Source organism: Macrotis lagotis, chromosome 2 (assembly GCF_037893015.1).
Source record: "Macrotis lagotis isolate mMagLag1 chromosome 2, bilby.v1.9.chrom.fasta, whole genome shotgun sequence".
NCBI lineage: Eukaryota > Metazoa > Chordata > Mammalia > Peramelemorphia > Peramelidae > Macrotis > Macrotis lagotis.
The window spans coordinates 23,666,998-23,737,833 of NC_133659.1; the positions used below are offsets into that span (position 1 = coordinate 23,666,998).

General features: G+C 46.4%; 2 protein-coding genes across 2 annotated transcripts; both read right to left on the reverse strand.

The window, feature by feature from the left end:
* Window positions 1–4,275: 4,275 nt before the first annotated feature.
* PCSK9 (proprotein convertase subtilisin/kexin type 9) lies at window positions 4,276–30,976 on the reverse strand. The gene is made up of 12 exons (XM_074221345.1): window positions 30,830–30,976; window positions 25,864–26,055; window positions 21,977–22,100; window positions 15,772–15,905; window positions 15,371–15,512; window positions 14,599–14,795; window positions 14,230–14,413; window positions 12,881–13,051; window positions 12,440–12,588; window positions 11,322–11,499; window positions 10,218–10,399; window positions 4,276–7,345 (listed from the first exon to the last, which is right to left on the reverse strand). Exons 2-12 carry the CDS (start codon window positions 25,885–25,887, stop codon window positions 7,148–7,150), a joined length of 1,683 nt encoding a protein of 560 aa, XP_074077446.1. The 5' UTR covers window positions 25,888–26,055; window positions 30,830–30,976; the 3' UTR covers window positions 4,276–7,147.
* A 19,635-nt stretch (window positions 30,977–50,611) lies between these two features.
* On the reverse strand, window positions 50,612–67,866 carry BSND (barttin CLCNK type accessory subunit beta). The gene is made up of 4 exons (XM_074220315.1): window positions 67,437–67,866; window positions 61,555–61,646; window positions 59,580–59,855; window positions 50,612–54,570 (listed from the first exon to the last, which is right to left on the reverse strand). Exons 1-4 carry the CDS (start codon window positions 67,611–67,613, stop codon window positions 54,114–54,116), a joined length of 1,002 nt encoding a protein of 333 aa, XP_074076416.1. The 5' UTR covers window positions 67,614–67,866; the 3' UTR covers window positions 50,612–54,113.
* Window positions 67,867–70,836: the final 2,970 nt, after the last annotated feature.

The following is a 70,836-nucleotide window of genomic DNA, read 5'->3' on the forward strand; positions in this document are numbered from 1 at the left end:
GGGAAAAGAAGGATCTAAGATGGAGGAGGTGAAATAGGACCCTTATGTCAAGATGATGGAGATTGGAAGACTGTCTGCCTTGACATCATCATCCCTAAAATGGGGATAATATCACCTACTTGTCAGGGTTGTGCTAAGGATAAAATGAGAGGATATTCATAAAACACATTGCAAACCTTAAAATGTTGGCTATCAAAAAACAAATTTGAGAAGACAGCTAGGTGGCACAGTGGATAGAGCACCGGCCCTGGAGTCAGGAGGACCTGAGTTCAAATCCAGCCTCAGACATTTCATAATGACCTGTGTGACCTTGGGAAAGTCACTTAACCCCCACTGCCTTGCAAAAACCAAAAAAAACAACAAATTTGAGACCCTTCTCAAAGGGGAAGGAGTTGGATACTCTGAAGAACTGAAAAGTTGCTTAACCCCAAATGGATTTTTTTTTAGGTTTTTGCAAGGCAATGGGGTTAAGTGGCTTGCCCAAGGCCACACAGCTAGGTAATCATTATCAAGTGTCTGAAGTCACATTTGAACTCGGGTCCTCCTGACTCCAGGGCCAGTGCTTTATCCAACTGGTCCACCTAGCTGCCCCCTGCCAATGGATTTAAAAGAACCACATTTATTGAGTGAGAGATCATCTACTAAAGGCAGAGGAAAAAGAGAGAAAGAACAGCTGGTACTTCAGTAAATGTTAGCACAATTAGCAATATTCAGTAACTTCTTAAATCATACTCCCTTCTACATTCTAATGATACTGATGTTCCTCAAACGAGACGTGCCTAGAATTTACGTTCTCATCTTCACTTCCCGACGTTCCTGGCCCTCTTCAAGATTTGCTTAAAATCTCATCTCCTGCAAGATACCTATCTTCAGTTCTATAGCTTTCCCTCTAAGATACATATTCTCTCTCTCTCTGTCTCTCTCTCTCTCTGTCTCTATCTCTTGTGTGTGTGTGTGTGTGTCTCTCTCTCTGTCTCTCTCTGCGTATTATTTGTATATGTGTATATTTATATACATATATAAATATTATATGTATAAACTTTATTAGATGCTTACCATACACAAAACACTAAGATAAGCTCAGGAGATAAACAGAAAAGCCAGTCCCCACCTCTCCAGGAACTGTCATTCTAATAGGAAGGTTTCAGGGTTAAGTCATATAGAAAGTTCCCACATTTCTTGGGGTATAGCAGCAAAGCAGATGGCCATGCCTCTTCTTTAACATCATCCCCACTGATGACATCGCATCAGATTCTGATGTTGACCCCTTTCCTTTCTGGGTCATTAGTGGTTGTGACTGTAGCCCCTGCAGGACCTGTGGCCAGGCTGCGCCTCCTCAGGGCTGACTTCCCAGAGTGAAAGCTGGGGACCCTGTGGAGGCCGAGTCGCTATTCCCAAGGCTCTTGAGTGGAGGGTCCTGGACTGTCGTCAAGGTGGTGGTGAGGGATGGTTTGACTTCACTGGTCGATGCCACCCCCTGCCTGGTGTCTTAACTATCAGGGCTTGAGGGCAGGGATAATTATTTGCTGTTCTTTATATACAAAATGTCTAGTAAATGAGATGATTAATAATGTTAGTTGATGTAATTTATAATTATGTTAAGTCAACTAATATTATTAATGATGACTGTTTTCAGGTCTCATCAGAATATAAAACAGTTTTGCAAGACAGCTTAGAAAGCATTTTTGTCCCATCTCAGCATTTTTAAAACCAACAAATTGCTCTCTCTCACCTTTACTTTCCTTTTCTCCTTCTACTGGCCTACTTCCCTGTTGCCTACAAAACCCTTCCTTCATCCTTCCCTCCAACTTTTGCCCCAGGCTTAGACTCCTTGCAAAGGCTGTCTGCAAGAGGGACCTCCATTTGCTTTCCTCTCATTCTTTTTAACTCTTTAATCTGGCTTCTAACGACAGCATTCAACTAAAACTATACTTTCCAAAATTACCAATAATCCCATGGTCCATTCCCAACCCTTGTTAACGCTCTCGACCACCTTTTTCTGTTTGTTACTCTTGTCCAACATGTGCTTGTCCTATATCCTTGGCGGGGAAAGTCTGATTTCTTATTATTAAAAGTAGGGAATGGGAGGCAGCTTGGTGCCACAGTGGAGTCAGGAAAGCCTGAGTTCAAATCCAACTTTCCCCATGTAGAAGACACACCTTAATTTCGGCATCCAAAATTTGAAAAAAGATGTATTACATAAAGTTATTGAACTCAAGTTTTATTCATCATGAAATTCAAGGACTTCTGCTCCTAGCTTTCAGGTATCTTTGGGCAAGTCTGGTGCATGGACACATGCTTGGTACATTCCAGTTCATGAACCTGCAGCACCCATGGTGTTCTCCTTGGGAAGCAGTCACTTCTTTTCCCATCACAATTCTTCTGGCCTCCAGAAAACCATCTTGGTGGACACAGGCATTCCACCTGCCCTTTGCTCTCCACTCCAGCTCTTCACTTCCCTCTCTAACTCAGGCCGCTTGGCTGTCTTATGGCCTTCTTCAGTCATGGTGTTTTCAGTCGGATCTTCTTCCAGTAGCAAGTCTTGGATTGTTTTCTCAGTAGGAGGAGGACCAGACCAAATTTCAGCGGCACGATTGCCATTCATTTTGGCAAACTGGATCCCTTTGAACTTGAATTCCACACTGGACGAAAATCTTTTCTGAGCCATTTCTGGGCAGAATGTGTCAAAACAGAACCTAATATACTGGTAACCTAATATACTAGTAACGCAAAACAATGAGCGCAAAGGCAAGAGCAAAAAAGTGGGAAATGCAAGTATAAAAACCTACAACCACAGAATAAAGATGCTTCCAGTTTTTAGACCCCAAATTTTTTGGAAAAGGGTACATCTTATATATGGGGAAACATGGTAATACTTAGCTATGTGACCTTGGGCAAGTCACTTAACCTCATTGCCTTGCTAAATAAATTAGAGAAATATGTGTATCCTTTGTTTAATCCAGGAAGAAGATAACTGTTTCTTTCTTTTTTTTTTTAAGGTTTTTGTAAGGCAAATGGGGTTAAGTGGCTTGCCCAAGGCCACACAGCTAGGTAATTATTAAGTGTCTGAGCTCGGATTTGAACCCAGGTCCTCCTGACTCCAGGGCTGGTGCTTTATCTGCTGCGCCACCTAACCACCCCCAACTATGTTTCTTTCTTAAGACAAGATAAGAGTATAATATAAATTAGACAATATAATAATATGCAATTGTATAATCTAATAAACTGACTTCCCAAAGATTTTTAATGTATAAATACACCCTTCTCCCTTTAGTGGTGCCTATAAAATGGCTACCACCTATAATTTTTGGTAAATCTGAGAGAATAAACTTCATGTCTAAATTTCTATTGTTTTATTTTAGCCCTCGATAATTAAAATTGTATACTTTCTTCCCTGTAAGTTTTCAGGGCACCACTTGCACCTGGGTCTCTTACCTCTCAGACCAACCCTTATCAATCATCTTTGCTGGAAGGGTCTCCTATGGCTTTGTCCCAGACCTTCTCTTTTCTGCTTCTTCACTTGGTAATTATATTAAAAGACTTTGTAAAGTTTTCAACTATTAAAACTTAAAACTCCACTAAGACAACCAAGACTTGCCCTTCATCCTACCCCTCTGCTTTGGACCTGGCTAGGTCTCATTTCTGGGATGGATGTTCTCATTTTCCTACCTCTTTCATCTTCTGAGTTTTCCTCCTGCGGGAAGTCTGTCCTGATTTCTAGTGCTTTCTCCATTCTCCTCATATCATCACATATACATTTCTCTGTCCACATGACATGTCCAACTCCCTTAGTATAATCTTAGCTCTCTAAGGGGAGAGCTTCTGGTGTTTCCCCCCTCTTTGGATCACCAATATTCAGCACAGACTTTGGTACACAAAAGATTTAATAAAGGTATTGCTTAAAATAGGATTTGAAGCCAAGTCTTCCTAACTAAGCACACTAGAAATTCTGGACAAATGAGAACAAATCGATTGTTCATCCATTCACTCTAACATCTCATAGTATGTTGCAAAGTGCATAATTTGTGAACCCCAAAGTATCCTGAACAGAGTATGAGTCCTTGGGGGCAGGAATGATCATTTTTATTAGAAATTGCACCATTTTAATTTATATCCCTAGCATAAAGCATTTAAATGCTGAATGGGTTGGTGCTTGGATCAGAACTTTGAATTATTCCTTGACAGCCCCTCTCAACACCCCCTCCCACTTCTCCCCAGATGCTTGGTGGACATCATCCACAGACTGTCATAGTAAAAGTTTTTATTTCACTCTTAAAAGTCAGTCTATAATAAAAGGCTACAAAATCCAGAATAAATACCTTCAAAGTACAAAAATCAATGCTAAACCTAGAAATGTTTAATCTTTATGTAAAAAAAAAAATAACAAAATAAAACAAAGCAGTGCCCTCAGCAAAGCCCTGACTAGAGTTGTTTCTGGAAGTTTCACTGGAAGAGAGGGAGCTGAGGATCAAGTCACTGTTTGGGAGTCAGGGATGGCAACTACAGCAGTGAATGATGATGGCCTCGGAACAAAGCCAGCCTAGGTGAGTGAGGAAGGAACTGGGTGCGTCAACTATGAGAGACTTAGGAAGAGCTGTCATTTTTAGACGGAAAATGTTAAAGAAATCTTTCCAAACCAGCCATAGTCAAGTAACCAATTTCCTTGTTGGATTCTAGAATTCTTGATGAAGCACTTGCCCAAGATGGGTCAGTTCAGTCAGAATGGAGTAAGGCCACCTTCTTGGGGCTAACACCATCCAGGGTCCAGGAAAGTGGTTTGTTGTGATTTCGCAGCCTCTCTTGGAGCGGAATGAGGGAGGGCTGGCCAGGTAGGTTCCTGGGAATCCAGTCCCTACATTCTCATTATTTATGCACTCAAGAATGATGGTTTAAAAAATTAGATGACAGGGAGATACAGCCTCAGCTGTGGATAGGACTGTTCTGTCCAGCCACCATCTTCCTTTTGTTGTTGTATAGGAGTCTTCTTGGAGAAACCCCACCACCACCACCACCACCAAGTAGCCCCAGTCAGGAAAGACTGGTCTCCCATAGCAGAGACCTAGAGAACCTTCGCTACCTTCAGAGAAAGACTATTTTACCTTCTTTATGTCCTGGACCCTGAACCCTTCTACCTTTCCCACCATCCCACCCCAGACTCTCTCCTCCATCTTCCACTCAGTTGCCCAAGATCTGAAAGCACAGACCTGACTAATTCAGCTTCCTCCCTCCCTTTCCAATCTCATGCCTCACTTACCTATCTTCTACCTAATCTGTGGTCCAGAGACCCTGGCCTCCTTGTTTCTGAGATACTGAACTTTCAATCCAGCTATGTCGCTGGCTGTCCACCACGCTGGAAACTCCATCTTCTGCAAGAAGCCCCTTCCAGCCTCCCTCAATGCGAGACCCTTCCTCTGGTGATCATCTCCAGTCTAAGGTGCCTAGAGCTTGTCTGCACATAACTCGTTCCCCTGCTGTCTTCCCATTTGACTGAACTCCTTGAACACGGAAACTATTTTTTTTTCTTCATCTGGCCACCATGGACACCTAGCTCTTAACAAATGTTTTTGGACTAACTTTCCAGGATTATGATTTTAAATGAATAACAATACACAGGATTACAAAGGAAGCCAAATGTTAGTAAAATTAAAATGCAAACTTTTTTCCTATCCAAAATCAAAAAATTGCCTGAAATCTCTCCATGTTACACCCCTCTGCTTCAGACTAGCCTAAATCTTCATGGGCAGGGGCCTCAGGGGCCACCTACTTCTAGTCCAATATCCTTTTAGGAGAAGTGTCTGAGTCCCAGAGACAGGAAAGAATTTTCTGGAAGTCCCCCAGGTAGTGAGTTGCGGAAATGAAATTTGAACCCAGGTCCTTGGTTCCCTTGCCCATGCTCTTTTCACTCTGGTTTACTGTCATCCACAAAGGGGTTGTGGTGGAAAAAAAGGGAGAACCCTCCAGAACTGAGTTTCCTGGGCCCAAGAAGATGGTGGCTTCTAGTAATAATAGTAAGTACTTGGCTTCTCTCTGGATGGTGGACAGGGCCTGCAAAATCTGGACTTGGCCTCAGCCTGGCCATCATCTGGATATGAAAAAGCAAGGAGACGCTTGTTCATTCTGGTGGCTGGATTGTAAATACAACTTCAGTTGAGGTGAGGAAGAATTTTAGGTGGGCAGAGGGTCTCAGAGAAGCAACCTGGCTCTGGAGGCCAAAGTGGAGAGCTGGTGCTGAGTTCAGGGAGGGAAACTAGGTGGCAGTCACTGGGGGGACTGTGTTGCTTCCCTCCCAGACTCCCCTGCATGGGGGTCTCCCACTCCTGTTGTCTAGTCATGGAATGTCAGAGTTGGAATGGAGCTCCTCTGCTTCAAGAGATCAACCCTCCTGTTTCACAGGCCAAAAGAAGGCATTTTGTGTTCCAGCATTCCTATCCTAAGCTTCCATCCCTACCCCAGTTCTGACATTCCCCTCCCACTCTGACCTTCCCTGTTCCAGGTTCCTTCCCAACCCCAACATTCGCTGGTCTAGGTTCCTTCCCAGTTCTGACTCTGATTCCTAGGTGAGTTTCTGCTATCTCCCCTTTGTTTGCCCCCTTTACAGTCTATTACTTCTCCTTTTGATTCATGTCCTGGTTCTGGGAGGAAGAGGTCTATGGTCACTGAAGCTGGTCCTTGTGAGGGGTTTCATTAGTCCCCACTACCTCGGAGAGATTTCCATTGTAAGAGGAGGACAGCACACAAGCAAATGAATGGGACTAAATAATAAGGGGAAAGGAGCGGGGGGGGGGGGGGGGGGGAGAACAAGGGGCAGGCACCAGGGTTCCTTCCAGCACCCCTGGAATCCTAGAACCCAGGGCTTCCCACAAGGCTGCCAGCTCATCATAGGAGCCCTGGCAGGGTGGATGTTCCTCCTTTGAGAAGAAAGAGTCTTCTCATAAAGTCCAGTTCCAGAAGGCCAGAGGCCAGAGTCCAAGCCCGGCTGAGCCCCATCTAGCACCAAGGCACTGCTCAGAGAGGGCAGAGGGATCCAGAAGAGGAAAAGGCTGGTGCCCAGAGGGTCTCAGGGCCATCAGGGGGCCGAGGCCCAGCACCCAGAACACAAGAGAACCTTCTTCCCTCCCTCTCGGCCACAAATCTGGCCAGGAGGCTGTCACTGGAGATTCTGTTGTTCCTGCATCAGTCTGTTCCTGCAGCAGATGGCCATGGCAGCCGCCGGGCGGCCTCGGCTGCCAGCGTGGCTCTGAACCACGCAGGTGTTGTCCACGGGGTAGGCACCCAGGGGGCTGGGGCCAGGGGAGTAGGCGCTGCAGCCAGTCAGCGTCCAGCCCTCTTCACAGGCCACCGTCACCTGTAGGGAAGAGCAGGGAGCACTGTAGGAAAGGTGGGATGGTGTCCATCATCCCTGGGCCACGTTACACCTAGCCAGGGAGTCACCGCATTCTGAAGGCAGTAATAGAGGGGGATGGGGGAGAGGGAAAGGAGGAGAGGAGGAAAGGGGACAAGGGAGGAAAGAAAGGAAGGAGAGAGGGGGCCAGGGAGAAAGAGGGAAAGAGGGAAAGGGAAAGGAAGAGAGACAAGGAGAAAGGGAGGGGAGAGAGGAAAAGGAGGGAAAGAGAAGGAGAGGGGTGAGGGAGGCAAGAGGCAGAGGCAGAGAAAGAGAAAGAGAGAAAGACAGATGAGGGAGAGAAAGAGAAGGGGGAAAGAAAAAGCAAGGGGAGAGGAAGAAAAAGGGGGAGGGAGAGGTAGGAAGGAGGAAGGAAGAGGGGAAGAGACGGAAGGAAGGACAGAGGGAGGGGGCAGAAAGGAGGGGAGTGGGAGAGAGATGCAGAGAAAAGGGAAAAGGGAGAAAGAATGGGAGAATTAGTAGGACAGCGGAGGATGAAAAATGATAAAGAAAGGAGAGAAGAAAGGTGGAATAGAGAAGGATGACACAAGATAAGGGAAAGAAGGGAGCGAGAGAAACATGAGAAGGGAAGAAAAAGGAAATGACAAATAGAAAAAACCAGAAAGAATAAAAGGAGAGATCCTATAAAAGGAGAGGCAACTAAAGAAAATCCATTCAAAATGGCTACAGCGGGGCAGCTAGGTGGCGCAGTGGAAAGAGCCCCGGCACTGGAGTCAGGAGGACCTGAGTTCAAATCCTGTCTCAGACACTTGGCAAGCCACTTAATCCCATTGCCTTGCAAAAAAATTTGAAAAAAAATAGCTACAGTATACAGAAAATATTGGGGAGCCACCTCCCAAGACACATATATAGAAATTCTATGAATACAACCAAAAACATTTTCTAAGAATAAAAGATTTAAATAATTGGGCTGGGACAGTATATTTCCTTTATAGATTTAGTGCCATCAAACTATCAAAGAAATATTGTAGAGCTAGAAAGATAACAAAATTCATGTGAAGGAAGGGCCCTAGCCATTAAACTAACTACAAAATAGTGTGTCATACAGGTAAGGAAAAACCCCTCCTACACTTTGATAAATGGAACAGATAAGATAAAGGGAAGAAAGAAGGTGATTGAATATAAGATTTGATATATGCTAAGACATTTAAAAGAGAAGAATTCTCTACTGATATCAGTTGGTCTAAATCTAGTTTCTTTTTTTAGTTTTTTTTTTTTGCAAGGCAATGGGGTTAAGTGGCTTGCCCAAGGTCACACAGCTAGGTAATTGTTAAGTGTCTGAGACCGGATTTGAGCCCAGGTACTCCTGACTCCAAGACCAGTGCTTTATCCACTATGCCACCTAGCTGCCCCCAAACCTAGTTTCTACAAAACTTCTATCATTTTCTCTGTAGCTTTTATCAGAGTCCTTGTCCTCATCATTGGTCTTTCAGAATTTACCAAATTCTAAGGTCATACCATAAGCAAATTATAGGAAAAAGGAAGAATATTTATTGCATGGCTATGAAGATGGGAAGATTCTCAGGGGAAAAATTAAAAATAATTATAAAGGGGGCAGCTAGGTAGCACAGTGGAAAGAGCCCCAGCCCTGGAGTCAGGAGGACCTGGGTTCAAATCTGATCTCAGACAATTATTACCTAGCTGTGTGCCCCTAACCCCATTTGCCTTGCAAACACTAAAAAATATATATAAATGTAATGGAAAATTTTGATTACATAAAATTAAAGTTTTAAAAACAAAGTTTTTAATCAGAGTTAGAAGATAAAAACTAAGAAAATTCAGTTTGATATTTAAGATATACAAGGAAAAAGATACAAATATATAAGAATAAAGGTCATTCCCCATAGAGATAAATGGTCAAAGGATTATTTAAAAAGCAGTTCAAGAAAAATTGTAAGTTCTATATAAAAATGTTCCAGATCAGGGGCGGCTAGGTGGCGCAGTGGATAGAGCACTGGCCCTGGAGTCAGGAGGACCTGAGTTCAAATTCGGCCTCAGACCCTTAATAATGACCTAGCTGTGTGGCCTTGGGCAAGTCACTACTTTAACCCCATTTGCCTTGCAAAAACCTAAAAAAAAAAAAGAAATGTTCCAGATCATCAACAATAGGATAAATGTTGGTTAAAGTTACTCTGAAGTTCTTACCCCCATTCTCCAGCAGATTAAAAAAGATGGCAGGAGGGACTGCAGAAGGACAAGTGTGATAAAGACCAATAGATGACACTGTGGATTTGTTCTGGAAAGCACTTTGGAATCCTACCTTAAAAAATCATGTTTCTTGACTCAGCAATAAAAGGGCTACTAGAGCATATTCAAAGAATCGAAGACATAGGGAAGGGACAGCATCAAAGAACCGGAAACAAATTTTGGCGTGTGTGTGTAATGGAATATGATTACTCTGTAAGGAAATTATGAAAGGAAGAGTCTCAGGGGAAATGGCAAAGATGGATGCAGAGGGAAACAAGTGGGTAACATCAGAAAGAAAGCAATTGTGAAAGACAACTCTGATTTTCTTTGACTATCAACATGTTAAGTTCATAATGAAGTTTTTTAGCAAAACATTGTCAGAAGAGAAGAACCCAGGCTGAAGGATGAAGTTGAGGCAAGGGAAGAAGCAGCAAGAAGGCAGCTAGAAAGGGAGAGGAGAACAAGGGAAGAAAGGATGGATGATGAAGGAATGGGAGAGAGACAGAATCCAGACAATGGGAGCAAGAGGAAGGCAGGAAGAGGAGGAGAATGAAAGAAAAGCACAGAGAAAGGTGGGAAAGAAGAGACAGAGGGTCAGAGGGGAAGGAAGGTAAGGGTGTTTCTGCACCTTTTCCATGGGACCCTCAGGTTCATGCTCCTTCACCCGACATTCCAGATCTGGGGCATGGCAGCAGGAGGCGTGAAGGTTCATCCGGTGCCAGCTCACACACTGGCTGTGACCATGCTGGCTTTTCATGACCGGCTTCACCTGGTCCCCAAACTCCTCCCGTGGTGCATGGGAGGTACAGCCTGCAGGAAGGGAGAGCATGGGCTCAAAGCAGGTGTGATAACTGCACTGCTGGCTTCCTCCCCCTCCAATTCTCCAATCCATTCAACCCTGGCTGATCTTTGTCCTGATAGCTCAAGTCCCAAGGGAAGGAGGAAGAGAATGTGGCATGACCTAGAGGCTTCCCTGCCCTGGCCTCAGTCTCCTCTTCTGTAAAATGAGGAGGTGGGCTAAATCCAACCAAGTATAATAATAACAATAACAATAATAATAATGATGTGTTTCACTTGGTAAAAAAAAAAAGACTGATTTCTTTAGAACAGGCATCTCCCCCTATTCATGACAGACTCGGGAAGATAATGGTCAGGATGCTGGGAGACTGGTCCTGCTCGCGATGCTTAACGTACAGGAAAGAAACCTCCTCCCTTAGGCCAGATAGCCTTGGGAAAGGATGATGGACTTAACAGGGAAGTGGGTTTTGTCTACTTTTGGTTAGGCGCAGTGTTCCCTCCCTTGTAGGATCTGATGTCCCTCGGCTGGGGGTGGTCATTACCAAAACTTCATGTCTACTTTTTTGTCATTTTACTTCAACCCTATATTTTTAAGGTTTACAGTTTTAGGGCTCATAATCCACGGTTCTCAAAATGTAGCAGAGGGGCTGATGGGGTCTCTAAGACACCTAAAAGGGATCTATGAGGTCAAAAACTATTTTTATAATAAAGTAAGACATTTTCAAAGCATTTGTATGAAGCCCAAAACATGTGAGAATTACTCTTTCTCCCAAACCCTCCCAGTTCAGTTCTGACATTCCCATGTTCTAGGACCCCTCCAAGCTGACATTCCCTATCCAGAGTTACTCCTCCTAATGGTCTAAGATTCCATAAACTCTATTTCATTTACTTTTCTCCATGGTCCATGGCTGACCCCCGGCTGCAGAGCTCATACCTGTGACTATGTGGCTCTCCTCTTCACAGCGGGCGCGGACCTCGCCACCACCCTCCCTGTGGTGAGCCGCCTGGATGTGACACTGTGCTCTGGGGAGTACACAGCATCTGGCAATGGCGTGGACCCCCTGTCCTCCAAACGCATTGTAGGCCAGGCATTCTTTCCTGCCATCCTGGACCTGAGAATTAAAAATAATATTCCCAACAACTTCACCAACTGCCTCTAAGCCCCATCATCCTGGGACATCCTGGGACCTCTTTCTTCAGAGATGCTCCTACCAGAAGCTCCTCCTGGGCCATCAGGATGTCGGGGTCATATTGCTTTTTTTTTTGTCGTTGTGTTTTTGTGGGGCAATGGGGTTAAGTGACTTGCCCAAGGTCATACAGCTAGCAAGTATCAAGTGTCTGAGGCTGGATTTGAACTCTGATCCTCCTGGCTGCAGGGCTGGTGCTTTATCCACTATACCACCTAGCTGTCCCCAACTCCCAATTACTTTTTGCTTGTATTTGCTATATTTTAAAAATGGCAATCAGGCTATTGGACTTCATACAACACCCCCCCCACACCCCCATGCACCCCCATTCCATGAATGCTGAGATCCCAAGTGCATGCAGATTCCCCGAAAAACACTCAACATATAAGAGCCCATTTAATCATCCTGAAAGCACATAAATGATATGATTGCAGAATCATAGATTTAGCGATGGATCCCCCCAATTTTGCAAATGGGGAAACAGAGGCACAAAGAGTTTCTAATTGACTTCCCTAGAACAACTCAACTACTAAATGTCTGAGAAAGGACTTGAACCTAGATCCTCAGGAGTCCAAGGTCCATGTGCTACCCACCCCAAGTCACTCCTAAGTATGATATACTCAGACTGAGCATGTACAACCACATAAGGTACCTGTATTGAAAGAATCTTGGCTCTTAAATCAAAAGAACTGGATTCAAATCTCTCCAAAGCTTAAGTTCACTGGAAAATTCACTCCAGTTCCTTGGGCCTCAGTTTCCTCAATTGTACCTTAAAGGGGTTGGACTAGAGCCTCTGAGCTTCCTTTCACCTACCTTGCTCGGACCCTATGATCTGGGCACGGGCACACTCACACAGAAACATTACCTCCATCTGCTCTCCTCTCCTTTTCCCACTTTTGGAAAAACTGGAACAGCTCAACATCTCTTCATTGCCACTGCAGCGAGCCACGGCCACGGCCGTCTGAGTCCGGCCCGAGCTTGGTGACCACACTGTCCGGCAGTACACCTGCTCTTCTGAAAGAGGACACAAGACCCCACCCACCGAGGTTTGGGGGTGAGTGGAGGAGAGAGAGGGAACTGGCCATGGCCTTGGCCATCATTGGGAGGACCCACCCCAGCTTGGTCCAGGAAATGGGCTTTGGTAGGGGACCGCTAAACCCATTTCTCTGACATCTCTATTGCTGCGCACTATTTGAAGTTAGAGGTGGTACAACCTTGGTTGTTTCAAAAGGTCAGTGGCCTGAGCCTGGGAGGCCAAGCTGGTTAGCCAGGTTAGCTGCCCTCCCACCCCACCCCGGAAGCTTGCCTGCTCTGAGACTGGACGGGAGCCCAGCCACCAAATTGGGGGTCAGCAGCCTCTGGTCTTCAGGAAACCAGGCCTCATTGATCACATTCTTCACAGAGAAATGGATCAGTCTCTGTCTCAGTTCTGAGATGGTCAGGCTGGGTTCAGCGTTGAGGAACATGGCGGCAATGCCTAAGACAAAATCGGCGCTAATTGCTTTGGCCCCGTACCATCCTTTCCTCCTCCTCCTCCTCCTCCTCCTCCCCCACTGGAGTTCATCCAGACAACTCAGATAGCTCAGCCTTACAGTCCCGTTAGTCCTGCTTCCCTTTGCACAGGCCTATCTGGGTGGGGGCTTTAGGGGCTCACTGTTGCCCTGAGGAAGGGCATTCAGAGCCAGCCCCAGCCTTTCTGGCCTCTCTAGACACCAGTCCCCCTGGCCCACTTTCCATTTCAGCCCCACAGTCACTACAGGACTTTCCATCTCCAGCCATCCCGCCTTCACCCTGGATATCCTTCTTGTCTAGAATGTTCTCCTTCCTCACCTCCTCCTCTGGGATCCCTTAAGCCCTGATGCTTCCCTTGTTATTGTTCAGTCATTTAGTTGTGTCTCTTTGTGACCCTGTGGACTATATAGTCCATGGGGCTTTCTTGGCAAAAATACTGGAGTGACTCACCATTCCCTTTTCCAGTGGATTAAGGCAAATAGAGCCAAATGACTTACCCAGGGTCATACAACTAGTAAGTGTCTGAGGTCAGATTTGAATTGAGGTCCTTCTGACTCTAAGCCCAGCAGTCTCCCTTGAACCACCCACTTCACACATTTTCTTTGTCTACTTAACTGAGAAATAATAATGTTTTGTCCTTCCTATTCAAAGTCAGGGAGATGATGGCACAGTGACAAGCACGTGAATTGGATTTGAGTGAGGGGAAACAGTACTAAGTCACCAGCCTCACTTTCTCTCCCAGTCATCTGTGTTCAGTGGTCAGATATGAACCAGGACAACTGGAGATGGCCCTGGATGCGAGGCAATCAGGGTAAAGTGACTTGCCCAAGGTCCTACAGCTAGTTAGTGTCAAGTGTCTGAGACTGAATTTGAACTCCCATCCTCCCGAATCCTAGGCCAGTGCTCTATCCACTGTGCCACCCAGCTGCCTAACTGGAGAAATCATCCTGTTTCTCAGTAGGAATGTAATTTTCTTGAGGGAAGAGCAGTTAATAAATATCTACTGAGTTTACCCTCATCTTGTTTGCAAGATTACAAGCTCTTATTATGACCCCTCAGATCAGAGACAGACATATAGTTGGTGTCTAATAAATGTTGGCAGGGTACAATTCTGAGGTGCCCATGGAGACAGGCACTACAGACCTGCAACATGGGCAGCAGCCTGAGATGTTCCACTCTGAGAGGTAAAACAGGTGCTGCAGTCACTGGAGGCCCCGATGATGTCTTCCCCAGGGGCAAAGAGGTCCACACAGCGGCCAAAGTTGGTCCCCAGGACTCCCATGGTGACTGGTTGGTCATGTGAGTTTGTGGCCCCCACGGTGATGACCTAGAGGGAAGAGGGTAACCAGGTTCCAACCAAGGAGAATAGGTCCAAGCTAAAGAGGATCCAATCAACTATCCTGAATCATGGTTCATTTGAAGGGGTGAGGTCTTCCCCCCTCTTCCATTCATCTCCCTTCTCGATTCCTATCACCCATCACCTATCACCCATAAGGCCTCAGCCTGCCTTACCTCAGGCTCAGAAGCTGGTGAGTATAAGCAGGCGTCATCTTTGTAGTTGCCGGCAGCTGCGATCATCACCACCCCTGTGCTCACCATTAGGCGACAGGCCGCATTCAGGGTGTGGCTGAACCCCCCAGCAAAGGGGAGCAGGACTAACAGGGGACTGTAAGGCTGAGCTATCTGAGTTGTCCGGATGAACTCCAGGCCTGTTTGCCACATAGAAAAAACAAAACGCTCCATCAACTTGCCTGGGGACAGTGCTGTTACTTAGTGGGCATCATAAGGCCGGGGATATAGGACTGAAAGGGCCCCGGAGGAAGCTGGTCATCTGGTCCAGCCTTCTCCCTTGCAGATCAAGAGCAGATGCTCAGTCAGCTAGTCGGATCCAGAGGTGAACCAAGGGCCAGCCCACTTCCTCCTGCAGGTGCTCAGTGCTGGCAATCTCACTCCCTCCTAAAACACTGTGTGACCCTGGGTAAGTCCTAATCTCTGCCTGCTTCAGTTTCCTCAGCTCCAAAGAGATAATAACGATCTCCAAAGGTTATTGTGAAAATCAAGTGAGATATTATTGGTGAAGCACTTGGTACATAGTAGGTCTATAAAATGTTCATTCCCTTGTCTTCCCCTGCTATCTCCCAGAGCAGGGCAGGGCTAGTACACTGCTGACTTCTCAGAGAGTCAAACACAGGGACCACTCCTTTCAGTCTAATCTACACCCACCATGCCGCAGGGGAAGGTCATTGGATCAGGCCATTTGGGAACCAGGAGGATCACTACTCACCGATGAGTGTGCCACTAATTGTTCCTTTGCCTTGACAGTTCAGGACTCGGAGGCTCCGGATGCTGGCCCCTTTGGCAACGCCAGCATCCCTGCCACTCACCACTCCCGCCATGTGGGTTCCGTGACTATCACATTTACTGGCCTGCCAGGAAGACAAGAGAGAGAGAGGAGGTGATTTTAAAAATCTCTCTGCTTACAATGGCTCAAAAGCACATCTGAAGAGCCTTCAAGACCCTCAGCACAAATGTTGGGTCACTGGACCAGAGGGTGATGCTTCTCAAACTCAAACTGCCATGAAGACAACAGCACAATTTGGTGTAAGTATAGCTGAAAAACATGGCAGACATACAAAGGGGATGGCAGAGCTGCTGGGGTGTCTGGAGGGGGTGGGGAGGTTTCACCTGTCTGTGGAAGCGAGTACCATCCTCCTCTGGAACATTCTCAAAGTCAGTGACAGTGACCTTCCCCTCAATCTCCCGATGTCCACTCTGGAGGCTGGTATCCAGAAGGTATACTTCCACCTGGTCACCTTTATCTTTTTACGTTGGCAGGAGAGGAAATAAATAATATCTTTAGTGATGATGACCCAGCTACCCTTTTTGCAGGAGAAACCAAATTCTGTGACAATGTACTCCTCTGTCCCTAGAGATGTTCAGGCACAAGATGAATGAGGATGTCTAGGACAGGAAATTCTAGGCCGTGCTGGCAGGGTGTTCATCTCCAAGATTTTGTGCATAAGAAGCTAGATAAGGTTGCAGATCCCTAGGTTCCTTTCTTGCTGACCCTGGAATCCATTTCCCAAAGTGAAAAGTAGTTGTCTTATAGAGAAGGCAGGCAGAGGTCAGAAAGCAGTAGCTCTTAAACTGAAAGGAATCTCAGAGGCTATTTAATCCAGTGCCCTCATTTTACAGGTGGGAAACAGACTCAGGAGAATGACTTGCCCAAGGTCACACATGTAACACGGATCAAAGATAGTATTTGAACTTTGATGGCAGGAAGTCCAAATGCCACCTCCTACATATAGCATTTCCTGAAGTCCAACTGGCAGCCAGTGCTCCCTTCAATTACCTTGTCTTTACTTATATTCAGGTTGTATCTTTACAATGGGATGGATGTAAGTTCCTTTGGACTCCAGAAGACTTGAAGAGTCTCTGAACTTTTAAGGTGGCTCCCAATTCTCTTAGAGGTCCACTAGACTAATCACTTAATTAGTGCATGGTTATCTCTGGAGAGTTGACATCCACTACCCTGATTACTGGGGCAAATATCTAATTAGCTAGAAGGACCCTCCTTCCTCCCCAACTCACTGTCCCCTTATTTATTTTTGTATATATACCTTATCTCTCCGATGCATATATATATATGTGTATATATATATGTATAAATGTGTCTATTGTACATAATATAGCATGTGTTTATGTGTGCATATATGTATGTATGTGCTTATGTATTGTCTTCCCCTGATAGGTTTCTTCCTGAAGGTCTGTCTTACTGTGTATCTCAGCACCTTGGACAGGGCTCTGACACTAGGGAAGGAATTTCTTCTGTGATTTCCTTGGGACAGGGAGACACTTCTTCGCCCATTGCCCATGGGCATCTTCTCTGCAACTTACACTCTTAAAAAAAATTTTCTTTGGTTTTTTTCTTTCCTTCTCATGGTTTTTTTCCCCTTTTGTTCTGATTTTTCTTTCACAACATGACAAATGTGGAAGTATGGGTAACATGCCTGCACATGTCTAACCTATATCAGATTACTTGCTATCTTAGGGTGGGAGGAAGGGAAGAGTCAGAAGTGGAAGTGACCGGCCTCAGACACTTAATAATGACCTGGCTGTGTGGCCTTGGGCAAGCCACTTCACCCCATTGCCTTGTGGGAAAAAAAAAAGAAAAAAAAAAATGGAAGTGAGGGATCCCAACCTATGGCCAAAGGAATCAACCAATGTCTAAGAACTACTTTAACAACCAAAATAAGACCTCCAGGGTATTTGGGGCGGTGATGGTTGGGAAATTCTCTAATAGCAAACGTTCTTTTTTTTTTTAGGTTTTTTTTTGCAAGGCAGATGGGGTTAAGTGGCTTGCCCAAGGTCACACAGCTAGGTCATTATTAAGTGTCTGAGACCAGATTAGAACCCAAGGGCCGGTGCTCTATCCACTGTGCCACCTAGCCTCCCCATAGCAAAGCTTCTTAACCAAAGGTCAAGTCACCAAGCATGCAGTAATCCTCTTCTGTATACCAGGCCCAAGAGACACAAAAAAGGGCAAAAAGCCCCAACAAAACCAAAATAAGAACTCCTGTCCAAGTGCTCCACAATGGAGTGGAGAAGACAAACAAAAAAGGGGTATAAATAGGATCGATAAGTCTGAGGTAATCAACAGAAAGAAGACCCAAGCACTAAGGCAGAGGGTAGAAAGTTTCTGGTAGAAGGTGGAGTCTTAGTTGGAACTTGAAAGAAGCCAGGGAAACAAAGGAGGCAGAGATGGGAAAGGGAGTCTTCCAGACATGGGGGACTGCCAGGGAGAATGCTCAGAGATGAAAGATGGAGGGTCGTTTTAGGTAGCTGTCGATAGACTGAATACTAGTAAGTAGGGAAGAAAGTGTGAGAAAACTAAAAAAGTCAAAAAGAATTCTTTATTTGATCCCAAAGCAATAGGGAGCTACTGAGTTTTCTGGGGAGGGGAGTGACTTGATCAGACTTGCACTTTAGGAAGAGGATGCTTGGCAGCTGAGCAGAAGATGAACTAAAAAGGAAAGACTTGAAGCAGGGAGACCAATCAGAAGGCTATTGCTAGAGACCAAGCAGGGATAATGAGTGAGGGCACAAGGGGAGAAGTTAGGTCGGAGACTTGGAGAGCACCCATAGCTGATGGGTGATGAAGATCCAGCTAAGGAGACTAGGAAGGATGGGTTACTGCTGCTGCAGCCTCACACAAATTACCAGGAGCAAAAGCTACACAAAGTGGGAGAATGAGGATTAAGAAAAAGCTGTTTGGGGGCAGCTAGGTGGCGCAGTGGATAAAGCATGGGCCCTAGAGTCAGGAGGGCCTGGGTTCAAATCCGGTCTCAGACACTTAATAATTACCTAGCTGTGTGGCCTTGGGCAAGCCACTTAACCCTGTCTGCCTTGCAAAAACCTAAAAAAAAAAAAAAAGCTGTTTGATTTGGAGGATAAGAGATCAGCGCTAACTTCCGAGAGAGAGGTTTCACTGGAATGGTGCGATTGGAAGGCAGAGTGAAGAAGAAAGGGAGAGAAGAGGAGGTGGAGGTTTCGACTAGAGATAGGATCAGATGCCCTACTACCATGACTATGACTGTTTCTGTAGCCATGAAAGGAAAGAGAAATTTGGAGTGATACCTAGTGGGGATGGGCAGATCAAAGGAGGGTTGTTTGAGATAAAGGAGAGTTTATGGGAAGCAGAGAAGTGGTTATAAAGTGAGGGGGTCATTTGAAGATAGAAATCTGCCAACTTTTTTTACTATCTTGATAATTACATTTCACTATTAGTATTTCATGCGGTTTCCTTTATTAATCTTAGGCATTTTATGCATTTAAATGGAGGGCCCTAGGCTTCCCCAGACTTCCTAAAGGGTCTGACACCAAAAAAAGTGGAGAACATCTTCCCTAAAGTAAGATTGTGGAAAGATGTGGACATATCTTCCCCATGAGACAGTGAGCTCCTTGGGGGTCCTTTGCCTTTCTTTGTATCCCCAGCCAATAGATGATACTTAATACATACTGACAGAATGAAAAGGAGTTCCTTGGCTGCTATCTGCATTTGTGAAGGGACAGCTCACATAAATAAATCATAGCATATAGGACTTTCAGAGTTGTCATTAAGCTAGGAGGATATGCAAGGAAGATAGAAACCACTATTCAGATAGAAATCATCACCTTTATTACTAAGACCATTGCTTGGGACCAATCTCCTTCCAATAAAATATAGATCATGGATGACTGGAGTATCAGAGAAGCAAGATCAGCCTGCCAGAGTTCAGATGGGACAAGGGAGAGGCAGGAGAGCCCATGATGCCACTGAGATCTCCAGCCCAGAGCCATGCCATTCACACTCAGGCTCATCACTCCACCCCAGGCCCCCCGACTCTCATCCACTTGCCAGGCTTTCCCATCCTCCATCATCCCTGGATCCTTTCATCAGTTATCTGCTCATTGAATTTATAGAGATGCTGACTGGGGAGGTGCAGAACACTGTGATCCCCAATGGTTTTTACTCTTCTCCATATACATCCCTTCTACTGAATGTTCCTTTCCAAAATCTTTAGTCTCATCCCCTCCCTCCTGCCAGACTATGAGAACAGAAAGCCTGAAATCAGAGCCAATCTGTCTTTGATATCCTTCAGCAGGAGAGGCTCTGCAAAATGAGCCAGACCCCACCAAACTTACCCAAGCCACCTTAGTGTTCACTACCCAGAAACCCAAAGACAAATCACACATTTCAGAAACAAACATTTCTCTGAACCGCATTTTCCTCTTCTGTCAAACAAAGGCTGAGACAGTTTCTAAGACCCTTTTTGTTCTTTGAGTTACCAATTCTCTTAGCCTGTTCTATGGCTCAGACCCAGAGGCACCACAGGGTACCCTTTCTCCTAGAGTTATGAATCTGACTGAAATGAATCAAAGATTGGCTCTGGGGGAATGAAAAAAATTGGAGAAAGGTTGGGAGAGGAAAGAGGAAAAGCTGAGATTTACCAGCACCTCCTCAGTCACTGCTCTTGTGGCAGCTCATTCAGAAGGGGTGTTCAGACAATAATGTCCCTGGTGCCCCATTCATGGGTGCTTGTTCAGCGCACTCTAGGTAAGCATTGCCCAGTCAATGCTATCAGGATACCCAGTCAATGAGTGTTCTCAGTCAATGGATGAGCAATATTGATATAACTATTTGACCCATGGGTGCTCAGCAGTCACGGAGGTCACATATGCCCGGGCAATGGGCACTGCATCAGTGACGCTCCACGGATGCTTAGTCATTGTTGTCAGAGGTGTTCAGTCCATGAGGTCAATGATAGGTGAAGAAGAGCTCTCCGAATGCCATCTACCATCCTGACTGATCTTAAGGAGAGAAATAACTCCTGATAATGAGTTCTGATAAACCTAAGAAGTGGGTCACTTTCTATATGGTCCTGACATGCCGCCTCTCAAAATAACTCAGTCTGATTCTCTTATGGTGAATTCTTTTCTTTAATATGTTCTTTTTTTAATATACTCTCAATATACTTAATATATATTTCATATATAATATATTTAAATATATACTTAATATACTCTCAAAACTGAAAGGTACTGGCAACCATTTCATCCAACTTACCACCTAGAGACAAGAGGTGGCCCAGCATGATAGCATTGACTGAGGAGCTGAGCCACGGCTGTTAGTACTCTTCCTCCTGCTGCTACTAGTGCTATTGTTGCTGCCCTACTCCTAACTGTTGCTGCTGCTACTACTACCACTGCTGCTACCTTCTACTATTACTACTACTGCTATTGCTGCTGAGGCTATCATTACTACTCCCTCCTCTACTACTTGTTGCGGTTCATTCAGTTGTTTCCCACTCCCAGTGACTCTGGGGTTTTCTTAGTAAAATTAGGGTTTTACCATTTCCTTCTCCAGTGTGTCCCCATTTTACAAGTGAGGGGGCTAGCTGCAGCAGATAGGCCTTGCCCAGGGTCACGCAGCTGGGAAGTTTCTGAGGCTGGATCTGAACTGTCTTCTCGCTGCTCTAACCATTGTACTCCCTGACTGCCCTCTGCTCCCAGCTAACATTTCTAGCTGCCTATCATGTATCAGGCCCTGGGTTTCACAACCATTCTCTCCCTGGATCCTCACAACAAGCCTGAGAAGCAGGCCCTGCTACTGGCCCCCTATGAGGTCCCTGTATCAAATGTCTTCCATGCACCTGCTCAGAATTCCTTTGTACCTTCCCCATTACAGACAGGGAAATGAAGGTGCTTGTGACTGAGCATGGTGATCTCTGAAGCCCTATCACAAGATGCCCAGGAAGTCTGCCAGGGAAGCTCTGTACAAACACAAGGCCAGAGCTGGCCAAGGTCTACATTTCAAATCTCATGTCCTCATGACAAACTCAGGTTAACTTACACTTCCAGATCAATCATCCCCAAATCTGTTTTTCTGGCAGATTGTTCTTTCCAGTCTCATGAGCATAAGAGCTGGGAAGGGCATTAGAAAAGAGAATGTCAGAGCTGGGAGAGGTCTTAGAACAGGGGGTGTCAGAGCTGGGAGGGGGCTTAGAATGGGGATGTCAGAGCTGGGAGGGGGCTCAGAACAGGGGGTGTCAGAGCTGGGAGGGTCTTAGAACAGGGGATGTCAGAGCTGGGAGAAGTCTTAGAACAGGGGGTGTCAGAGCTGGGAGGGGGCTTCGAACAGGGGATGTCAGAGCTGGGAGGGGGCTTCGAACAGGGGATGTCAGAGCTGGGAGGGGGCTTAGAAGAAGGAGTGTCGGAGCCGGGAGGGTCTTAGAAAACATATAACTTGAGTAGAAAGGAACATTAGGATCAAGAGCAGATAGGCAGAGAAGAGAGGCCTCTTCCAAAAGACAGAAACAGAACAGTTCATCGAAGCCGGAAGGGGTCTTACTAGGTGGACTGTATTCCTCTGATCTGTACGGCGCCAGGACAATCCTGTCCAGGTTCCAGGGAATGCTCTGGGCAAAGACAAAGGCGTCTTCTTCGATGTAGTCGACGTGAGGTAACCTCAGTGCCTGCCAAGAAGCCCAGGAAACTGATAAGCCTTTTCTGAAAACATTTGTTTTGGCCCAAACTCTCCAAAACCACGGGTCTTCGTTTTGATTCCTCTTTGCTGACTGGCACAGCCCCAGAGCCTGTGCAAGCCCACCCACTGACCCACTGGTTTCCAGAGCCTTCTCTTTGAAATTTTCTTGCTTACTCTCTTTATAATGATGTTTGTAAAAAAAGTTAAAACCACAAATCATTAGTGCTAAGAGAGATCTTAGAACAGGGGAGGGCAGAGCTGGGAAGGAGCTTAGTTAGAACAGGAAGGGTTAGAGCTAGGAGGGGTCTCGGTCAAGTCAAATGAACAAGCATTTATTTATTGATTTCTCACTACTGGAGAGGCAAAGAGAGGCCTGGCCTGGAAGAGCTGAGTCTGATGGGAGGAGCAGTGCACACGGGCCCTGAAGAGAGGAGGAAGAGTTGTCCAAGGAGGTGGCGTTTGTGTGGCAGCTTGAAGCAAGCCGGGGAAGTGGGGATGAGGAGGGAGGGTGCTCCAGGCGGGGGCCCAGCGAAGGAGAATGCCTGGAGGCTGGAGATGAAAGCATCCTGATGTGTATAGATAAGGGTTAAGAAGACAGTAAAGGCTGGAGGAGACCAGGTCTGAAGGTCTTCACAAAGCATTGAGAGGTCACAGAGAGGCACTGGAGATGGTGGGTGTAGTTAGAGCTGAACTTAAGATCACTTTGGGGTCTGGAGGGAGGCTGGCCAGCAGGGTGGGATGGGGGTGGAGTGGCAGTGGAGAGCCTTGGGTCTGCACCCCAGAGAAAGAGGCTGTAGGAGGGAGGTTGTCAGGGTATAAATGACAGAACGAAGGGCAGCTAGGTGGTGCAGTGACTAGAGCACCGGCCCTGGAGTCAGGAGGACCTGAGTTCCAATCCAGCCTCAGACACTTAATAATGACCTAATGGTGTGACCTTGGGCAAGCCACTTAACCCCACTGCCTTAAATAAAATTTAAAAGAAAAAGAAAAGAAAATATTATAAATGACAAGAGGGCAATATGGGGGAGGAAGGGGAGGGTTGGAGATGACCACCCAGGAGGGTGGCGGCAGCCTCAGGAGCCAGAGCGGGAGTTTGGGAGGAGTGGAATGGGGAAGAAGAGGATGAATTCAGTTTTGCACATGCTAAGTTTGAGTCTGAGCAGCATCTGGGGTGCGGTGACAGCTGAGCAGAGGGTACAGAGGGTGAGGAGAAGCCAGGGCCTGGCTGCACCTGATTGCTAACATTCAAGACGTGGATCCACAGATCAGGGAGGTGCAAAGAGGATGTGAGGCCGAAGGGCAAGGGGTATTACTGACTGGGGAAATCAAGGCGGTCCGGAAGAGCCTAAAATCCACTTCCTTGGGTCTCAGTTTCCTTAGCTGTAAAATAAGGGAACTGACTAGGTAACTGGTAAGAGACCCCTTTTTACTCCGATATCCCCTGTTCTCAGACCCCTTTCAACTCTGCCATCTCCTTTTCTAAGGCCCCTTCCTAGTTCTGATATCCTCTGTTCTAAGACCCCTCCCAGCCCTGCCATCCCCTGTTCAAAGGACCCCCATCTCTGACATTCCCTGTTCTGACTCCTCCCAGCCCTGCCATCCCCTGTTCTAAGGCCCCTCCAAACTCAAACATTCTCTCTTCTAACTCCTAAAAGGCTATGATTTGGGAAGGCAAAAATCTTTATGAGTAAAGACAGCTGCCAGTTTCCCCTGTAGGGCAAAGGATGCCCCCCGGCACTGCTAGGTTGGGGCTCAAGCTTAGGGCCTCCAGTGTACCTGGAGATCTCAGCCCCCCTGGGGGAGGCTCCCAGGATCTCAGACCTGCCAAGCTGAATCTCTGCCAAGCCCTGGCTTGGCCAAGCAGCCCTTTCCCAGAGAAGAAACCTTATCCTGGATGGCATCATCTTCAAGGGAGTTGTCCAGGGATCAAGGAAGCCAGAGGGGCCTCAAGTCACAGGGCTAAGAACAGCTCCAGTGTCTCTTGTGCTTAATAGGTGAAAACAACCATTTAATCCAGCCAACACTTTTAAAGCGCCTACTGTCTTCACAACTGGGTGGGGGGAGCAAGGGAAGAGAGGAAGGACAATGTGGGGTAATGGAAGGAGGGAGGCAGGGAGGGATCTGGGAAAGCTCAAAGAGGCACCTGCACTTAAGCCTCAGGTCACCCAAGAATTCTTGGGGGGGCGGGGGAGGGCTTCCAGGTACGGGGATCAGCTCTTCAGAAGCACAAGGCAGGAGACAGAAACTCACTTCTGGGAAACAGCAAGGGAAATTTAAAAAACAATCTGCCATGGGAGGCTCTTAAATGTTGATTGACTGATGGTTTCATTTGTGTCTAGTTTATTTCTGTTGGTAGAATGGAAGCTCCCTGAGGGCAGGGACTATGCCTTTGTAGCCAGAGCCCCTGGAAAAGGATCTGGCACACCAAAGATGCTGATTCTGGAAGGGGGAGTAAGGGAGATGCAGATGACCATCCTCCTGCCTCAAAGCATGAAAGGGGACCCAGTATTGGGGGTGGGGGGGAAGCTGTATCAAATTCTCCAGATTGGAATGAGGAGAGGAGAAAAGATGGAAGAGCTATTTTTTGGGGTGCACCTCCATGTGTGGGTCATGGGCCCATAGTTCTAGAGGTAGAGGCAACCTCAGGCCTCACTTTTCTATTGTGTAGATGAGGAAACTGAGGTCAGGGAAATGAATTGATTTAGTCAAGGTCAGGATAGCTTATATTAGATTGCTCTCTATCAGGGGGAGGGGAGAGAAGAAGGAGAAAGGGAGAAAAATGTAGAACTCAAAACCTTGCAAAAAATGATCTTTGAAAACAACCCTAGCATATAGTTGGAAAAATAAATAAATGAAGATTTAGCCAAGGTCATTCAGGTATAGAGATGATGAATGGATGAATGGATGGAGTGAGATACAGATAAATAGATAAGTTAGATGGATAGAGAAATGGGAAGATAGATGAATAAAGATAGAGGGGCTAGAAACAAGGGATAGATGGCTGGTAGATAGTGAGAGAAGACAGATGGATGATTGATCAATGATTGATGCTTGTCCTTCATTCTCAAAAGCCCTGACAGCGGGGACCTGATGCTATGGCAAGCACATGAATTGGATTTGAGAAAGATGGACTGCACCAAGTCACAAGCCTCATATTCTTCTCTGGAGTCATCTGGGTCAGGATGACTGGAGATGGTCTGGATGTGAGGCAATCGGGGGTCAAGTGACTTGCCCAAGGTCACATGATGAATGTCTGAGGTCAAGTTGAACTCAAGTCCTCCTGACTGCAGGGTCTAATAGAAAGAGGGGGAAAGTAGATACATAGATAGGAGGAATGGCCAGAGATAGGAGAGAAAGTTTGAGAAGGGGGGGAGGAGAGAGAGAGAGAGAGAGAGAGAGAGAGAGAGAGAGAGAGAGAGAGAGAGAGAACAACCAGGTTCTGTCTAAATGTTGCAGATACAAGTTTAAAACAGGACTTCTCCTGCCTTTAAAGAGATCACACTCCAATGGGGAAGATAATCCACAAGGAGAGGTGAAAGTAAGCATCAATGGTAAGATTTGAATTCAAGACCTCAGAATTCTCCCTTTCCTCGCTACTTTTTCTGTACAATCACTTGCTGAGTAAGGCAGGGCTAGAATTATTGATACCATTTAAGAGATGAGAGGCTCCATACCCACCTAAGGGCTTTCCCCTCCCTCCCTGCGGCTCCCTCCCTTGGAAGACTGGGGGGAGGGAGGGGTATTAGCCTCACCATATCCAGCACATCGCTGCTCATCTTCACCAGGAAGCCAGGAAAGAGGTCATGGAAGACGTGGAGGACCTTGGTGAGGTAGCCGTGCTTGGCAGCCCGAGCCTGCAGCCGGCGGATGGTGCGTTCAGTCTGGCTTTTGTGTGTGTCCCCCTTTAGCACCACTAGGTAGTTGCCGGGATGCCGCCAGGCATGCTAGATGCCAAAAGAAACAAGGAAAGGAACCCGCTTTACCAATCCCATCTCATTTGATCCAACCAAAAACCCTGGGAGAGTGATTCTGTTATTATGCCCGTTTTTCTCCATTGAAGAAACTGAAGTGAGCAGAGATTAAGTGACTTGCCCAGGGTCACACAGCTAGTGTCTGAAACAGGATTTGAACTCCGATCATCTTTCTAGTCACTTCTCCACCTCGCTACCAATAACCAGAGGCAGAGAAGAAATCAGTGCCCATGCCCCCTGTACCAGCTTCTCAAAAGAATCACTCAATAAAGCATTTATTACCTATACTACCTTTGGGGATTTGTGCTGGAGACATGGAGACAAAATGAGAAACAGTTCCTGCCTTCAGGTTCCTTACATTCACATCTGGGCAAAGAACACACACACACACACATACACACACACAAACACAGCTCTATGTCTATACATACACAGGTTGGGGGTCCAGAATGCCCATGATTTAAAAAAAAGACTTCATTTGGGACCATGAGATTACATCAGCTTGGGTACTGTTCCTGGGAAAGAACCAATTCACTGCTTGAAAGAATGGTGTGATTCATTAACAGGGGATATATTGGAGCACTTGGAGTAATAAAGTAATTTATTTACTTGTAATAAAGTAATAAAATGGGTATTTCCATCTATGGCCCTATGGTGGATAGACTTCACTCTTTCCTTAGAGATGCTTAGCCTTCAGTTTTTTACTGCCTCAACTCCAGAAGTAGCCAACAGCAGGCAGTGTGTCTATAAGGTCATATGGGGATGAACATAAAGATTTTCTGAAGCTTGGTTCTTGCACAGGTTAAAAGATATGTGTGATTAGATAAGGAGACATTTCCCAGTGTTTGTATTTATAGTCAGGAGGCAGACCACTTTAAAAAAAATGAAAAGGCCAATGGAACTGGGCTCTTTCTTCAAGTAGATGAATTTAAGATGCTCTGGGAGAGAATCAAGAATATTTTCTCATAGGTTGAGAACAGTCCAATGATTTGGAGAACAGCAGATTCTGAAGAAGTCTTGATAGTAAATAGAAATTTTCCTACCCTGGTTTGCAAAATTATATTTTTTGCAAAGAAGGGAAAATGAATGAAAATAAATTGTTTTTGTTGGTAATAGTTTTAAATTTTATTTATTTAAGGCAATGTGATTAAGTAGCTTGCCTAAGGTCACACAGCTAGGTAATTATTAAGTGGTCAAATTTGAACCCAGGTCCTCCTGACTCCAGGGCCAGTGCTCTATCCACTGCGGGGCCTGGCTATATTTTTTTAGCACCCAGTGGGAATTCTAGTGAGATTGAGGTCTTGGTTGGTTACTTTGGAGTTGAGTGTGTCACAAAAGGGATGATGACTAATTAACAAGGACCATAAGAAATCTGGGGAGACATTCTTTCCCTATAAAAATCTTTCTTAAAAAACACTATCCTGAATTCAAATCCGACCTCAGACACTTAATGATGACCTAGCTGTGTGGCCTTGGGCAAGTCATTGAACCCCACTGCCTTTAGGGGTGGCTAGGTGGCAAAATGGATAGAGCACCAGTCCTGGAGCCAGGAGGACCTAAAAAAAACACTATCAAAAAGATCTGATTCTGGAGTGCTAATAGAACTTAATAAACATACTAGCTTTCATTTGTTTCCCACTTAACTAGTATTTTCTTTTTTCTTTTTTTGTGAGACAATGGGGTTAAGTGGCTTGCCCAAGGCCACACAGCTAGGTCATTATTATGTGTCTGAGGGCATATTTGAACTCAGGTCCTCCTGACTCCGAGCCAATGAGTGCTCTATCCACTGCACCACCTAGCCACCCAATTTTTTTTTCAATTACATATAAAGATAGTTTATAAGATTTGGAGTTCCAAATTTTTCTCCCTCCCTTCCCTCTTCCTAAGGCAACAAGTAATCTGATATAGGTTATACATTTATAATCACACTAAACATTTTGCTGCCTTAGTCAGAGGGACATTTCTTTATCCAAATATATATTCCCATGCCAAAAAGTATCTCTCTCTTTCCCCCCAGCAGGGAGGTATTTCTCTGAAATCAAGCCACATGTCTCCCAGCAGGGGCTCAAAGCTTCCAGCAGACAGGAAGTTACTTTTCAATTTTCCAAGGAAAGAAGGTGGGGATGCAAGCTTCAAACCAGCATGTCCAGATGTTTATTCCCCAAACTAATCAACAGCCTTCACCCCACCCCCTTCTTTCCCCTGCCCTCCCCCCATTTCACAGAAGAGATTGCTGAGAAGGGAAGGGACTTGCCTTGGCCAGTCTGGGGCCAGGACTCCCCAGTTAGAGGGTCTTTCCTGGAATTATAGAATTTAGGGATTTGGAAGGGACCCTGGGATCCCAAGAGGAATAGAGACAAGAGGAATCCCAGTTCTACCATTTTCCCCAAGCCTGAGGCTTGGGCTGAGGGGAAGGGGCAGGAGTAGCCACAAGATGAGGCTCTGGGGGCAGAGAGGGAAAGAGCCCTGGGGAGGTGGGGATGGACATTGGGAAGCCATCTGCCCCACTTAGTCCCTGCAGAACGTTGAAATTTTCCTTCTAACTCCATAATGCCTTCATTCCTCTAAAAGAGGTTTCTAGAATGATCTTGTAAAACACGTTCCAGCTAAGGTGACAGCTTGAACACTGGGGCCCCTTGCAACTGGAACCTTCAGTGTTCTCTGTTCTCTTAGAATTGGTTTTAGATCTGAAAAAGAACTAAAAACTATGGAGTCCAACCCTTCACTTTCCTGAGGAGGAAATTCAGATGTAATGGAGCACTTGTGGACTTGGGAGAAAGTTTCAAATCCTCACTTAGTGTCTGTGTGACCCCAGACATCCCAGCCTCGATTTCCCCATTTGTAAAATAGTGATAATACTAGCATCCACCTCACAGGGTTGTTGCAAATGGGACAATCTGTGTAAAGTGCTGTGTAAGAGCTATTATTTGAGGCAGAATTTGAAACCAGATCATTCTGAGCCCAAGTCCAGAGCCCTTTCAGTTTTAAGTCTATGTCCTACCATTCTCTTTCTAAGTTGCCTTCCTCTCCCCCCACATTCTGTTCTAAGCCTCCCTCCATCTCTGATGTTCTTCATTCCAGGTTCCCCATCCCCTGACATTCTCCATTCTAAGCCTCCATCTGAGGTTCTCTATTCTAGGTTCCCCATCCCCTCTGACATTCTCCACTTTGAGCCTCCCTCCATCTCTGAGGTTCTCTATTCTAGGTTCCCCATCCCCTCTGACATTCTCCACTTTAAGCCTCCCTCCATCTCTGAGGTTCTCTATTCTAGGTTCCCCATCCCCTCTGACATTCTCCATTCTAAGCCTCCGTCCATCTCTGAGTTCTCCATTCCAGGCTCCCCATCCCCTCTGACATTCTCCACTTTGAACCTCCCTCCATCTCTGAGTTCCCCATTCCAGGCTCCCCTCCCCTGTGACATTCTCCACTTTGAGCCTCCCTCCATTTCTGAGGTTCTCTATTCTAGGTTCCCCATCCCCTCTGACATTCTCCATTCTAAGCCTCCCTCCATCTCTGAGTTCTCCATTCCAAGCTCCCATCCCCTCTGACATTCTCCACTTTGAGCCTCCCTCCATCTCTGAGTTCCCCATTCCAGGCTCCCATCCCCTCTGACATTCTCCACTTTGAGCCTCCCTCCATCTCTGAGTTCCCCATTCCAGGCTCCCATCCCCTCTGACATTCTCCACTTTGAACCTCCCTCCATCTCTGAGGTTCTCTATTCTAGGTTCCCCATCCTCTCTGACATTCTCCACTTTGAGCCTCCCTCCATCTCTGAGTTCCCCATTCCAGGCTCCCCATCCCCTCTGACATTCTCCACTTTGAGCCTCCCTCCATCTCTGAGTTCCCCATTCCAGGCTCCCATCCCCTCTGACATTCTCCACTTTGAGCCTCCCTCCATCTCTGAGGTTCTCTATTCTAGGTTCCCCATCCCCTCTGACATTCTCCATTCTAAGCCTCCCTCCATCTCTGAGTTCTCCATTCCAAGCTCCCCATCCCCTCTGACATTCTCCACTTTGAGCCTCCCTCCATCTCTGAGGTTCTCTATTCTAGGTTCCCCATCCTCTCTGACATTCTCCACTTTGAGCCTCCCTCCATCTCTGAGGTTCTCTATTCTAGGTTCCCCATCCCCTCTGACATTCTCCATTCTAAGCCTCCCTCCATCTCTGAGTTCTCCATTCCAAGCTCCCCATCCCCTCTGACATTCTCCACTTTGAGCCTCCCTCCATCTCTGAGGTTCTCTATTCTAGGTTCCCCATCCCCTCTGACATTCTCCACTTTGAGCCTCCCTCCATCTCTGAGGTTCTCTATTCTAGGTTCCCCATCCCCTCTGACATTCTCCATTCTAAGCCTCCCTCCATCTCTGAGTTCTCCATTCCAAGCTCCCCATCCCCTCTGACATTCTCCACTTTGAACCTCCCTCCATCTCTGAGGTTCTCTATTCTAGGTTCCCCATCCTCTCTGACATTCTCCACTTTGAGCCTCCCTCCATCTCTGAGGTTCTCTATTCTAGGTTCCCCATCCCCTCTGACATTCTCCACTTCTGGCATTCTCCATGCAAGCCTCCCTCCCTCTCCGCTCCCTCCATGTCCACTCTAAGCTTCCTTCCACCTCTGACTCTGGCTGTTCTGAGCTCCTGGAGTCCGGCCGCCCGCTGCGCTCGGGGCTCTAAGGGCCCCATCAGCTCCGGCAGGGGGCTAGGCCGCGGGCGGTGCCCCTCACCCACCCCCGAAGGGCCCCCCGCGCCCACCTTGTTGCTGCGGTAGTAGGTTGCGGTGGCCACCGGCTTGACAAAGTCGGTCTGGTTGTCCTCCTCGGAGGGAAAGGCCAGCGCGAGGAGATCGTAGTCCCCTTCGTCGTCCTCCTGCGCCCGGGCTGGGCCGGGCCCCGGGAGCAGCAGCAGCAGCAGCAGCCCCAGCAGCAGCCGGAGCCGGGGGCGCCTCGGGGTGTGGGCGCCCATGCTTCTGGAGGGGCTGAGCCGGGCCGGGGTCCGCCTGCGCCCCGGGGAGACGGAGGCTGTGCGCTCGCGGCGCAGGGGCGCAGGGCCGGGGGCGCAGGCTCCCAGGTGAGGATGGCGCGGCAGAGCGCGCGGCGAGCCCCTTCCTCCTTCCCCGCGCCTGCCCCGGCAGGGGGTCGGGGGTCCGCCGCGGGGGCCGCCCGAGCCCCGGTCCGGCCGGCCGCGCGCCGCTCCTGGACGGCTCGGCTCAGCTCTGCGCCCAGCTCTGCGCCCAGCCCGCCACGCTCCCGGGCCGCGCTCCCACGGCTCCCCCTAAATCCCGCGGGGCGTGGAGCTGTGACGCCCAGGGCTCGGGGAGATCACGCCACCCAGGGCCCATCGGACGATCTTCTCGGATTAAACATTAACGGGGCGGGGGGGGGAGGGGGTCCCCCACAACCAGGGAGGTCCCTGCCTCCTCTCCCCGTCGGGTCACGTTACCTCGCCGTGCCAAGAAGCCAGGCAGGTGGGGAGAGGCGCACCCCCTTCCCCCTCCCTCCAAGTCTTAATCCCCCTCCTCCCGCCCCCTCGGGGGTGGGCGCGCCGGATCCCGGGCTGCAGGGTGGAGAAGGCGCTGCCTGCCCGGGGCTGGGGCTGGGGTGGGGTGGGGGGCAGCTCGGATGGAAATGAGGGACAGCCCCCTTCCCATCCCCAATGGGCCAGGGCGGGAGGAGGGCGAGGCGGCTGGCAGACCTCCAGGGCTTGTCCTGAAAGCGAAAGAGGCCCAGCCTCCTGGGGCAGAAGCCTCCCGGGGCGGGAGCCTCCCGGGTCGGGAGCCTCCCGGGGCAGGGGCAGGGGCATCTGCCCGCCCAGCTCTGGCCCGCCCTGCTCTGGCCCACCCCCTGCCCTCGGAAGTTCAGGTGCGTGGTCCTGGAGACCAGACTGCCCTAGACTGCCCCCGGGCTCCTTCCTTCCCAAGTTTACATATTTAAAGACTCCATTTCCATGATAATCTCTAACTTTTCCACAATTCCTATTAAGAATCAGCTCTCTACAAAGAGCCGATACCACCACCCTAGAAGGGAGGTTCCATTATTATCTCCACTTTTACCGGGGAGGAAACTGAGGCAAGTAAAGGTTAAGTGACTTGCCCGGAGTCACCCAGCTCGTGAGGGATTTGAACTCGCTCTCTCCCTAATTTCAGGTCCACTGGGGAGCTGAGGCTCCCAGTCCAAACATGCCATGTTCAGAACGTCAGAGATGGGAAGAGCTCTCACAGGTTACCTCGTCCAACATCTAAGAGATGCACCAAGATGGGGCCCCAGAGAACAGGTTCCGATTGGCCTCCAAGGGCTCTTCCAACCCTCTCATTATTCTGTGACTATAAATCTGTAATAAGATGTTACAGTCTGCTGAGGGAGGGTGCTACCTTGGGGGAAAGAGCACGGGATTTGGAGTCAGCATTTGGCTTCAGCTCCCAGCTCCTCTGAGGGACCTTGGAGAGTGACCTTGCTCACAAGACCCCACAGGGTTTCTGTAAAAATTAAGGGGTTGGACTCAAGCTGGCCTTCTTACCCAGGGATCCACGGCCCCTCAGAGATGGCAGGAATCTGGAGATAGGGCAAACTTGAATGGGGAAAAATGGACATTTTTATTTTCACTAAATTCTGACTGAAATGTGACACTCCCTTCAATTATGACTTTTAAATGAATGTGCTCATTTTAGTACTTGGCTGAAGCTGGGTGTGGAAGTCAGCCAGGCAGTCAACAAATTTATTAAGCAGTTCTCATCATCAAAGTGTAATGACATCAATAATAGTAATAATTCCTGTAAGTTTTTACAGCCATATTCCTATTTAAAGTTGGTTTTCTCAGCTATTGTGAGGAATGGAAATGTGTTCTCTTTTATGCTTTGAAAGGCAGACTGGCCCAGCCCTCCTTAGTCCAGGAAAGAACTGGGTCCTCCTTTGGACTTGGAAAGACCTATTTGCCCCGCCCTCCAGGTTCTTAAATTTATAAAAAAAAAGTTATCTCCTTTGGACAAGATAGCCTTGTAGAAGGAGGATTCTCTCTGATATCAAATAATAGAACAGTCTTTGGGAAGTTGAAGGTTTTTGTCTACTCTTGTTATGTATATTCTGTTCTCCTCCCCTTGCTGCCATATAAGTTTTCTGATCTCCCTCCCCTTGGGGTGGTCATCCCCAGGATGACCTGAAATTAGGAAGATAATGAGTTCATATCCCTTACTAGCTGTGTGACTCCAGGCAAGTCAGTTAACATCCATATGCCTCATAGGCTAATGGTAAATTCCAGAGAATAAAATGTCATCTAACCTACATTTATTTTAACCCTAAATTTTTAAGGTTTACAGTTTTAGGATTCACACCATATACTAAATACTATTTAAAAGAGAAAGGCATAGTCATGGTCCTGCCCTCCAGAAGCTCCCAGTCATTAATGGGGGAGACAAGATGCAAAGATCTAAGAGCAAACAAGCTATAGCCTGGGTGGATAGAAGGTGTTCCCAGAAAAAAGGCTCTAGCAGTTTAGATAGCAATGTTGGGGACTGAGAAAGGCTTCTTGCCAAAGTAGGATTTAAGCTGAGCTTGAAGGCATCAAGGCAAGCTAGGAAGAAGGGAGAGATGGGAGCCAGGGCACCAGAGAAGATGGTGCTCTGGACAAAAATAGGAAGAGGAGAGGATTTGGGGGGAAACATTGCAAGCCCAGGTTTGATAGAACTGACAGACCTGAATTCTGGACTAAAATCTTTCCTAGTCCTTCCCTTGCCCATTGGGTTTACATGATGGTCTCTCCCCTTCCTCTCTCCCTCTGCTGGGCTATCTCAGCACTTTTTGCTTCCCTTATTATAGTAATGACTTACAATTCTATAGAACACAATGATGCCCATTATCTCACCTGATCCTCCCAACTATCCTGAGAAGTAGGTGAAGCAAGTACAATTATGCTCATTTTATAGAGGGGGGAACTGAGGCACAGAGGGAAAGTGACTTGCCCATAGAAAGCTGAGGAATCAGAAGTTTGAAGTCCTCCATCATACTCCCTTTCTGAGCATTTTTGTTCTGCCTCCTATTGTAGCTCTGACAGTACAGAATGGGTCAGGGAAGGAGCCCTGGATTTGGAGTTGGAGGAAATGAATTATGTCCTGTATCATCAGGAAGCTCACTACCTTTGTGTAACTGGGTAAGTGACTTCCCTGGCCCTTGTTCACGAGGGGTGATTGGACTACTGATCTCTGAGGTCTCTACCAGGTCTAAATCAATGATCCATTTTTTCCCTGGACCTCAGTTTCCTCATCTGTAGGAGGATAGGGTTGGACTAGATATTAGGATCCCTCCCAACTCTAGATCTATCATTGTATAGTGTTTTCTTTTTGTCCTTCATTCTTTTTTTTTTTGCCTTTTTTATTTATTGTTTATATTTATTCTCATTTTGTACAAATAATGTTTTTTATAAATTAATAAAATGTTCTTCTTTAAGAGTAAATGAAATACCCCCTCCCCCCCATAAGTTTGTCCTTCATTCTTTTTTTTTTCCTTTAGGTTTTTGCAAGGCAAATGGGGTTAAGTGGCTTGCCCAAGGCCACACAGCTAGGTCATTATTAAGTGTCTGAGACCTGATTTGAACCCAGGTCCTCCTGACTCCAAGGCCGGTGCTTTATCCACTGCACCACCTAGCCGCCCTTTGTCCTTCATTCTTGAAGAAGACCATGACATCCGGGAGGTGATGCCATGACGAGCACATCAACTGGGTGTGAGTGAGAGAGGTGCTGTATCTCGCATGCTCCTCCAGAGCCATCTGGGTCCAGTGGCCAGAAATGAAGCAGGGCAGCTGGAGATGGTCCTGGATGCGAGGCAGTCAGGATAAGTGGTTTGTGACTAGTGATCTTGGAGTCACACAGCCAGTAAGTTCCACTTGAGGCCAGATTTGAACTCTCATCCTCCTAGGCCACTGCTACTGCACCAAGTATCATTCTATCTTCCTATGTCTTACCATCACCAGAGTTCTGAGCTCTTTGATAACAGACTATGACTTGTTCATAGAGTGTTTTTGCTACAAGGGACATTGGAAATGATTTAGTCCAGGGAGTCCTAACCTGGGGTCCAAGACCCCAGAGGAGTCCGTGCATAGATTTTATGCAATCCAATCACTTGAGGGAGAAAAAAAGGCAACAGTTTCCCCACTAACTTTGAATTGAAATCTATAGAATTTCCTTTGGTTACTTTATTTATCCCCCCAACCAAGTTCAGTTACTTTAAAATCTGATTCTGAGAAGGGACATCCATACACTTAGCTAAAGGAGACCAAGAAAAGAACTCCAGATCCAGTCCAACCTGCTTCACATCCTTCCATTTTATAAATGAGACAATAGGATGAGGGAGGTTTGTGAACTGCAGAAGGTCACATTGCTACTAATAAGAATGACGATTGTCAGTTGTGGACCCTTTGAAATTTGGGGACCTCACTGAAGACTGGAGTTCCACACTAGGTGATTTAGTGTAATGGAAAAGCTTTCCATTGAGCAATAACCTGACCTCTGTCCAGGAGGGAGGTATCAAAGCTTTCATTTCTCAGAGAAAGAAACTGAAATTCAGTGAGCCCAGGATTACCCAACTAGGAAGGAACAAAACCAAGATCTGTCCTTTCCCTAGACCTATGGGTTTAAATTCTGGGTCTGGGACTTGATATTTTTCCAAAGTCAACATAACTCTTTGAACCCTTAACCTCTGTCTAAAATACCTGTGTTCCAAGGTCAGAGGAAGGGGGATATTTTGCTCATCTCACTCCCACCTACTTAGCCTCCCCCAGAGCCTTCCCTCCCCCTGAGCAGCTGTGATGTCCAGTTCTGCCAGGAGAGGTCATCCCACAATCAGTTATAGGGCAGGGGTTGCTGGGCATAGCCTCCCTCCCAGCAGGGGGAAACAAGGCTGGCCTGGCTCCCAGACTGCCAATGTGAACTGGTTCCCAGTGGTTGTACTAACTCTGAGGACATCAAGGGACTGAGGCTTCCCTGCCAGCTCATAACACTATGGTCCTGAGCAAACCCTTTCTCTTCTAATCCTGTGTTTGGACCTCGGACATTCTCTGTTCTAAAGCTCCTACCAACTCTAATCATACTGTGTTCTAGGATCCCACCCAGCTTTGACATTCTAAGTTCTGGGGTCCCTCCCAATTCAGACATTCTTTGTTTTAGGGTCTGTCCCAATTTGAACATTCTATACTCTAAGATCTGTCTTAACTCTAATATGTATTCTAGTGTTCCTCCTAGCTCAGATACTCTGTGTTTTAGGGTCCATCCCAACTCTGACATTCCATGTTCTAGGATCCCACTCAACTCTGACATTCCATGTTCTAGGATCCCACTCAACTCTGACATTCCATGTTCTAGGATCCCACTCAACTCTGACATTCTAGGATCTAGGGTCCCTCTCAGCTGAGATATTCTGTTTTAAGTTTCATCCCAGTTCTAACATTCTTTGTTCTAAAGTCACTCTGAACTCTGATATTTTATGTTCTGAAATCCCACTAAATTCTGATATTCTCCATTCTAAGTAACCTCCCAACTCTGACCATTCTATGTTCTAGCATCCCTCCGAACTCTGACATTTTATGTTCTAAGCCCCCTTCTAGCCCTGACATTTTATGTTCTGGAATCCTACTGGGTTGTGACACTCTTCATTCTAAGTTTCCATCCAGTTCTGGCTTTTAAGTCCCAAGGCTCCCTTATCTGCTTACATTCTTGGTTCTAATAGTCTCTAGTCTCGGTTCTCAGGTGGCCTTCCATTCTGTGAGTTCTATAATATGAAGATTCTGTGATTCTACTGTTAGTGCTTATTTGTGAAATGGGCCATCAGGAATCTTAGAATCTGACATCTAGTACAGCTAAACCACTTTCTTTTCTTTTCATCTAGTACAGCTAAACCACTTTCTGCCACCCATTTGTTAGGTGATTCACTCTCCATACCTTGGTTTCCTCACTCCTATCAGGAAAGTATCAGACCCAAAGGTGCCAAATGTGTCCTGTGTATGGTGAATCATCTTTAGAAAGGGGGACTGAGATCTCCTCCTGCTCAGACCATCTCCCCCTGTTCTGACTGCTGGAGATCCTGCGCATTCCCAACAGAAGTAGATGCTGGCTAGCATGTATTCCACCAGCAGAATTGCCCTTTGGGTGAGTTTTGAATGTCAGTGCTGGAGCCCTTTGGAAGGAAACGAAACTAATGACAGCCCACAGGGTTCCCGACAATCTCAAACTTTCCTGTGTCTGTAAACTGAGATATCTGAACTCAGCTTCAGGTGATGTTTGTTTAGGAGTACATAGAAAACCGCCCTGTCATGAAAGGCCACACGCTCTCCATTCCTGGGCCAGGTGTCCCCTCACTGCCCATCCACTGCCATCTGCTCTCAAAACTGCAGCCCAAAAAAGAGGGAGTGGAGAGAACGATAGCAATGCCTATCATTTACATGCTACTTTCAAGTAAGGTTTGCAAAGGACTTGGTCATTTGATTTTCACAATGATCCTATGATGGGGTGCCATTATCATCCTCATTTATTTGAGAGGGAAACTGAGGCTTGGAGAGCTCACCTGACTGGAGGCAGGATTCAAATTCTGGCCTTTTTGCCACCTGATGGTCTTCAATGAGTGCAGATTATGAGCTGGGAAAGAATTTAGAGCTTACAGAATCACACAATTGGCATTGGATGGGACCTCAGGGATCACCAAGGCCACTCCCTATCCATAAATATACTAGGCAAGAGAAGAGGTGGCCAGAAAGTTGGATTTGGAGCCTGATACTTACCGACTGTGTGACCCCGGGCTAGTCACTTAATATTTACCTGCCTCAATTTCCTCAATTGTAAACTGGGGATAAATTGCCAGATTGTGGTGAGGATTAAACAGTTAGCATTGCAGCATTGCATCTGAGACATACTACTAAGTACTAAAGAAATAGTAGCTCCTACTGTTCCTGTCATGGCAGACCTCTAAGCGGGGACATGGAGCTCACCACTTGGGCAGAATCTCCCTTTCCCCCTTCCTTTGGATTTTTTTTTTTACTGTAGGGCAATGGGGTTAAGTGACTTGGGCAAGGTCATACAGCTTAGTAATTAAGAAGTGTCTGAGGCTGGATTTCAACTCAGGTCCTCCTGACTCCAGGGCCAGTGCTCTCTAAACTGTGCCACCTAGCTGTCCCCTCTCATTTAGTAGAAGGACTAGGAATAGTCTCTTTCATTGGGAAGAACGTTTTGGTAAGCATTTGTATTCCCAACAGTTCTGTGAGGTGGGAGCTGCTATTATTAGGCCCGTTTTCCTCATGAGGAAATGGAGGCTGCCAGAAGCTCGGTGACGTGCCCACGGTCATACACCTAGTAAGTATCTGAGGTTGGATTTGAATTCAGGTCAGCCTGCTTCCAAGCTCTTTGGAATCAATTATAGACTCAATAGATTAAAACTCAGTAGAGAAGCAACTTTGTCCAACGTGACTCAGTGACTCAGGATGTTAAAGGGAGGACTTCCGTGAACCTTAAAGTTCTCTATAAATGCCAGCTATTACTATTTTTAATTTTATCTATCCAAACTCCCTCATGTTACAGAGGAGGAATCTGAAGGCCTGGAGGTGAGAGGGTGGGAAAGAGTCAGAGAAACAAGGTTCAAAGCTCGCCTCTGACCCCTGCTACCTGAGTGACCTTGGACAGACCTCATCTCTAAAAAGAGGATTTCTTCTTTGAAGTCTCTTTGAGCTTTATGGGTAGGATACTATGACCTTCCTCTCTGGAAAAAGTCAGCCCTCTGCTTCCCCAAGTAAATGAGTAATTTTCCTCTGCCCAAAGGGAACCATCCCTCCCCTCCCCAGGCCTAGTCAAGGTGAGTTGCAGCTGCTGCTGGACTAGACCATGCCACAGTGGGTGCAGGGATGTGCCTTGGGGTCCTAGAGAACTCATGAAAACATGTAGGAATGTGACTCTCAGTTACTAACAATGTTTAAACCTGCCCTGGGCCCTCAACTGGAATTTGGAAGCCTCAGGCACCCCCAGGCCAAGCCAGCTGTGCTTCTGGGGGAGGGAAGTCTGGAGCTTCTGCTCACCTTAGGACAAAGTCATTAGACAGCTTAGAAGGCTGAATGTGGTGCATGGGGAGAAAGAAGAGCCAAGGGCAGGAATGAGGGCAGACTGGAAAAAGCCCAGTTGGCCTTCAGGGACTCCAATTCTCTTTATAGATTTAGGAAAAAATAGTAACAAAATTCCTCCAGAAGAGCAAAAGCTCAACGGTATCAAGGGAATCGATGTAAAAGATTCAAAAAAAAAGGTGGTGTAATTATTGATCCATAAGAGAGCATTAAAGGGGCGGCTAGGTGGCGCAGTGGATAGAGCATTGGCCATGGAGTCAGGAGGACCTGAGTTCAAATCAAACCTCAGACACTTAATAGTGACCTAGCTGTGTGGCCTTGGGCAAGCCACTTAACCCCATTTGTCTTACAAAAAAAAAAATCTAAAAAAAAAGCATTAAAAAAGCCAGTTAAAACGGACTGAGCCTGGAAGAGCTCCCTAATTGAAACAGTAAAAGTGAGTGGGTTTAGACCAATTTATGTAATAACAATATTTTACAGAAAAACAGCTTTGGAAACTGTCTGAGCTATGATACATCAATCATAAAGACAGAATCCAGATAAAGCATGATATCAACTCTTATCATAATGCTGATGGTGGAAATGCAAAATGTTACATGTTTTTTTTTGACATAGCAAATGTGGAAATTTGTTTTGTTATACAATGTATATGTGTTGAGTATTTTATTTTTCTGTGTATTATTCATGGGGGAGGATGATAGGGAGAGAAAATTACATAGAAAGATATAATGAAATGTTTAGGTGTCTGAGATCGGATTTGAACTCAGGCACTTCTGACTCCAGGGCTGGTGCTTTATCCACTGAGCTACCTAGCCGCCCCTAATGAAATGTTTAGAATAGCAAAAAATAATCACACACTTTTCTGACTATTAATCTCTGTTTACTTAAATCAACCGGGCCTTAGACACCAGACATATCATCTTTTTTTAATTTTAATATCACTAAAAATCTTTAAAAATCTATGGTCATCGTTATTTCTTGTTGCACCATTGCAGTAAGAGTTTTGTGGAATATTAAAAAAAATTTGTTTCATTTATTTAAGGCAATTTAAGTGACTTGCCCAAAGTCACACAATGAGGCGATTATTAAGTGTCTTTTGGTTGAATTTGAACACAGGTCCTCCTGATTCCAGGGCTGGTGCTCTATTCACTATGCCACCTAGCTATTTTGTGGAATATTTTTTTAAAAAAGTAAACTTAAAAGGGAAACTGAAGAAGGAAGAAAGAAAGTGGTTTAGCTGTACTAGATGTCAAACTATATTATAAAATGGCAATTATAGGGGTGGCTAGGTGGTATAGTGGATAAAGCACCAGCCTTGGAGTCAGGAGTACCTGGGTTCAAATCTGGTCTCAGACACTTAATAATTACCTTGCTGTGTGGCCTTGGGCAAGCCACTTAACCCCATTTGCCTTGCAAAAACCTAAAAAACAAAAAAAAAAAAACAAAAAATAAAATGGCAATTATCAAAGTAATCTGGTACTGGCTAAGAAATAGAGTGGTGGATCAGTGGAATACATGATAGCAAATGACCATAGTAATCTAGTATATGATAAACCCCCCAAATCCAAGCTTTTAGAACAAAAACTCATTATTTCACAAAAAGTGCTGGGACAACTGGAAAACAGTCTGGCAGAAACTAGGTATAGACCAACATCTCACACCAAGATAAGGTCAAAATGGGTACATGATTTAGACATAAACAGTGATACCATAAACAAATGAAGAGATCATGAAAGAGTTTATCTGTCAGATCTATGAATAAGGGAAGAATTTAGAATCAAAGAAAATATAAAGAACATCACAAAATATAAAATAAATACAATTTTTTAAAGTTTTAGAATAAATAAAACCAATGCAACCAAAATTATAAAGAAAGCAGAAAACTGGAGGAAATTTTTTACAAGTATCTTGATAAAAGCTTCATTTCACAAATACATAAAGAATTGTCAAATTTATTATATCTCCATCTATATGTATATCTATATATCATTCCCTAATTGGTAAATAGTCAAAGGATACAAATAGGCAGTCATATAAAAAAAATGCTATCAATCACTATTGATCAGAAAAAAGGCAAATTAAGACTACTTTGAAGTATCTTCTCACACCTATCGGAGCAGCTAATATGACAAAAAAAGAAAAATGTTGGATGTTGAAGGGGATGTGGGGAAAAAGTGGGACACTAATGCACTGTTAGTGGAGTTGCGAAGTGATCTAATAATGCTGGAGAACAATTTGGAACTATTCCCAAAGGAAAATGAATTCCTATATTCCTATATCCCAAAGATGCATACTCCTATATCCCAATATGCATATTCCTATATCCCAAAGACATCCAAAAAAAAGGGAAAAGAAACTATTTGTACAAAAAATATTTGGAGCAGTTCTTTTTGTGGGGCTAAGAATTGGAAATGAATGGAATGCCCATCAATTGGGGAATGGCTAAGTAAGCTATAGTATATGATTGCAATGGAATATCATTGTGCTATAAGAAATGACAAGCAGGATGATTTCAGAAAAACCTGGAAAGACTGACATGAACTGATCATAGTGAAGCAAACAGAACCAAGAGAATGGTGTACACAGTAACAATAATATTATTTGATATAAGAACTATGAACTACTTAACTATTCCCAGCAAGATAATGATCCAAATCAATCCCAAAGGACTGCTGATGAAGCAGACTATTCTCCAGAGAAAGAATTGATATTGATTGAATACGGACTAAAGCATTTTATTTTTCATTGCTTACTGTCTCAGGATGAGGGGAGGAGAGGAGGGAGGGATAGAAATTGGAACTCAAAACTTAACATGTTTTTTTTTAATGGGCAGAGCACCTTAGTGGCACCAGCCCTGAAGACCTGAGTTCAAATCCAAAGTCAAACACTTAATAATTACTTAGTTGTGTGACCTTGGGCAAGTCACTTCACCCATTGCCTTGCAAAAAAAAATTGGGGAAAAATACACTTAAAAAATCAGTATTCTTCCCTTATGGTGCCTGATATTGTTACTATTTAAACTACCTACTTCCAAAATTAGCATAATTTTCTTCTCCCTTTAAATTTTTATTGTAGTTAGTGTACATACATTTTTGGAATCCTAACAAGCTGAAGATGAGTGATTTTTTTGGAGTGGGACAGAGTACTGCTAGCTTGAGTATGGAAAAGATGGAAAGATTAAGTGATTTGCCCAGATCCTATAACTACTAAGGCAAGATTTGAACTCAGTCTCCTTGGCTGGAAGACCAGCACTTACACAATCCCCTCTAGGTGGATGCAGTGGATAGAGCACTAACCCTAGAGTCAAGAGACTGGAGTTCAAGTTCGACCTCAGACATTTGACACTAGCTGTGTGACCTTGGGCAAGTCACTTAATCCTGATTACCTGGCATCTAGGGCCAATTCCAGTCATCCTGATGCATATCTGGCCACAGGAACCGGATGGCTCCAGAAGAGAAAGGGAGACTTAGCACAGTACCCCCTGCCCTGCGCCCCCACTCAGATCCAGTTTACTTGCTTCTCTTGGCATCCACCTCCCTGATGTCATGCTCTTCCTCAGAAATGAAGGACAAACAACAACAGCAGGCTTTACAACAAACATTTCCCCTTGCCAGTCCCACCCTTACCCATGATGTTTGGGAAACATTTCTTTGATCCTCACCCCAGAGAGCATGGTATTCAACTCTGGCCTGACCCACCCAAGCTGCAGGGTTTAATATGGGACCCAGGGCTTAATGATTTCATCACTGAGCTAGCCAGGAGAATCCCTGGGACCACAAAACACTCCCACCCACACCCACAAACCAAATTCTGAGCAGGGTTTAAAAGACCCATAGAGAACAGAGCAAACAGACAAGACAGAATCCTGGGCAAGCTATTTTATTTGTATGGTGTAAAATTCTCCTTTCTAAGGACCCTTCTGGTTCTAAAGTTCTAGGTTCTAACAGTCTATGTTCTATGCAACCTTCTGGCTCTGCATTTTTCTGGTTTAGGTTCTGGTGTTCTTCATTTTAAAATCCTTTCTAGCATGACATTCTTTGTCGAGAGTTCTAAGCCTGTGTTCTGTACTCTCACTTTGTGGCGCTTTCCGTTCCGGGCTTCCTCAGCTCTGCTTCTCTCTCACTGATCCCTCTGACTGTCCTCACCTGGCTCACTTCAACCCACTTTTCAGACTCCCTTCCCAGGACAGTCCAAGTGACCCCTCCATGGACACTGGCTTCCTATGGGTTTCGTCTTTGTATACCCCAAGCAGGGTCCCAAGCCTCTAAGGAAACATTTAATAACTGCTGAGTTGGATTGAATGGGGGATCTTAGGCAGGTCATAACATCACATAATGTCACGTCTGGGATGGACTTAATTCAACTCTTTCATTTTTCAGGTGGAGAAACTGAGGCCTGGAAGGAAGCAGTGACTTACTTTGCATCCTTATTGCTTAGCCCTAGAAATGTTGATAGAACGATATCTCAAAGCCATCCCCTCACTTTTAGATTATTGCTGTTTTTAACTGTACCTGCCTTGGGTCTCTGTTTCCTCGATTATAAAACAGGGGCCACTGCTGCCAGCCCTGTCTTGCTTCACAAATGATTTATGTTTAGGGTTAAGATCAATAATGTCATTCATTGTCTTCAGGGATGATAAAGGACTTTTTTTTTTACAAGGCAATGGTGTTAAGTGGCTTGCCCAAGGCCACACAACTAGGTCATTATTAAGTGTCTGAGGTCAGATTTGAACTCAGGTCCTCCTGACTCCAGGGCCGGTGCTCTATCCATGAACTCTACTCTTACATAAGCTTATATATTTGAATTCAATACAAGGAAAAACAGCACAGTCAGTACCGACAACATATTAGATTTGCTGTTCAGTCATTTTCAGATATGTCCAACTCTCTGACTTCACACAGGATTTTCTTGGTGAAGATTCTGGAGCAGTTTGCCATTTCCTTCTCTGGTTCATTTTACAGGTGAGGAAACTGAGGCAAACAGGGTTAGGTAACTTACCCAGGATCACATAATGAGTATCTGAGGCCACATCTGAACTCTGGAAGATGAGTGTTCTGTGCTTTATGACACCACTCCTTTGCCCGCTTGCAGTTCCAGGACCTGCATTCAAATCCCAACTTTGGTACTTAACTGTGTGACCTTGGGTAAGTTATTTAACATCTCCAAATCTCAGTTTCCCCATGTGTAAAATGAAGGTGTTAGGTTAGACGTCTTCCAGGTCTTTAGATCTATGATCCTAAGAATTTCCTCCTGGGACAATCTAAGCTCTTCAAAGGTAGAGACAATTAAATTCTTTTCTTTACATCCCTTAGACATGATGGAATACTTAATAAATGCTAATTCAACTGAATTGCTCTTGTCCCAAAATGGAACAATCTGAGGCAATGAGTTTCTGGTCTCCGGAGGTGTTCAAAGTGGAATTCTGGGAGAATTTATCGCTAAATGTAAAGAGGAGATTCCTGTTCCTTGAGGTTGGAGGAGATCGTCTCTGAAGTCCCTTCCAATTTTACAAATGTATGGGGGGTTTTTTGATTGATATAATTTGAGAGTCAGCCAGAGGTAGAGCACAGAAGGAGAGAAGCCAATCAGGAGGTTGTTCCATAATTACTTGGGTTTGGGGTTTTTCCCCAACCTGACAGGAGTTGTTAACTATGATATTTCAGGCCAGGGAACTCTTCCCAGAAGAGTTCTCCATCATTAACCATAGGGCATTGGAGCAGCAATTGGTCTTTCATCACTCAGGACTGCAGCCTGGGGCTTGTAGGGCTCAGATGCTTTGGAACTCTCCTTTTTGCAAATGGTCCCCGAGAAGGGCTGGGAAGCCTGGGGAGCCAGCCAGAATATGGTAGGAAGGACATGGGCTACAAGACCATCAGACAATGAATTTGCCGTGGAGCATCACTTCCCTTCTCTGAATTTTAACTTCTTGTGTAAAATGAAAAAATTGAACAAGATGATTTCTAGGTTCTTTTCCAGATCTGACATTCTGTGTTTAACAATTTCTAATCATTGCTGGTCCCAAGAGCTGGGGAGTTGCTCCTTCTCCCTCTGTACTAACAGGCCCCTCTGCTCTGGAGGCCTCTGCATCATGTCCCTGGCGACCGAGTTCATTCAGTCTGCCAGGGATTCTGCTTACTGAAAAGAAGGATTAGAACCCTTTGAAAATTCTTTGGCTCATCATTCTCCCATCTTGGTGTCCCAGAGAAAAGTTAGTTAGAATATAACTTTTTTATTTAAATCTTATTTTTTCAAATTATTTTCCAATTCCAATAATTTTCAACATACATTTTTTTAAAAACAATTTTGCAAGGCATTGGGGTTAAGTGGCTTGCCCAAGGCCACACAGCTAGGTGATTATTAAGTGTCTGAGTCCAGATTTGAACTCAGGCCCTCCTGATTCCAGGACCAGTGCTCTATCCACTGCACCACCTAGCCGCCCCCAACATTCATTTTTTTTGTAAGATTTTGAGTTCCAGGGGTGGCTAGGTGGTGCAGTGGATAGAGCACTGGTCCTGGAATCAGGAGGGCCTGAGTTCAAATCTGGACTCAGACACTTAATAATCGCCTAGCTGTGTGGCCTTGGGCAAGCCACTAAACCCCACTGCCTTGCAAAAAACAAAAAAACAAATTTGAATTCCACATTTTTCTACCCCCCTCCCTGTGACAGCAAGTGAACTGTTATAGGTTGTTCACATACAATCATAGCACATTAATTTGGTTCGTGTTTAAGATCTCCCAAAGTGGGTAGGTGGGTGGAGAGTGTAGAAATATATTCAATGTACCAAATAGTAATCAGATGTGGGACAATTAGCTCTTTCTTCTTCCTAAAATAAATACTTAGCATACAAGGCTCCCAAGCACAACCTTTTTGTTTTTCTAAATTTATTTTTTTTCCAATGATCTATTTGGAACAATAAATAAACCACCAGCCCTATCCTCAGTGGAAAAAGAAAAACAAAACAGTTGAAACAAATGTGCCTACTCATACCCTTACTGGCTGTGTCTACAACACATCTATCTCATTCTGTGCCCTTAATCCGTCACCTACCCCCCGCCATGAGTTGGGTAGTGCGCAACAAGGGACAGTAACTTATAACTACTGTAATACTCTTCTGGGAACTTGAGAATTAGAGCTGTCGATACAGAAAATATTTTGTAGGATTAGCAGATGGGTGTATTACATTTCACTTTGGCTCTCCTCACTGTTCTCACCCTTCCCTCCAAGTCTTCTGTCTAGACAAAGCCATTGTTTGGACTCATTCTCTTGTTTTGAGGTGTTTCTCTGGTCCAGAAATGCCCCCTTGCTCCTGACAAAGGCATCAGGGCTTCGGGATTTCTGGGATCCCCGAGACGGCTCCCAAAGTTGGACGTGTCCATCTCAGGTTTGCTATTGATCATCGATGTTCAGGGAAAGAAACACAAAGCAGAAAAGGCAGCCAAGGTCCCAGGCTCAAGCTAGACTAATTGAGTCCCTTTGTTCTAGAAGCCAGATGGGTGTAGTAGCCATTTGATCAGGGAGGAGCAAAGAGAGCCACTACTTTATCAGCCTTTATGAGAAGAGATTTAGAGTCTGACATAATTTTTAGACGAGGATGGAAGAGATCCAGGGAAAGTGGGTCACCCACTTAAAGAGTTGGTTAATCTGGGGATGCCCAAGTTCTCTAGTGATGATAGGAAGTGATCCGGGCAGCTTTGGGCATGTTCCATAGTTCTTTTTATATGTTCTAAGATCCTTCCCAGCTCTGCTATTTTCTGTTCCTTTTTTTCTTGAGTCATAACGCATTTTATTTTTTATATTTTTTTATTTTTGAATTGATATTTAATTTTTCCAATTACTTGTTGGGAAAGTGTTTCAACATTTATCCACATCCATAGGCATAAGTTACAGAATTTCCTTCCACCCTCCCTTCCCACCCCCCTCTCCTCAATGGAGAACAGTCAGGCGGATATTCCCTGTTGTAAGGTTCTCCAACTCTGACATCCCTTGTTCTAAGGCCATCCCAGTTCCAATATTCTTTATTCTAATATTCCTTCTAACTTGAACCATTTGCATTGTTTTCCATGTTGGAAAACTCATATCCTATGCTCTAATAGCATAATGTTTGATATTTTCTTAATTAGACTAACAGTGAGCAACCCCAACTGGGCAGTTGGGCAGCAGGTAGAGCAGCCACCAGGGTAGACCAAGTTCCCTACCCTTTGCCTTCTCATCTTCTACCCTAATCACTGGGATATACAAACCCCTTGCAGGCTGGCAGTGAGGAAGAGCAAGTAAATGAAGAAAAACTAGGCCAGGCCTTAACCCCTTCCCTACTCCTGTACCCCTAACAACCTGTGGGTCTTAGCATCTGTGGCTTCCAAAACCCACGGCACAGCTATTGGACCTAGTAATGCAACGTAAGGAGTCTCGGGTCTGGTCATCAACGCTTCTGGTGCCCCTTTGGAGCTTTGGTCTCTCCCGTTGCATGGAAGCACATGTGTTGTCTCTCCCTTCCTTCTCTCCTCCCCTTTCTCCTTTTCTCTCTTCATCTCTTTCTCTTTTCTTTACCTTCTCTTTGGGCAGGAGGTGGGATAAGTGTGAGGGGGAACAGCGGGGAGACAAATCTGGTTGGAGCAGAACCTTCCTTAATGAGTGAAGCCACCAAACTGAAATCAGAAGTATCCACTTAGACTCACATACGGCTAATCACCGATAGGTACCTGCTGTTAGCAATAACAACAGGAACCACGGGCAATACAGCATCATGGTCAACACAGCTGCCATAGGTTAGCTATTAGGATTAAAATGTCGCAAATAGAGATTAATCCAATCTCTTGAGAACATCTATTTTCTTGAGGTCCCTTCCCGATACACCCTTCCCCCTCCTCTCCTTTGAGACAAAATCTAATTAGGCAAAATAAACCCAACACACTGTTCAGATCTGACAGAGCATGCAAAATCCCTCCCTTTTAGATCAACACTTCCCTGTTGAGAGGATTTGGGACTGGTCACTGATGGATGAAAGTTCTGATGAATATCATTATTGTCTCTTTTACTTTTATTTTATTTTTTTGGGGGGGGAGGTTGCAAGGCAATGGGGTTAAGTGACTTACCCAAGGTCACAGAGCTAGGTAATTATTAAGTGCCTGAGACCAGATTTGAACTCAGATCTTCCTGCTGGCGCTCTATTCACCACTGCCTCTTTCTTTACTTTGAAAAGAAATGGTGCTCCTCAGATGGAAGGTGTCCCAAAAGTCTTCATGCAGTCGTTAGCCATTAAAGTTAAAATAAAGTTTGTTTTTTTTAATTGCTATTATTATTACTATCATCATTATTATTATTGTCATTTCAACTAAAGTACAGCAATGTACCTTTCTCCCTAGGGCTCATTGCCTTGGATTGCCTTGCGTAGCTTGTTAGCTATTAAAGCTAAAAGCTGCACTAAGATTGTTGGGACACCCTACATGTTGGGTTCCTGACTTTGTTCTACATCCTTAGTTCATAAAAGCTTCCCCAATTTTCTTAATCTGTTTGATATTTGCTTCCCCCCCCAATACACAATAATATTTCATTAAATCATATTTCTAGAGTTAGTTTGGTTTTTTGCAACCACAAAAAGAGCTATCATAGAAGGCTTTTTGTGTAATGTGATCTTTCCCTATTTTTGACCCTCTTTGGCTATATCCTGGGGAATGATATCACCGGATCATGAAGTGTGAACAGTTTGGTGACTTGTCTGCATCGTTTTGAATTGTTTCTCTTAGTACTTGGACCAATTCATGGATCCTCCAAGTAGGCATGAATGTGACCGTCTCGCCACAGTCCCTCCCATATTCATTATCTTAGGGCTTGTTCTCTTTGCCAGTCTGTTGGATTTTTAATGAAAAACAAGAGTTGATATAACTTATATTCCTTTTTTATTTGTAGTAATTTAGAAGATTCTTTCACATGGTTGTCTATAGTTTATATTTTCTTTTTGAAAATGGCCTGTCAGAGCACCAACCCTGGAGTCAGGAGTACCTGGGTTCAAATCCGACCTCAGACACTTAGTAATTAATTACCTAGCTGTGTGGCCTTGGGCAAGCTACTTAACCCCATTGCCTTGCAAAAACCTGAAAAAAAGAAAACCCTGAAAATGGCCTGTTTAGGTGGTTCAGTGGATAGAGCATGGACCCTGAAGTCAGGAAGACCTGAGTTCAAATGTAGCCTCAGATACTTTAGTACTTACTTAGCTGTGTGACCTTGGGCAAGTCATTTAATCTTATTGTCTTACAAAACAAAGCAAAAAATAAAGCATGCCCATATCCTTTGATCACCTGTCTATTGGGTAATGGTTCATGGTCTCATACATTTATATTAATTCCCTTTGTGCCTTGAAAATTGAATATTTCCTACCAATCAACAGTTTTTCTTTTAGTTTCTTTGAGTTTGGTTAGATTAAAAACTTCTTAATTTTATATAATCATCATTTTGGTCACCTCTCAAGGGCAGGGTTTTCCCCAACATGATAGGGTTCTCCTATGCTGAGCTGGGTTGTCTAATTTAAAAAAAAAATGTGGTTTGGGTTGATTTTAGGCAAAAGGATGAAGGCTTGACCAGGTAAGTAAGCAGGTTCCCCATCACTAATCCCAGGACACAATAGCAGCAATTAGGCATGGACTCAGGTACGGACTCTACTTCCTACGCTGCCTTTCATCCTTGTCGACCTCAGCCTGGGGCCTAAAGGGCTGATTGCCTTGGGATGCCCATTTCACAAATGACTGACTAGAAGGACTAGTGACCAGTCCAAGGTCAAATAACAAATAACAAATATATAAATATAACAAAGCAGACTCAGGCTGATGGAAAGGAGATGGAAAGAGCTAGTCACGGCCATCTGTTCTCCATGGAAGGCAGACCAACCGATCTGAACCAATCAAGTCATCCTTGCCAAGCAAGTCAAGCCACCATCTTGACAACTGTCTCCCCTCAGACCTTGATGGGAACAGCTCAGGACCCTGAACCCAAGTGTCTTTGAAATAGCAATGCCCTTCAGACCGCCAGATCTGAGTCCATCCTGGCCCCCAGAGCCATCACAGAGGGGAGAAATCACTGTGGAAAAGGATCCGTCTTCCTCATCACTCCTAGCAACAACTGTTGACCAAATGTCACCGAGGACAGTTAGGTGCAGGACTCCTGGGAGGGGCAACCCCCTCCTGGACCACCATGGAGCTCTTGAGGCACCCTACTGCCTCCCATTTCTCCCTCGGGGAGAAGTATCCACTTCAACTCACACATGGCTAATCACCGACAGATACCTGCTATTAACAATAGCAACAGCATCATGGTCAACACAGCTGCCATAGGTTATCTATTAGGATTAAAAGTCGTGAGTAGAGATTAATAGAATCTCTTGAGGACATCTATTTTCTTGAGGTCCCTTCCCAATACATCCTTCCCCCTCCTCTCCTTTGGGACAAAATCTTGGGCTGCTTGCCCTCTATGACAGCAGATGGTGGGGATGACTAGTTCATTTTGGCTGAAGTTTCTTCCCTAGATGTTGGCCTCAGGGGAGCTGTTGTCCCTTATTGGTAGCACTTGAATTCTGAGTGATTGCGGGGAGAAAGTGGGAGCTTCCACTCTTTAGACTGAATCTCTTGAATTTCCTTTATTCTTTGTGGGATTTACTGTTTAATCAACTACCTAGAAACTCCCTGCCGGACCTCTTCTCAAGCAGAATGGGCTCCCTGGCCACCAACCATTCATTGACTCTCATAAGGCGGACTCGTCAGGGCCTCTGAGGTCATCAAGTGAACCTGCCTCATTTTAGAGAGAAACAACGGAAAGGCAACATGTTGGAGCAGAGCCCCAGGCTGGAGTAGATGTGAGCCTTCTGAATTGCTCAGGAGCCTCCTGGAAGAACCAGGCTCTCGAACCAGTCAGTTTAGAATGGAGAGCCTAGAGGAAGAAGGAAGGAGTCGCCATCTGTATTGGCTGTAAACACAGGTCTGGGCCATGTTGACATCTCTCCTCAACACAAACCCAAGGTGACATCTCTGAAAGCGATCCTTGGGGAAAAGACAGGTGTAAAAGACAGGAAAGTTGGCAGGGAAAAAAATAGCAACTCTCTGTAAACATTATCAACTTTTTGCAGCTGCCCTCCAGTATAGGATTTCCCAAAAGTCTTAGGGCAGTTGTCTGCTTTCAGAAGTTCAAAACTGAGCTGAGAATTTGGGGGTGCCCAATATTTGAAGAATTGCCACCAGAAAAAAAGCCTAGACTTGTCCTCTTTGGTCTCAGAGGATGCAAGTGAAATAAGGTATCGTACTTCATCACTCACAGAATCATTTACATTCCTTAGAATAGCCTTATGAAGTTGGTGGGCCAGACTTTGGTATCTCAATTTTACAAATGAGGAAAGGGAGGCTCAGAGAACAGAAGACATTTGAGTGGGGCCAAGTAGTCAGTTCATTTCAATAGAAATTTTATTAATAACTTATTAAGTGTAGGGTCTTTTACATGTCTCAGAGATGAAAACCAATATAGTTCCCTTCCTCAATAAGCCCATACTCTAGTGAGGGATGGGACACTTACCCAAGAAAATGATAAGCATTTTAATAAGTGCGTCAGAGAACAATTAGTGTCTGTCCCGAGCAGCAAATGATGCCCTCCCTCTTCATAATCAGCCCAAAGCTCATTCTCTTATTTCTTTCTTCTCCATTTGTCCTTAATAATTTGCATAACACTCATGATCTCCAGAGAAACATGGGAAACATTAAAAAGAAAAAAAAATGAAGCAGTCTTTGCCCTCAAGGGGCTTACATTCTAAAAAAAAAAAGGACACCCCATATATACAGGTAAATAAATAAATACAAGGTGACTGGAGAAGAGTAAGGGCATCAAAAATGGGAAATAAGAAAAGGTTTTGGGTAGGAGGTGGCTATTCTTCTGAGATCACACACTTCCCTGTCTTCTTTTTTTTTTTTTTTTACAAGGTAATAGGGTTAAGTGGCTTGCCCAAGGCCACACAGCTAGGTCATTATGAAGTGTCTGAGGCCGGATTTGAACTCAGGGACTCCTGACTTCAGGGCTGGTGCTCTATCCACTGTGCCACCTAGCCACCCCACCCCTGTCTTCTTAAGTTATGCTTTTGATAGTGGTTTCCTTCCTGTGATGGTACTTGACTACAAAGTCTGGAATATCACTGTCTATGAAGGTCAGACAAATCATGACCCCTCGGGATCTCATTTTTTTCATCATCAGTGAACAGAAGGAATTGAGCTCAATGACCCCTAAGATCACTGACTCCAGACTTCAGATGTGAGATTCTCTGATTGTTCAGAAGTGGTATAAAAGATGCCTGAGAAGGGAGATGCACCAGTCACACAGGGAATCACTAGTGACTAGCCCATGGCCTCCATTGGCATGTGGACAAGATCCAAAAATCTAGAGGAAGGGCCCCAGCACATTGTGGGGAGCCAGGGGCAGAATTCACAGGAGGGCCTAGGCAGAAGTCACCTAAGGTGAGAAGGTATGGAAAGAGTGACTCTCTGCCCTATTGGAGGGACACAACACTTCAGGAGATTTATCAAATTATACTAGAAGATAGAATTATATCTCAGAATGTTCAAAAGAGAAGGGATTACTGAGATCATCTAATTTTACCTTCTCCTTTTACAAAGAAGAAAGATAAATAAAATGACAAAATGATACAATTATACATTGATAAAATGAAAAATTAAAAAGAAACTAAGAGAAATGATTTGCCCCGACTCCTGATTTCAAGTCACTTCAAATGACTTCCCTCTGTAATTAAAAACCATCATAATAGTTGTTGATAACATTAATATTAAATTGGTGTCATTGAAGTCAAGGATGATGAGAAAGGGAATCTGACTAGTCAAAAGCAAGAGGGAGGGATGAGGGGAAGACCCAGAACCCTCCTGAGGGACCTGGGACCAGCCTGGTGGTGAGGGGTGGGCGAAGGAAGGAAGAGAGTCTCAAGATGCCCTGAGATTGGGGGCTTGGACCTTAGGCATCCTACATCATGGAAGTCATAGGGAGTCTGTCCCATCTGGTGCAGTTGGGTAGAGGAGTCACCGGAAAGGACTCTCAAAGGCTGTGTCAAAGGGGAATCTGAGTTTGAATTCGGCCTCTGTCACTTAGTCCTGCTCAGCCTCAGTTTCTTTATCAATAAAATGGAATAATAATAGCACCAACCTCATATTGTTCCAATGAGATAACATATGTAAAATGCCTTTGGAATTGTAAAAAACTATAGAAATGTGTTCTCTCTCTCTCTCTCTCTCTCTCTCTCTCTCTAACACTATAGAAATTCTCCAAATAAATTGCATTTCTCTAGGTGCTCATATGGTTGAAGGAGGCGTGCTTCCATCTCTCTTCATCCTCTAAACCTAGTGGCTCTCCCTTAGAGGCCATGCCCTCTGCCATTGGCATCTGGGTAAAGTCACAGTGGTCCCAGGTTAGTCCTGCTCTGAGTAAACAACTTGTGTACTGAAATATTAGAAGAGAAAGGCCTCCCCGTCCCTGGCGTAGTGGACAGAGCACTGGACCTGGAGTCAGGAAGGCCTGACTTGAATCCTTTCTCTTAGCTACTTCCTAACTCTGTGACTGGTCCTCCCAGTTCAAAACAGACAATCCTGTAGAGGGTAAAAACCAAGTCACAGACAAGAACTGTGGGTGATGAGAAGGCTGGATGAGTTTCAATCAGCATTAGTGGATGGACCGCTCACATTGGTGAGCTCATGTAGCGTCAGAAGCTCCTGAGAGTCATGCTAATCCCTCACATACACATAACTACTCCTTACTTTTCAAAGAACTGTCCTATCCAGTTTCCAAGGATTCTCCCAGAATGTGATGCATGAACGGCCACATTTTACAGATGGGGGACACTGAGTGTGGGAAGGGATTCAGCTAAATCACGGTGAGTTGGAGGCCAGTGAAGGTCATCGACCCCCAAACCCTCCTCTAGTCCTAGGAGTCTGGCTCAAAGTCAAAGAGCTCCTCATCGTCTTCGAGGCCTCCCTCTGGCCCGTCCTTCAGTCCATAGTACAAATCCTCCTCTTCTTCCTCGGGCTCCGCAGGAGCCTGGTCAGGTCGTTCTTTCATCGAGTCAGGAAGATCTCCTTCAGAGGCGGCATCCCTGGGAACAGCTGGCCCCAGGGTGGGCCCAGGCCAGAACTTTGGAGGAGTGCTCTGGCCGGAGTGGGGGCTGGGGCTGTGGTCGGGGCTTGGGGGCTCCTCATCAACACCAGTGGCATCGATCAGAACAAAGTCTGGGTAGCGATCGGGCTGAGAGTTTGCTTTCCTTGACCAGGACTCTTCATCCTCTGGAGGGGATGGGTTCCTGCTGCTGCCGCCACCACTGGAGTCCAGGTCATCTTTAAAGGAGGCCAGGGGTGCAACAGTGCTCTGGGGATCCGTCATCTGGCTATGGGGAGCAAAAGTCACAGAGCAGGAGAGGTTAGGGAAGATCCCCAGAGCACAGAGATGGGATTACTAAATGACGAGCCAGACTGATCGTAGGAGGAACCCCAAACCCCACCGTCATCACAGGCTCAGAGAATCCTACAAGCAGTGGCCTGCCCTGATACCTCCTTAGGGCAGGGGGAAGAAACTGGGTTTTCCAAGGCTCTCCCAGTGGGACTCAAGCTCCCAGAGGGAGGCTTGGACTGTGGGGTGTCTGAGGACAAGCCCCGGTAAAGGAAGACTCAACCTTAGGAGGCTGGCCGACAGGGGGTGGACTCTGTGTGTGTGGAGATATGAGAACATGGTTGTGTGTAAGTGCATGTGAGTGTGTGTGTGTGTGTGAGCATGGATGTGAGTGTGGGGGGTCTAAGAGTGTGAGGGTGATGTGAATGAGTGTGTGTGTGTGTGTATAGATATGTGTGTGTGAATATGGTGAATGTGTGTATTGTATGAGTGTATGTGTGTGTCTATATGTGAATGTGTGTGTGTGAGCATGGATGTGAGTGTGGGGGATCTAAGAGTGTGAGGGTGATGTGAATGAGTGTGTGTGTGTAGATATGTGTGTGAATATGGTGAATGTGTGTATTGTATGAATGTATGTGTGTGTCTATATGTGAATGTGTGTGTGTGAGCATGGATGTGAGTGTGGGGGATCTAAGAGTGTGAGGGTGATGTGAATGAGTGTGTGTGTAGATATGTGTGTGAATATGGTGAATGTGTGTATTGTATGAATGTATGTGTGTGTCTATATGTGAATGTGTGTGTGTGAGCATGGATGTGAGTGTGGGGGATCTAAGAGTGTGAGGGTGATGTGAATGAGTGTGTGTGTATAGATATGTATGTGTGAATATGGTGAATGTGTGTATTGTATGAGTGTATGTGTGTGTCTATATGTGAATGTGTGTGTGAGCATGGATGTGAGTGTGGGGGGTCTAAGAGTGTGAGGGTGATGTGAATGAGTGTGTGTATGTGTGTATAGATATGTGTGTGTGAATATGGTGAATGTGTGTATTGTATGAGTGTATGTGTGTGTGTCTATATGTGAATGTGTGTGTGTGAGCATGGATGTGAGTGTGGGGGGTCTAAGAGTGTGAGGGTGATGTGAATGAGTGTGTGTGTGTGTATAGATATGTGTGTGTGAATATGGTGAATGTGTGTATTGTATGAGTGTATGTGTGTCTATATGTGAATGTGTGTGTGTGAGCATGGATGTGAGTGTGGGGGATCTAAGAGTGTGAGGGTGATGTGAATGAGTGTGTGTGTGTATAGATATGTGTGTGAATATGGTGAATGTGTGTATTGTATGAGTGTATGTGTGTGTCTATATGTGAATGTGTGTGTGTGTGAGCATGGATGTGAGTGTGGGGGATCTAAGAGTGTGAGGGTGATGTGAATGAGTGTGTGTGTAGATATGTGTGTGTGAATGAGTGTGTGTGGGTGTATAGATATGTGTGTGTGAATATGGTGAATGTGTGTATTGTATGAGTGTATGTGTGTGAGTGTGTGTCTATATGTGAGTGTGTGTGTTTGTGTGTTACATTAAACACGACTCAGCTAGTCTCAGAAATACACTGATCCCAGACAGTTCCTAAGGAAACTTCTAATGAAAAATACTGTTCAATCCAGAGAAGGGATGGATGGAGTCCAAGTGCAGACTTATCCATACTTTTTCCTCCTTTCTTTTCTTTCTTTTTCTCTTTCTCTTTTTCTTTTTCTTTCTTTTTCTCCTTCTCCCTTTCTTCCTTCCTTTCTTCCTTTCTTTCTTTCTTTCTTTCTCCCTTCTTTTCTTTCTCTCCTTTCTCTCCCTTCCTCTCTCCCTTTCTCTCTTTCTTTCTCTTTCTCTTTTCTTTTCTTTTCTTTTCTTTTCTTTTCTTTTCTTCTCTCTCTCTCTCTCTCTCTCTCTCTCTCTCTCTCTCTCTCTCTCTCTCTCTCTTTCATCTGTGATTACCTTCCCAACCTGACTAGTACAGCCATGTATTCTGTGTGACTGGGCATAAGCCCTCCAATTGCTCACTGCACCATTGGCAGGGCAGAGGAGAAATATTATTGGGAAAAATATTAAAGACCAAAAAAAAGAAAACCATTAAGTGATTTAATACTAATCACAATTAGCATTTGTAGAAGGCATGAAGCTTTGTTCACTGTTTTATATTTTCTGTCTTATTTGATACTCCTCATGCACCAGCAGTAAGTTAGAGATTTGATCTTGGATTCAGGAGGACCTAAGTTTGAATCCTGACTCAGATGCTTCCTAGCTATACAACACTGGACAAATCATTTAGCTACCTCAGTTTCCTCATCTGTAAAATGAAGATCACAACAGCACCTACCAAGGTTGGGGTGAGAATCAAATGAGCCAAATTTTCTAGAGTGCCACATAAATGTTAGCTACTACTACTATTATTATTATTACCATCATCATTATCATCATCATTATTACCAGGCAGCTAGGTAGGAAAGTGGCTAGAACTCTGGGTCTGGAGTCAGGAAAACCCAAGTTCAAATCTGTCCTCAGACACATAGTAGCCATGTGACCTTGGACAAGTCACTTCACTTATTTGTCTCAGTTTCCTCCACTGTCAGATGGGAGTAATAATAACACCCCTGGCAGGGTTGCGAGAATCAAATGAGTTCATATTTCTACAGGCCTGGCTGAGTCCCTGGGTCCTAGTAGGCATTTTACAAATGACTCTCCTCTCTCCCCACCTCCATCACTGCCACAGCCACGGAGGGGGTTGGGATCAATTAATCAACAAACATTTATTCAGTGTTTTCTATGCATTGTGTGAACTATTGGGGATTCAGAGAAAAAGGAAAATGATGCCTAACTCCAGGATTTTCCATTTCATCATGCCCTCATCCCTCTGACCCGGGTCATGCAATCACTTCCTAACCAGCCTCCTGCCTCCAGGCTCTGCTCTCTCCCATCCATTGTCCACACGAAAGTGTGGACCATGCCACTCCCCAACTCCGAAGTCTCCACTGGCTCCCTCTGGCCTCTCCTGTGTAGAGATCCTTTCAAGGCCTCTCCCAATCTGACCCCTCCCCAGCCTTTCTGGAGGTCAGCCACATTGTTCCTCCAGCCCACCTGCCCTGTGGTGCCTTCTGGGGGGTCTCCCACCTTCCCTTCCATCTTCAGCCTCCACAGCTACACTCTTGGCTCATCTCTTTTCAAAGCTAGCTCAGGTACCACTTTCTACACGAGGTCTTTCCTGCTGTGGCCTTGAGCCACTGCCCCCACTCCTAAAATGACCTTGTCTGGGTCGGTAATGTTTAACTTAACCACATTTGGAATTTATGTACATGTGTGTAAGTGCGTGAGCAACTGGAGCCCGGGAACTCTGAGCCTGGCCTTTGTCTTCCTGTGTGCATCCAGATCATTTCTTGGAGCCTCCCTCCCCCCACCCTACACAACCACTAAGGACCCTCAGCCTTTCAGGAGCCTCCTGGGTCAGACTGTTCTGCTCGGGGATGCTCTTAGTAGCAGGCTTTTCCTTTCATCAATGCTATCAGGGGGGTCCATCTTGTCTCTGCCCCTGGGCTAAGTCCCAAGGCTTCTCTCCTCCTCCTCCTCCTCCTCCTCTTTTCTTCTCCATCCCATCTCTGATACATATTGGGCTCCTCATTCTTATCCCTGAAGCCCCTCCCTCACTGGGAGCCCTTTCGTGTTCACCCACGGGCAGGAGGAGGGCCTGCCTGCTACGTCTTGTACCAGTAGAGAAGAGATCTTCATCCCCAGTCTTCACTGGGGCTGTTCTCTAGAACTTGAAAAGTTCCATGATACTTCTCTGCCTTAGTGCCTCAGTTTCTCCCAGAAGTTGTTTTTTGTTTTTCTTTTTGTTTTTTAGGTTTTTGCAAGGCAATGGGGTTAAGTGGCTTGCCCAAGGCCACACAGCTAGGTCATTATGAAGTGTCTGAAGCTGGATTTGAACTCAGGTCCTCCTGACTCCAGGGCCAGTGCTCTATCCACTGCACCACCTAGCTAGGAAGTTTTACTTCCTTGCCATGGTCAGCAGGATTCAAACCTGTGCAGGGAGACCCCCAGCCACAACTACCTACTCAGAATTTTAAGAAATAGTGGTCATTTCCTACAGAAGTTCAAACAACCTCCTCCATCTCCAGTATTCTTAGAGTCTGCTATCTCCCCACCTAAACAATCAGCATTTTTGTTGGGCTGTTTTTTTCACAAGGCAATAGGGTTAAGTGACTTGCCCAAGGCCACACAGCTAGGTAATTATTGTGTCTGAGGTCACATTTGAACTCAGGTCCTCCTGACTCCAAGGCTGGTGCTCTATCCACTGTGCCACCTGGCTGCCCCAACAATTAGCTTTTTGAGAGCAAAATCTCTATCTTTCCTCTCAACTCTCCCACAAGGGCAGGCCCAGAGCCGGTCACATGATCCTTGGAGAGGACCAAAAGGACCTCACTAGGTTGGCGTTGGGAATCACTAAGGACGTGCTGCCTGGCTGGTTTCCATACTATTGGATATTAACATCCTAAATGAAATATTGGAGCTGAATGGCTCAATCCAGTCCAGTCCATCTTCCCAGTTCCCCCCATCATACACCATCCTCACCAAGTGATCGGCTGCCTCTCTGGAGCCTCCAGGGCCAGCCTGTTCCACTTGGGTTTGATCTTAATTGCTAGAAAGTTTTTTCTTGCACAGCTTCTTTCACCCCATTGGCTCTGCTTTTGGGGATCAAACTGAATAAACCTGATCCCTGCCCCCATAGGACAAATCTTCAGATACTGGAAGTCAACTCTCATGTTCTCCCTGGGCCTCCTTTTTTCCCAGGATAAACACCCCCCAGTTCCTTTTTCAAAGAATCTTTCACAAGTGGCTTCCTTCCATCAACTGGCTCCTCCATCTAGGGTTGCCTTAACTTTCCTCCATCTTCCCCATCTTGGGCCTCCTGCAGCTTCCCCCCTTTCCCCCAAACCCCTCACCCCACAGGAATCCAAGGCGCTCACCTGGTCTTGGGCCAGCCTTGGTGGCTCTCAGGCTCCGTGGCATCTTGTCCCCGGTGGACCACCACAGTCGTCTCCAGGAAAGTCTCTGTGTAGGAGCCCCTTCCTTCTTGTCTTCCTTCTCCTCCAGCTTGGAGCTCAGATGGGGGCAAGCTCAAGGCGGCAAGGACGCCCTGGTCCTCCCCAGACCCAAAGATCCTCATCTGGATGTGTTGATAGTCAGGTGGATTCTGGATCGAGGCCTCGTCTTCCTCCAATCTAGAGTAAGGGGGTTGGGAACTGGGGGAGAGAAGGAACGAGAATGAGCTGGAGAAGGAAGGGGAGAAAGAAGAAGGGTCCAATCCTGTTGTTTTATCTAGTCCTCCAAAGAGCCAGCTGACTTAGGAATTAGGATAGCTAAGGAAACTGAGGCCCAAATCTTTGTATTTGGATGCCTGGGACCTAAGCTAGTCACTGGCACACAGTAGTCACAATATAGATGCTTATCAATGAACAGATTGAAGCGATTTCGATTCACTCAATTAGTAAGAGAATCAAAGTTTGAATCCAAATTTCCTGATTCCCAGTCTAGTGTTTTGGGTCCCCCCCCCCATTATCACATTGATGCCCATGGAAAGGGGAGGTTCAGGGGGAAGATCCCCCGTTGGTGACATGGGATTCCACTCTGGGTGTCTCTGCTGCCTGAACCGACCCTTCCATCCTCCAGGGAGAGGTATCTCCTCATCTTTCTTCTTTCCTTTGGTCTCCTCCTCACATTCTGCCTTTGGAAGAGATCTCTGTCTCCTCCCTCATTCACCCCATGACTTCTTGACTTCTGATGGCCCGGGACTCCATCCAGAACGGGATAATGCTGAATCACAAATATGGAAAGAGTGGTGGATATGGAATCAAGAGGCCCAATTGGAACCCTGCCTCCAAAGCCTACTAGCCAGGTGAGGCTGGGCAATGCCCACTAGGTCGAGGAACATTGGCTGTGCCACCAGAAGACTAGAACTTTGACTCACCTCTCTGGGTCTCAGTTTCCTTCCTCTGTCAACCAGGATGGCTCCCCTTTTCTACCTAGTCATTGTAGAGACCTCTAGAGAACAGTGGACCTGAAGCAAGTGACAGTCACTCCAGGCTACCCCCAAGCTCAAGAGGCCATCGTGGAATTCCTAGGCCCATAAAGTCAAGCATCAAGTAAGGGATGAAGCCCTGGGGGAGACCAGGGTATCCATGGGATACTTGCAAGATTTGTTCTCGTCTCTCAAGGACTAGAGCAAAGTCTCCTACTCCTGAGCCTCCCAGCCGTCCCTCTGACAAGACACCGCATCTTCTAACTCCCGGTATTTTCCCCAAATCTGGAATTCTCTCCCTCTTCACCTCTGCCCATGTCTCAGCTAGAGGTCTGCCCTTGTCCAGAGCCCAGATGCCAGTGTCTCCATCTCTTGCTTATATCCAGGATGTTCTGTTTATAGCCTCTTGGTACAGCTGTTTGTGGTGTTCCCCCACTAGACTGGGAGCTCCCTGAGGGCAGGGACGACGTATACCTTTCCATATATTCCCAAGGCTTAACCCTGCGTTTATGGTGAAGAAGGAGCTTAGTAAATCCTTGCTGACTTGTTGGCCATCCTAAGAAAGGGTGAAAACCCTATCTTCCTTTCATGGTGTAGTAGGAAGCCAGGAGGTGGCAGATTTGGATTCAAATTCTGGCTTTGCCCACCCCCCTCATCCTTGGGCACAGAAATCACTTCTCACCTCCTGGCTTCCACCTCTTCTTTGACCCAGAGGGGGCCCCCTGCCCACCTCCTCAGGTTCCTGATGCTATCATTCAAACCATACAATTTTTTGGGTCTTTGTAATGAAATGTTACTAATTCAGCCCTTGCCAAAGGTTTCTCCCCTTGACCTTGATTGGAGGCAGGGCTGAGAGAGCGGCCCGGGCTCATTAAAAGCAAATTGGGAGCTGTTGAGAGCCAGGCCCTGGCGTGAGCACCTACCCCTTCTTCTCTGGAATGCCATTCTCAGGGGTGCCCAGAGCTTTCGGGGACAGGAAACTCTCAAAGGCCGTGTCAGCCGGGACGAAGGCGATCTGTGGAGCAAAGAGGGGGAACTGAGACTGGAGCAGTGGGTAGATGTTTACCAGCCCCCCCCCCAGGGTCCCTCTCCCTGCCCAGGCCAGAGTCTCAGAAGACCCCAAGGGGGCAGGTCTGGAAGAGGCACCCTGGAGGAGCCCCACCCTGGCCATGCCTAGTGGGCCCCTGGGCCAGACTCCGAAGTTCCCTGAACCTCAGCTTCCTTCCCCCCACAGAGAAGGTCACATATCCTACAAGGCCTTGCTCCTGGGTCCTTGGGCAGAAAGTGATTGGTAACCTTCCCAAATTCCATACAGGCCTCAATGACTATTACAGCGTCATCAGGGAGGAGCCCCCAGGGCTCCAGACTCCCAGGCCTCTGAGGTGCCCCAAACTCTGTGTGTGTGTGTGTGTGTGTGTGTGTGTGTGTGTGTGTGTGTGTGAGAGAGAGAGAGAGAGAGAGAGACAGACAGACAGACAGACAGAGAGACAGAGCAGAGACAGTATGTGAGGGAGAGAGTGTGTGTGTAAGAGAGTGTGTATGTATGTGTGTGTGTGTGTCTGTGAGAAAGCGTGAATGTGAGGGTGGGAGTGTGTGTGTGAGACAGAGATTGTGTGAGTTAGTGTGTGTATGAGATAATATGAGACTGTGGATGTGTGTGTGTGAGAGACAGTATGAGAGTGTGTATGTGTATATGTGTGACAGAGAGAGAGGGTGTAGGAGAATGTGAGAGTGTGTTTGTGGGGGGTGCTTGATGGGCAGATGAGGCTACCCTCACTGGGCACGAGGGGTTCATTAGGATTCCACAATTGTGGGGTTTCTTAAGGAGACTAGTATGGAAGGGTCATATTCACACAGTAGAATCTTCCATCCAGAGTGTCTGCATTGGCTACCCATACACCCCTTCCTCCTCACCCCCCATTCCCTACTCATCCTTCCCTCATCCCCTACTCTGTCTACTTCTCTCTTCCCTCTCCGTCCCACATTCCCTCTCATCTCCCATTCCCTTCCTCACCCCCTTCCCTCCACACCCTTCTCTTCTCTCCTCAGCATCACCCTCCTGCTCCACTCTCACCCCACCATTCCCTCCTTAGCCCCCTTTAGAGTCTCTAGTGTCGTTCTCTCATTTTAGGTCAGGTGCCTCCCCCTACAGGAAGCCTTCCCTGATCTAGCCCCAGCACCATATTCCTTTGGATAGGCATATCTATATCATCTATATCTATATCTATATCTATATCTATATCTATATCTATATCTATATCTATATCTATCTCTATCTCTATCTCTATATCTATATCTATATCTATCTCTATCTCTATATCTATATCTATATCTATCTCTATCTCTATCTCTATCTCTATCTCTATCTCTATCTCTATATCTATATCTATCTCTATCTCTATCTCTATCTCTATCTCTATCTCTATCTCTATCTCTATATCTATATCTATATCTATATCTAGACAGATAGATAAATAAATAGGTAGATAGATAGATGATGGATGGATGGATGGATGGATGGATGGATAGATAGATAGATAGATAGATGGATAGATAGACAGATTCTTTCCAACTCAGTGGAATGTTAGGTGCTTGAGGGAAGGGAGAGTTTTCCCATCTTTATCACCTCAGTGCTCAGCCCAGGGAAGGCTCATAGAATAAATGAATGAATGAATGAAGGGCAGGGCTCTTTCAGCTACTCCCAGGGCTCCTTCTTGGGACCCTCTAGGGATGGGTGGACCTCAGCACTTGTTTCCTGTGTGTGACCTTGGACAGTCACAATGGGCACTTAGAGGTTTACAGAGGGTTTACAAGCCCAATCTCCCCTGAGATTCACTACAATCTGGGAGGTGCCAAGAACTCTCAGTTGAATAAACGGAGACTCCTAAATGGTGGGCCACTTGTCAAAGATCCCACATCTGGAGAGCCAGGAGGAGAGTACAGGCATTACGGGCTCCAAGTGCAAAATTCTTTCTATAATATCATCTTTTATTTCAAGTTAAATGACCTTCTGGTGCCTCAGTTTATCATCTCAAAGACATGACAGTCTCTCCTTTCTGTAAGGTTCACTTATGCCATATGACAAGTTGGAGGGAAGGGGTTGGTCCTGCAAAGCTAGAACACTGAACTTTGACTAAGATGAAACATAAATGGGCAAATGTAAAATCTTCCACCTGGGTTCAAAAAGCAACTTCACAAATACATGATGCAAGTGAAGGTTTGGGTTAGAGTTGATCTGAAAAGAGTTCTGGAGGTCTTAGTGGACTGCAAGTTCGATTCAAGTCTCAACAGGATCGGCCCATAAGGAGCCTGCCCTGTCTTCAGCTGCATCCCAGCTTCCAAGAGGAGAGAAGGCCCTGCTCCTCTATTTTCTGCCTTGGTCAGGCCATCTCTGGGCAGCATATTCAGATCTGACCTCAGGGTTTAGGAAAGGTTTGGATCAGCCAGAGAGTGTGCAGGGGAGGGCAGCCAGGATGGGGAAGGGCCTCTGGGCATGTACTCCAGGGGTTAGACTTATTCCATTTGGACCCAGGGGCAGAACAAAGAGTAATTAGGGAAAGGTGGCAGAAAAGCAGGTTTGGGATGGATAGAAGTATCCTCTGCTCCTTATAACTGCCAAGGAAGGATCAACTACCTGGGGAGGTGGTGAGCTCCCCATCACAGGTGGTATGAGTGAATAAAGCTAAGACTGGATGAGAATTTGTTGGGGATTTTCTAGAGGGGATGGATTCTACTGAAGGGGGGTCCCCAAGGTCTCTTTGCTCCCTCAAACCATTCTGTGAGGTGTATGAAGAGGGAATATGATGAAGTCAGTTGTACAGTCGAAGACCCTGAAGTTTCAGAGGGGTTGCTGGCAAGCAGCAAGACTGGAGCCCAGCCTTCAGCACTGAACTACCTGGGGTGGTCAAATCACTGGGGACCTTAGACTAAACATTTACTTCTTAATGGGAGTGTATTGTTTAAAATCTAATTACAGCTGTGAAAGGAGAGGGTGCTGCATGTGGAAGGGGGGAGGGGGCTGGATGTTCTCTGTATCCCTCCCATCTTAGGTCAAGACTATTTCTAGGGTATGTCACCCAAGGCTTTGATCTTCTGCCCTGAGACCTCTAATTCCTCCAAATGCTCCTCTCATGGTTCAGTCCCCAGGCTATTCCTGCCTTTTCACTCATTTATGTTCTCCCAATGTATGGGGCCCATAGGGGAAAATGAGGCAAGAGATGACTTGGAATCTATCGGGCAACAGGTATTTATTTTGCCCCTCACATTCCACCACACACACACACACACACACACACACACACACACACACACACACACACACACTCTCTCTCTCTCTCCCAGACCCTCTGCTCCATATATCTCAGAGCAGCCCCCACTTGGTTCTTCAGAATGGAATTCCTTCAGGACTCTCTTTGGAGGAGAAGACACTGGCCATATTGATTAGGCAGATGCCTTGGACTCTGCAGAGTAAGGTTAGCCCCAAGCTTGGGCCACCACTGAAGCCCTTTCCTCTCCTGTATCCCTCCTTCAGGCCCAGCCTCATCTCCTCCCTAAACTCTCCCCCATGGCCCCCAGGCCCAGGGCTGCCTCCTTCCCGGATCTCCCTCCACACTCATCATCTTTGTCCTTCAGTTCAGGATGTGAATTTTTAATAGCTTTGCTTCCTTGTATCATTTTCTGATGACCAGGGACATGTGTATCTGTGTTTTTATATGGCCTTACGGAATATGTATAAATCATTACATTTATAAAGAATTACATATTTTATATAAATATATGTAATATACACATACACACACGTATATCATTCATGACCTTCTTTGTGGTTTTCTTAACAAAGATACGGACCATTTTCTTCAACTTATTTTACAGATGAGGACACTGAGGTAAACAAGCTGAAGTGACTTGCCCAAAGTCACTCAACTAGTAAGTGTCTGAGGCTGCTAAAGGCCCTCAAACGTTGAGAAACTCTAAGACAACTGACTCTGCGCTTACAGATGCCTCTCGCAACTGGGCCTGAAATCAGGAAGACCCGAGATCAAGTCCAGTCACACTTATGTGACCATTTTATTTGTAAAGTGTTTCTCATAGGACTTGACCCTGTTAGATAAATGGTTGTCTCCCCCCCCCCCAACTTGATAGAGAAGGAGAAACTGAGGTCTAAAAGACATAACCATCATCCATCCAACATCTCCAAGGTAGGGAGGGCCAGGTTTGCCCATAGCCCCAGTGGAGTGTCCACGCCTGGGATACCCTCCCCGCTCCTGTCTCTACATCCATGCTCTCTGAAAACCGAGCTCAGCCCTCCCCTTCTCGGGAAGCCTGCTTTGATTCACTTGCTCTGCCTATGCCCAGTTCTCCTCCTCTTTTCTGTCCAACCCCTGCCTCCTCCCTCTGCCCCCTGCCCTTTAGTACAGTCTTTGGTTCATAGTAGGTGCCTAATCAATGCTTATTGCTCCCTTGGCCTTTCCCTGAAGCTCTCCTCCCCAGATTCGCAGGCCAGCAAGGGGATCTCGGGGACCCAGGAGTGCCCTCAGCTGCCCATGGCTTCCTCAAGGATCTCCTTTCCTCCCTGTGGCTTCCTGGGTCCGGGGAAGGTTGACTGTAAATAATGGGACAAATGACTCCAAACCAGCCAAGACTGACCCTCCACACTCTCAGCTCTCCAGGCTCTCGGGTCAAGTGTGCGGGCATAGGAGGGGCGGGAGGAGGAGCTAGGGTTCTAAGGGACTATCTCTCTGCTTCTATGGACTCCTAAGTAGGAGACTGAGGATCTAGGGGTACAGTTCCAGAGAAGACCAGATGAGATAGAATCATAGACTCAACCAGCCAGTGATGGAAAGACCCTTGGGATAAGGAGCAAGGAGCTCTAAAATACAGCATAAAGAACAGAGCTGGACCGGGCCTTAGAACAGGGGATATTGGAGTGGGGGAGACCTTAGAATAGGGGGTGTCAGAGCAGGGAGGGGGCTTGGAACAGGGGATGACAGGACTGGGAGGGAATGTAGAACAGGGGATGTCAGAGCTCAGTGGCCTGAGAACAGGGGATGTCAGAACTGGCAAGGTCTTAAAATAGGGGATGTTAGAGCTAGGAAGGGGCTTGGAACAGGCGATGTCAGAGCTGGGAAGGGGCTGAGAACATAAAGCATCAGAATTGGAACAAATCTTAGAACATAGGATGTCAGCCTAGAGGGGACCAAAGACCATTTAGATTAGGGGATCCTAATAATTTTTGTGTCTTTGACTCCTTGGTCAAGTGAAGCCTGGGGATGGACCCCTTGTCAGAGCCATAGGATGGTCTTCCATCCTAATGGAAGGGCACATTAAATATGCTGAAGGTTAGTGAACGTAAGAAAGATGTGAGTTTTCCCACAAAGTCCACAGACTTCCTGTAATCTCTCCTTGGACACTTGGGTCTTTGTGTCCCAGGATAAGAGCTCTCCAGTCTCATTTAATGAAAGAAAGGAAAGACTTGCCAGAGTCACCCAGTGTTTGATGAGAGCAGATGGAGGGAGGCCCTCAATGAGGAAAGGCCTGGCTTTGGCCTTCTTAGGGAGTGTGGCATCACGGCTACTGACCAACTGACTGTGCACATGCAGAAAGGTATGACCCACACGTGTCCATAATTATCCCCCTCAAAAGCAAGGAAAGCACACAGAACCATGCCCAGAGACCTCCACAGAAAGCCATGCACCCATGGACACAGACACATGTGCACATGTGTGACCTCACCCACCTCAGTAAATGCTACATGCATGTGTCTCCCCCAGAGCCCCGGACCAGGCTGCTGCCTGTTTCTACCTACCTTGGGGTAGCACTGACACATACTCCAGACGACCCCTGCGATCAGCATGATCCCACCGATGACGCAGAAGGTGATGTAAACCTGGGGCCGATCCGCCGTCATGATGAACATGCCCACCGCCAACAGGAACAAGCCCAGAATGATGAAGCCATAGCGGAAGGTCTTGTCTTCAGCCATGGCCCTGGCTGGCCGGCCCACCCTCGGCTCGTCCCCTGGGGGGAGGAGAAAACTCTTCCTTGTGGGGGGTGATGGTCAGCTCCTTTCCCCCAGCCTAGCCCCTGAGAAGTCACCGAGCAGGCCGCTCAGCTGGGCCCATCCTGCAGCCGGCTAGAGTCTGTGCTGACTGGTTCCTAATGGGCCTGGAAGACCGGTTGCCTATGGCCCAACAACTCCACGGTCCATTGGAGATGTCCAGCCGCCCTAGCTCCTGCCTCACTCTCACCTTCCCTCTGGGGCTGAGCCGGCTGTGTCTGCGTGGGACCCACAGGTGGGCGGGAGGGAGGAAGGAAGGAGGGAAGGGGCCGGCTTACAGGTGCTGGGGAAGGTGCCAAAGCCGTGACATCATCACAGGTGCCCCCAGCCAGGGGCTGAGCTCGGGAGGCTCCCATCTCCCTCCTCCCATTTTCCTACTGGCCCTTGCTCAGTGACCTTGACTGTCCCTCTTCCTCCTAATCCTCCACAGTTAAGTCTCCTTATTATCTCTCTCTTATCCATCCCCATTTTCTCTTCTCAACTGGACCATGGAGAAAGCCTCAGTGGACCCCCAGGTTGTGATCTGTCCCCTTCCCCATCCGTCCTGCACAAAGGTGCCTGATTCTTCTTCCTAAGGTAGAAGTCTGACTCTTTCTTCCTCAGCTCAAACATCTTCCGTGGCTCCCTCTTGGATAGTGTAGAAAGGCTTCAGTTTGACCAAAAACCCTTCCCAACTGGCTCCAGTCCCATCTAGGGCCAGGGCATGCCTTCCCTGCATTGTCCACCCAGAACAAGCTTATCTCTGGGTCTCTCCTTATCTCCCCCACCTCCATCTCTTAGGATCCTGACTTTCCTTCAAGGTCGGGTTTCCCATTCATCCCTAATAGGAACCTGCCAGCTCCCTATCCCAGGGTCTCTCTTCGGTCCTCGAACCTCTCAAAAGCAGTAATTATGTGTCCTCCCCGATCAAACGGAGATGCCTTAATGGAAGTCATTGCTAATCACTTGGCTAGTGTCTCTGCAGCATCAATGAGAGACCTAAAGTTGTAGGGAGGGGAGTGACCTCAGAGCAGGTTCAAGATGCAGCCCAGGGGCTGTGTGATCTTGGATAAGTGATTTAACCCAAGACCCTCTAAGTGTAAGAATTACCAGAAAGGCCCTGACCTGCACCGGCCCAGGCAGTTTCTAACACCAGGGAAATCACAAATCTAGCTCCGAAGACCTGCTCCGTGGTGTTGCTGAGTCCTTTCAGTTGGGTCCAAGTGCTCGGGACCCCATTTGGGGTGTTCTTAGTGTGCTTTGCTATTGTCTTCTCTGGCTCATTTTACAGGGGAGGAAACTGAGGCAAACAGGTAGTGACTTGTATAGGATCACACAGCTAGTAAGTGTCTGGGGCCATATTTGAACTAAGACTGGACTTTTAGCCCAGTGCTTTATAAATACCTCACTTGATCTTCACATTTTACAGTTAAGGAAACTAAGGCAGTAGAGCTAAAATGACTTGCTACAGGTCCCAGATTTGAACTGAGACTCCAGGCCTGGCAACAGAGGCCATCCCCACTATCAAGGTGTAAGTCCCTTTAGGGCAGGCTCACCTATTTGTTCTTCTCTGCACCTACCCCAACAACTAGGGCCAGCCAACCAGGGCCACGACTGAAGACAAAGACCTTCCTCTGCGGCTTCATCAATCTGGGCTTGTTCCTGTTGGCAGTGGGCATGCTCATCATGACGGCGGATCGGCCCCATCACCTTCTGCGTCATCGGTGGGGTCATGCTGATCGCAGGGGTCGTCTGAAGTATGCGTCAGTGCTACCCTGAGGTAGGCAGAGACAGGCAGCAGCCTGGTCCAGTGCTCTGGGGGGGGGGCACATGCATGGAGCATTTACTGAGGTGGGTGAGGTCACACATGGACACACGTGTCTGTGTCCATGGGTGCATGGCTTTCTGTGGAGGCTTCTGGACATGGTTTTGTGTGCTTTTCTTGCTTTTTAGGGGGATAATTATGGACCCGTGTGGGTCATACCTTTGTGTATAAGACTCGCTCATAATGGATGTTTAATAAGTATTTTGTTGAAAGTAATTGGAGTAAAAATATGAGTCCATTCATTCATTCATCCATTCAGCATTCCCAACCAGGCTGAGTATCCAGAGACCACCAAGACTCTCTCTGTCTCTGTCTCTTATTTCTGTCTCTCCCCTCCTTCACCCCCCTTTCCCCCAAAGTAAGAGAAGAGGAGGGGGTCTCCTGGGCCATGAGGGAAACAAAGGTGGCTCCCTCTCTCCCCATCCTAATACTGAGAAAGGAAAACAAGCCACCAAGTCATTCAGGCCCAAACCCCCAGCTGCTCCCCTCCCCACCCTCCCAGCAGGCTTAGTGAGAAGCCTGGACAGAGTGCAAACCTCTGAGTTGGACTCTGAAGACCTGGGTTCGTATCTTGTTTCTGCTGCTTGGTTCCCTCTCCGTGTGACCCCTTCAGTAACCTCAGTCAGATGCGAGCCGGGGGGACTGACCATCTCCTTCGATCAGATGGGAGTCGGAGGGCTGAGTTCGAATCCTGTTTCTGGAACCTACTGCCTGTCTGACCTTGGACAAGTCACTCCCCATCGCTTATGTGTAAAAGGAGGAGGCTACTAGATGGTCTCTGGGCTTCTTTCCACCCCTAGTCCATGGGTGTGGGATCCTCTGCCCGGGCCTGGCTCCCACCTCTGCAGACTTTCACCTTCTGTGCCTTCGCCCCCTTGCAGACCCCGGTGACATCCTTGCTTTTCCTCACATAGGACATCCCCTCCCCAGGCTGACCGGGGCCCTGTCCCCTCAGCTCTGCTTCCCCCCAGGCCCAGCTGCAGGACCAGCCTCCCTGGCCTGCCTTTGGGTCCCTCAGTGACTGGTGCTCCGTCCTGTTTAAAATGATTTTATGTGGACTCATCTGTGTGTGTTCTATGCATCCACACACAGACATGGACACATACATACATGTACACATGTGTACACCCATGAGGCATGCATGTATCTTATTTACACTGTTATCCATCAGAGAACCCCGGAGAGGAAGCAGGCAGAAGAGGGAGGGAGGGAGGGCAGAGTGGGCAGCCTCTCCTTGGTCAGCATGGTTTTAGGGTGACCACAGTGCCCCCTGGTGTCCATCACCCCATAACTGCCTCGCAGCGAGGCAGAGACCACAGCTCCCCGATTTTCATAGAAGCCAAA

What these genes read in the sequence shown, in the direction of transcription:
- PCSK9 (XM_074221345.1), bottom strand. Translation starts at nt 25,887, where the DNA reads ATGAGCAGCGATGTGCTGGATATG. An exon ending in CACCAGCTTCTGAGCCTGAG is followed by an intron (nt 14,414 to 14,598) that starts GTAAGGCAGGCT and finishes TCTTCCCTCTAG; the next exon opens with GTCATCACCGTGGGGGCCAC. An exon ending in CTGAGGGTCCCATGGAAAAG is followed by an intron (nt 7,346 to 10,217) that starts GTGCAGAAACAC and finishes TCTTCCCTACAG; the next exon opens with GTGACGGTGGCCTGTGAAGA.
- BSND (XM_074220315.1), bottom strand. Translation starts at nt 67,613, where the DNA reads ATGGCTGAAGACAAGACCTTCCGCTATGGCTTCATCATTCTGGGCTTG. An exon ending in GGCATTCCAGAGAAGAAGGG is followed by an intron (nt 59,856 to 61,554) that starts GTAGGTGCTCAC and finishes TCTCTCCCCCAG; the next exon opens with TTCCCAACCCCCTTACTCTA. An exon ending in CAAGGCTGGCCCAAGACCAG is followed by an intron (nt 54,571 to 59,579) that starts GTGAGCGCCTTG and finishes TGCTCCCCATAG; the next exon opens with CCAGATGACGGATCCCCAGA.